The sequence below is a fragment of the Rhododendron vialii genome, chromosome 10a (genome assembly GCF_030253575.1).
Source record: "Rhododendron vialii isolate Sample 1 chromosome 10a, ASM3025357v1".
In the NCBI taxonomy this organism is placed as follows: domain Eukaryota; kingdom Viridiplantae; phylum Streptophyta; class Magnoliopsida; order Ericales; family Ericaceae; genus Rhododendron; species Rhododendron vialii.
Genome location: NC_080566.1, coordinates 15,568,195 through 15,640,283, shown reverse-complemented (window position 1 = coordinate 15,640,283; position 72,089 = coordinate 15,568,195). Strand labels below are relative to the sequence as shown.

The 72,089-nt window shown below is 39.3% G+C and overlaps 3 protein-coding genes and 1 long non-coding RNA gene across 4 annotated transcripts; 3 read left to right on the top strand and 1 right to left on the bottom strand.

Annotated features, from left to right (window-relative positions):
• Positions 1 to 30,699: 30,699 nt before the first annotated feature.
• Positions 30,700 to 31,140, top strand: LOC131302936 (uncharacterized). Its single transcript, XM_058329729.1, has one exon. The coding sequence runs from the start codon at positions 30,700 to 30,702 to the stop codon at positions 31,138 to 31,140; it is 441 nt and encodes a 146-aa protein (XP_058185712.1).
• Positions 31,141 to 36,413: 5,273 nt separating this feature from the next.
• Positions 36,414 to 36,932, top strand: LOC131304020 (uncharacterized). The gene is made up of 3 exons (XR_009192284.1): positions 36,414 to 36,515; positions 36,614 to 36,711; positions 36,799 to 36,932. It is a non-coding gene; the product is annotated as an uncharacterized LOC131304020 (long non-coding RNA).
• A 12,337-nt stretch (positions 36,933 to 49,269) lies between these two features.
• Positions 49,270 to 52,143, bottom strand: LOC131304019 (putative oxidoreductase C1F5.03c). The gene is made up of 2 exons (XM_058331112.1): positions 51,244 to 52,143; positions 49,270 to 49,899 (listed from the first exon to the last, which is right to left on the bottom strand). The coding sequence occupies exons 1-2, from the start codon at positions 52,106 to 52,108 to the stop codon at positions 49,526 to 49,528; spliced, it is 1,239 nt and encodes a 412-aa protein (XP_058187095.1). The 5' UTR covers positions 52,109 to 52,143; the 3' UTR covers positions 49,270 to 49,525.
• A 17,572-nt stretch (positions 52,144 to 69,715) lies between these two features.
• On the top strand, positions 69,716 to 70,405 carry LOC131302935 (uncharacterized). Its single transcript, XM_058329728.1, has 2 exons — positions 69,716 to 70,051; positions 70,181 to 70,405. The coding sequence occupies exons 1-2, from the start codon at positions 69,716 to 69,718 to the stop codon at positions 70,403 to 70,405; spliced, it is 561 nt and encodes a 186-aa protein (XP_058185711.1).
• The last annotated feature ends 1,684 nt before the right edge of the window (positions 70,406 to 72,089 follow it).

Sequence of the window (72,089 nt, the reverse complement as noted above, 5' to 3'; positions counted from 1 at the left end):
ATTTGATGGCATCATCTCAACAGAATTACCTGACAAAAAAGCACATCCACACCTGCATTCAATAGTTGTAAAGCATATGATGCATGGCCCAAGTGGAGCACTGAACAAAACAAACGTGTGTATGAAAGATGGCTCGGCAAAAATCAATATCCAAAGAAATATTGCCCAGAGACAATGGTAACAGCCAAGGGATACCCATTTTATAGAAGACGGCCAATCAATGATGAAGTTATGGTCAAAGGGAAGATGCTGAACAATACATTTGTGGTACCACATAATCCTTATTGTAGGTGGACAAATTCAAGTAGTGCTCTGAAAGAACTCGAATACAACGGCTTCACGTGCCTCTTGACCGGAACCCTAGTTTGTCAACGAAACTCTTTATCTTGCAAAACAGACAGAGAGTGAGTGCACCTTTGCCTCTCGTGGCAAAGGCCCTCCGATGCCTTTGTTAGTATTTCGTACTAAAGAAAACCCTAATTATCAGTAGGTGAATATCGAATAATACAATGTATTGCGTACCTTTTACCTCTAGGTTTACCTCTTATTTATAGATTTATGGATGCTTGCTGCCCAAATATCCATGTTGCCCTAGGTTTCCTACCTCGTATAGGAAAACTAGGATCTCTTGGATTCTCGTTCCCTTATCAGTTTATTTCCTTAATCCTTGTAGGACTCTTTCCATAACAAGCCGAACATCCCATACTCGTTGGGTATCTTTCTTAGATCCTATATTCTTGGGATCTCATCCCTTAAAGGAATACCAGTGATTCTGGACCCTTCTAGAATGTTCCCTCTAATAGGAGTTCTCTCTTTGTTCGGCCATCTCATGGCCGAATAGATGGCCTGGACCAGTTACTTCACATGTAACTGGTCCTAAGGAAACAATTTGGACCATATCCTTTCTAAGGAGCTCTCCTCCTGTTCGGCTCTCTCTTGCCGAACAAGTTTCTTGAACAGTGGCATCTCATGTCATTTTCCTTGTATTTGGTCCAATAACATCTCGTGTTATTGCACCGAGAATCGTACAACCTCTCTGGACCATTGACTTCTCATGTCACTGGTCCATAGCGTGTTGACCTTTTCTTTGACCGTGCTCGGGCTCGTTTTGTACCTGTTCGGGAATACCTCCCTACAATTACTCCCCAGCCTTACTCGTTTATAATTTACTTAGATGACGAGTAAAGCTCTTTTACCGAGCAAATTCATTTTGTCCCTGCACCCTATTTCATATATTGGTGCAATGTTTCATCATTTTACCAAGGCGAAAACATCTTTTCATCTGGCCGTCACTGGCTTTTTAGCCCTAATCTTTACACGTGTCGATCATTGAATTGCTCACATTTAATACGGACAGACGTGTTTTGGGAAACGGAACGCTCAAACGGCGTCTGGGGTGACGTTTCACGTACGCCACCAACTTTTAGGGTATTTTTGGGTTTTCGTCCCATTTTCAAAAACCCCAATCTCTCTCTTAGACTCCCTCTGCAGAAAGAGACGATTTCAAGTTTTACCCGCCATTGAAGCTCTGTTCATCATTTCAAGACCTCCTCCTTTCTGCTCTTAGGGATTCAATCGACTACTTTCGTAAGTCACCATTCCTCTCCTTACTGCTCCATTTCTCTTGGTGGATTGTTTACAATCTCTTGTTAGGGTTTCATCGCCCCCTATTCTTTTATACTTCAAAGAACCCCAAAAACCTTTCTGGTAATGGGAAGATTTCAGAGACACTATAATACTCCTCAAACCATGGCAAGTTTCAGATCTCGTTATGAGATTCCTGACAACGTAGCCACTGTTCTGGCTCCTGAGGATGCCATTCGCGAAAGTTTTGATTTCGATACTCTTCACATTCCAGTGGTAGCTATCGTTGAGGGCGGGGTTAGGTTTCCCTTGGCCCCTCTGCTTCGCCAAGTCCTAGCATACTATAGGCTTTCCCCAATGCAGGTTTCTGTTAATTTCTTCCGAGTAGTTATGGGTATAAATGCCCTAAATCAAATGTTAGGGACCTCTCTAGGCTTGTACGATATTCACCACCTATACAGTATTTCCAGAACTGGGGACGCCCTTACTTATTATTTAAAAAGTAGGGATTCTAGAAAGAAGCTTGTTCTCAAACTCCCTGACTCTGCTCGTGGGGATGACGACGATTTTCTGATCGTTACGGGCAACTTCGAACCCAGGGATGAGGACGGCCAAGTGATTGGTTTTCATGCTCCTCACGTTTTCGGGAGCCCACGTTAGTTCTTTCCTCCTAATTCATATGTTTATCTTTCTCAAATAAAAAGCTTTTTTATGCTCCTTATTGTTTATGCTTTGTCATGTTTCAGCATCAAACATCAATCGTGGTTATAACATCATAACCCCATAAGTTCACGTAGCTGATATCAGACGAGCACTTGCATTCAACGGCGAAGGGACATACCTTGCAGGCCGAGCAAGAGCAGCTCAAGTACTTTTCAGCTACAAAGCTTCGTACGGTGGGTTTATTGATCGGCGAACCCGAGCAGCTGATAATCCCGTTGTTGCTGGTCCTTCAAGACCAATCCCCGAACAAGAAGAGAGGCGTTCCCGGACTCCTCCGATCTCTGACGAACCAATCCCTCTTGCTGAGGAAGCTTCCAGTTCCACATCCAACTTGTCTTTCAGCGGCCATACCCTCTCACCTCCAGAGATGAACCGGCCAATTGACTTAGGTAGCCTCCTAACCTTTCCTGGTCGGGGTCGTGGTACTGTTCGGGGCCAAGGTGGTCAAGGTCGTGGCCGTCGTATCCAGACTCAAACTGATGCTCCTCCTGGATTTTCTCTAGAAGAAATTGAAGCCCTCCACAGAGAAAAATGTCAACGGGTGGAAGAATCCCTAGAAAGACCCCCACCATCCTCCTCATCTCCTGCTCCTGCTTGGGCTCCCTCTTTCTCTCATGGGAACCGAGCTATCACTGCTCGGGACACTGTTGAGACTGAAAGGACTGCACTTGCATTGTCCCAGGCCTTTCTGTTGCCTGAGGATATGCAAAAGGAAGTTGCAATGTCTCCTGACAACCTCCTCAGCTCTTTCATGTCCCATAACGCCAAGGTAAAGTTTCTTTTTGTAACCATAGCGTATATAGCGTTTGATATTTATGTTTATCATAGCTGTTTTTGAACGTTCCAGGTGATGCAAAAAATGGTGGCCATGGCTCAAAAACTCAGCCAATCTGAGCCCCAACGTGCCAAACTTGTCAGTGAGAACACCAAGCTTCAACGTACCATCATCAGGCTTGAGAGAGAAAGAAACCAGGCCCTGGGGGTAGCAGATGGCTTGAAGGGACAACTGAAGGGGGCTGAGGACAGTCTCGCACAAACTTTGAAAGAACTTGAAACAAGCCAGACTGAAGCCAAAGCTGCATTTGAAAAGGGATACAATGAGGGAATCAAAGTAGCTACAGATAGCTACACGAACCAAATGCCTGGGATTCAAGACCAAATATGGGTGGCATCCTGGACAGCTTGCCTTGCAAAGGCTGAGATTCCCGAGTCATCTCCGCTCTGGACCAACATTGAACTACCAAGCGCAGCTGTTGGTGAACAGGAGGACATTACTGAGGAGGGAGATGAAGAACAAGATGTGCAGACGTCTGGGCCACCTGTTACTGAAGTTGAGCCACAGAATGATATGACCAACCCTGGCCAAAAGGAAGTCAGTGGTGGTCCACTTGAAGATGAGAATACCACAGAAGAGTTGACTGCACCAGCAGCTCCTACAACTACTCCTGCAACTGTTCAAGATCTCATAGAAGACGAATAAATTCAATCGTCATGTATTTGAAAATCTGTTTTGCCACCTGTTCGAATTGTGGTTTTGTGATGTCAGAATACTGTGTTAAAAACTCTTTTAGTATTTCGTACTTGTCTTTGATTTGTAAGTTTCCCGTACTTAATTGTTTGAAGTTTCACGTACTTATACATATATTCTTATGCTTCCAAGTTTGTGCATATTCTCGTATGCTCTATGCATGTATTCGTATGCATCACAAAGGTTTAAGTTTCTCGTACTTGAATATTTCGTGGCTAACATATACTCGTTAAAGTTTATGCATGTCTGTCCAAGTTTCTCGTACTTAAATTCCATACAAGTGTTTTCATACTCGTATTTGTTAAGTTTCACGTACTTAGAACATCACACAAGTGTTTCGTACTTGCGTTCTCACAAGTGTTTCGTACTTGTGTTTAAGTTTCACGTACTTAAAAGTTTTCAAAATCGTTTAAGTTTCACGTACTTAAAAGTTTCAAAATCACACAAGTTCATAAGCAGTGATTCTAAGTTTCACATACTTTAAATGTATACCCTGCTCCCCAATACGAATGAGGGAAACTAATCTCGTAGTTCGTATTTAAAACACATACTAGAACACAACAGTTATACTAAAAAAAAGGTAACTTTATTCATAATCTGCAAAACTCAAGAGGGCATTATTCGTACCCCTTGCAACTAGAATAACAAAACTAGAACACAAGAGAGTTTTATTCGTAACTCTCACACAATCACGATGTGTATAAAGAAAAAATATATTCATATAAAAAACTTTCTCAGATTATGGACGTTCCAAGGTCTTGGCACTGGGTTCCCGTCCAAGTCAGCCAATCGATAAGCCCCAATGCCCACGATTTCTGTAACTCGATATGGGCCTTCCCAATTGGCCCCCAACTTTCCCTCATTAGCCACTTTAGTATTGCCGAGCACCTTTCATAGCACAAGGTCTCCAACACCAAACTCTCGTGGGTGTACATTCTTGTTGTAACTTTTGATGAGCTGCTCTTGGTATGAGGCCAAGTGCACCAGGGCCCGCTCTCGTCGTTCCTCGGCAAAGTCTAACTCAATCTCCAAGGCTCTATCATTTCCTCCACTTTCAACCAAAGTGGTCCTGTTGGTCGGCAGACTTATTTCCAATGGAATAACAGCCTCTGTTCCATATGCTAATGAATAGGGGGTCTCTCCCGTAGACCTCCTAGGCGTTGTTCGGTATGCCCAAAGTACCAATGGCAATTCATCAGGCCATTTCCCCTTTGCTTTATCCAACCTCTTCTTAATCCCATCAAGAATTGTTTTGTTAGAAGCTTCAGCTTGTCCGTTGCTTTGAGGGTAGGCTGGAGTCGAATAGTAATTTCTTATCCCATACTGAGCATAGAAAGTTTTGAACTTTTTCTGAAACTGGGATCCATTGTCTGTAATCAATGAGTATGGGACCCTAAAACAAGTAATGATGCTCTTCCACACGAACCTTTCTATCATAGGTTCAGTGATCTTGGGCAATGGTTCTGCCTCAATCCACTTAGTGAAATAGTCTGTTGCAACTAGCAGGAATTTTCAATTCCCAGTTGCTTTGTGCAATGGACCCACTATGTCCATTCCCCATTGTGCAAACGGCCAGGGACTCATCAGAGGCACTAGATCCTCGGCTAGTGTTCGAATCATTGGTGAAAACTTCTGACACTTCTCACAAATTTTAACGTACACCTTGGCGTCTTCTTGCATGTACGGCCACCAATATCCTTGGGTGATTGCTCGGTGGGCGATGGACCGACCCCCAGCATGGCTTCCACAAGTTCCCTCATGAATTTCGTGGAGGAACTTTTGCACCATCTCAGGATGCACACAAAGCAAGTAGGGTCCTGTAAAAGACTTCCTATACAGTTTTCCCTCTGGGGATAACCAGAACCGAGCAGATTTGGTCCTTATTTTGTGAGCCTCCTTTTTGTCCAAAGGGAGTGTTTCATCTCGTAAAAACTCCACAATTGGGTCCATCCAACTTGGTCCTTGGTTCACGTCCAAGACCATCTCCACGCTTCTCCCAATGCTCGGCTCAGTCAAATACTCCACGGCTATTTTTCTTTTAAACTCAGATGGTATAGCTGCGGCTAACCATGCCAATGAATCTACATGAGCATTCTTTCCAGAACTTATCTGCTCAATATACACCCTTTCGAAGGTATCGAGCAGATCTCTGGTCACTTGTACATAGGCCGCCATTTTCTCGCTCCAGGTTTCATATTGCCCGGACAGTTGATGGACTACGAGTTGTGAATCAGAATACACCCTAACACGTTCAGCTTTTAGGGTTTTTGCACTTCTCAAACCAGCTAAGAGTGCCTCGTACTCTGCCACGTTGTTTGATGCATTGAACCCTAGCCGAACAGATAGTTCCAACATTGATCCTTCAGGGGGTAAAAGCACAACCCCGATTCCTGATCCAGTGTTGCAAGCTGATCCATCAACGAACAGCTTCCATTCCAAGGGATCTTGTTCGGCAATTACCTGTTTCTTCGTTACAGGTGTCTTTGCTTCACACTCCTTTCTCGTAGGAGGCAAAGGTGCAACTGTGGTGAGAATTCAGTCACAAAATCAGCCAACACTTGGCCTTTGATTGCTGTGCGCGGCTGATAATCAATATCGTATTGGCTTAACTCTACGGACCAAGTTGAGATCCTTCTCGAGAAGTCTGCCTTTCGTAGCAGTGATTTTAACGGGAACTCAGTGTAAACCACAACTTTATGACTCTGGAAATAATGTGGCAATTTTCTGGTTGCTGTCCTTAGTGCCAGGACTAATTTCTCGAGGGGCAAATATCTCGTTTCGGCATCTAACAAAGTTTTGCTCACATAATAAACTGGGATTTGCTCGGATCCTTTATTTCTCAAAAGTACTGCACTCACAGCATGCTCAGAAACAGCTAAGTATAAAACTAGAGACTCACCTGGTTCTGGAGTCGAAAGAAGGGGAGGAGAGGCCAAATATCCCTTCAGATCCTGGAAGGCTCGTTCACATTCTGCTCCCCACTCGAACCCCTCTCTTTTCTTTAACAGTTGAAAGAAAGGTCTGCACTTATCACTTGATCGGCTAATAAATCGATTAAGAGCCGCTGCCATCCCAGTCAACCGTTGGACCTCTTTCGTTGTCCGAGGACTCTGTAGATTTTGTAAAGCCTTTATCTGGTCGGGATTCGCCTCTATCCCCCTTAAGGTTACAAGGTGGCCCAAAAATTTTCCAGAGCCGACTCCAAACGCACACTTCGAGGCGTTGAGTTTCAACTTGTATTTCCTCAAAATTTCAAAAGCCTCTCTCAAATTTGCAATATGGCCTTGCCCAGTTTTACTTTTCACCACCATGTCATCTATGTAAACCTCCATAGTTTTGCCGAGCAATTTTCTGAACATGATGGTTGCCAATCTCTGACATGTTGCCCCTGCATTCTTCAATCCAAAGGGCATGACATTGTAGCAATACAACCCTCGTGGTGTAATAAAAGAAGTTTTCTCCTGATCTGGCCCAAACATGGCAATTTGATGATACCCTCGATATGCATCGAGAAAACTCATTCGCTCATATCCAACAGTGGCATCTACGAGTTGGTCTATCCTTGGAAGTGGAAAGCTATCCTTTGGGCAGGCTTTGTTTAGGTCTGTGAAGTCTACGCAGACTCGCCACTTTCCATTCTTTTTCTTTACTACAACAGTGTTGGATAACCATTCTGGGTAATAGACTTCTCGTATTGCTTTGGCTTCCAACAAATGATCGACTTCCTCGATAACTGCATCCACATGCTGCACGGCTGCCCTCCGTTTTTTCTGAACGACTGGCTTATGCTCAGGATCAACGTTTAAATGGTGGCAAATTACGTCTGCACTTACCCCAGGCATTTCTTCTGGTGTCCAGGCAAATACGTCGACATAAGTCTTTAGGAAACTTATCAATTCAGCCTCTTCGTCTACTGGCAATGATTCCCCAATTAAAAATACCTGTCAGGATCAATCTCGTTGATCTGTATTTTCTTTAAACCCTCAACTACCCTCTCGGCCGGGTCCCTTCCGATATCCTCGATGGTCGGCTGATCGGGGATTTCTACTGAATTGATATGGTGGGCATTTTGGATGCGTTTTACGATGGATACTAAACATTGTTGAGCTACCTTTTGGTTACCTTTGATGTGCTCAATCCCATTAGACCCTGGGAACTTTACCATCTGATGGAAAGTTGAAGAGACTGCCCTCATCTTGTGCAACCATGTTCTCCCTATAATCACGTTATAGGAAGACGGTACATCCACCACTAGGAAGTCGGTTCGTAGCACCACTGTCCCAGCCCGAACAGGCAGAGTTACCTTGCCTAATGGCCAAACTGCTCCTGCTCCAAATCCGACCAAAGGAGTTACTGATTGTACCAAATCTTCTTGAGTGAGCCCCAGTTTCTTGAATGCATCGTAGTATAGCACTTCGGTGTAACTCCCTGAATCCACCAGGATTCTTTCCATATCATATTCCCCAACTCGTAGGGTTATGACCAAAGCATCATTGTGAGGTACCTGGACTCCTCCTAGATCTTCATCCGTAAAAACTATGCCCTCGTTGCCTGCCCCTTCGTTGCGCCCTCTTTTCTTCCCCAACTGCATCACATGTTGGTCATGTTTCACTTGTCTCTGAAGCAATCTCACCTCATTTCTCGTATAAGGTTCGGCTAATCCATGTATCATATGGATTACCCCTTTTGGATTTTGTTCGTAATCCAACTCCATTGTTTTGTCTTTATCCTTGGGATCTTCTTGGATAAATTCTTTGAGATAACCTCGCGAAACCAAATCATCAAGATGCCGTTTAAACATCTCACAGTCCTCAGTCATATGGCCCCAATCCTTATGGTAACTGCAGTGCTGATTCGTAGCACGTTTTGCATCTTTATTCCCACCAAGAGTTGGGGGCCATTTGAAATAAGGTTGATTCTTTATTCGATAAAGAATCCTGTAGATGGGCTCTTTCCAAACCGTGTTTATTGAAAAGAATGACTTGGGATCCGAGGCTTGTTTATCCTTGTACTGCTCTTTCTTCGCCTGCCCATAATCTTTTCTTTCACGATAAGTTTTAGGCTCTGGCTTGTCAGCTTTCTTTATAGGCCCCTTTACTTGCTCGGCGGCCATCTTACCATCCTCCCGTAGAATGTCATCCTCGTTCCTGGCGTGCTGCTCAATTCTCTCCATCAGTTTTGCCAATGTCTGCACGGGACTCATGTTTAGGGACTTATGCAGTTCCCCCAGAACAGGTAAGCCTGTTTTGATCGTGGCTATTGCGTATTCTTCGCTACAACCTTCAATCTCGTTGAAGGTTTCCCAGTACTTCTTTGCATATGTCCTGATCGGCTCGTCCTCTCCTTGCTTCATAAAAGAAAGACTCTCAAAGGTTTTGGGAGCTTTCCTGCTCGTCAAGAACCGTGCAGTGAATTCCTCGGCCAACTGCACCCATGTTCGGATAGAGTGTGAGCCCAATCTGTGAAACCAAGACAAAACAACCTTCCCTAGACTCGACGGGAACATCTTGCACATGATTGCATCATCTCCTTCATGCATAAACATCGCTTGCTGGTAATGCTGTATATGGGCCACGGGATCAGCATCTGTCTCGTAGAGGATGAACGTTCCGTGCTTTACCCTGGTCGGCAATCTAGCCTCCTATAACTTTTTTGCAAAAGGGGAGGATGCTATATTCTGAAGTGCTTTCCGTGTTGTTTCTCGTGCAGTCATGGTTTCATCCTCTGGTCCTTTCTTAGATTTAGTTCTTTCCCAGTCGGAATCAGGTCTCTCGTACCTGTCCCTATGATGCTTCCTACTCCCTTCCTCCTCGGGGGTAGAGCTTCGACCTCTGCTTCTCCTCTTTCTCGGAGATACCCTCCTTCGCTCGGGTGTTCGGATCTTGCTCCTTCCTTTTCGTGGAGAAGCTTTATGTCGCCATGGGGTCAGACTTCTGCTTCTGCTCCTTCTTCCTCGTGAAGGAGCCTTTTGGTACTGTACCAATGCATATTCACTGCCTCTAGAATTTCTTCGAGATAGTCCAGAGTCCTCCGGATGTTCCCCGATCCTCTCTAGTTCTCTGATCTCATGTTCTCGTTTTTTGATCAAACGAGCATACTCCTCAATCTCTTGTCTCTTCTTATCAAGAACGTCTTCGCTACGGTATACACTCCTGGAGTGTGCAATCGATTCATCCCCTCGATGGGATTTAGTCCTTCTCGTGGACTTCGATGTCGTCTCTCCATCTCTATTTTTGGAGTTGCCGTGGATGGTAAGGGGGTGGCCCTTACTCGTGGTCCTCTTGTGTCCTCCTTCGGGCTTTCTCGGAGCCCCGGGTGGAGATTTATCCCCTCCTCCAATTAACACGTCCTTCGGATCGTGTGGTGTTGCTGGATCTACTTCCACCATGGTCGTATTTCAAAGGGAACTCTTTCGTTTCCCACAGACGGCGCCAATTGTAGGTGGACAAATTCAAGTAGTGCTCTGAAAGAACTCGAATACAACGGCTTCACGTGCCTCTTGACCGGAACCCTAATTTGTCAACGAAACTCTTTATCCTGCAAAACAGACAGAGAGTGAGTGCACCTTTGCCTCTCATGGCAAAGGCCCTCCGATGCCTTTGTTAGTATTTCGTACTAAAGAAAACCCTAATTATCAGTAGGTGAATATCGAATAATACAATGTATTGCGTACCTTTTACCTCTAGGTTTACCTCTTATTTATAGATTTATGGATGCTTGCTGCCCAAATATCCATGTTGTCCTAGGTTTCCTACCTCGTATAGGAAAACTAGGATCTCTTGGATTCTTGTTCCCTTATCAGTTTATTTCCTTAATCCTTGTAGGACTCTTTCCATAACAAGCCGAACATCCCATACTCGTTGGGTATCTTTCTTAGATCCTATATTCTTGGGATCTCATACCTTAACGGAATACCAGTGATTCTGGACCCTTCTAGAATGTTCCCTCTAATAGGACTTCTCTCTTTGTTCGGCCATCTCATGGCCGAACAGACGGCCTGGACCAGTTACTTCACATGTAACTGGTCCTAAGGAAACAATTTGGACCATATCCTTTCTAAGGAGCTCTCCTCCTGTTCGGCTCTCTCTTGCCGAACAAGTTTCTTGAACAGTGGCATCTCATGTCATTTTCCTTGCATTTGGTCCAATAACATCTCGTGTTATTGCACCGAGAATCGTACAACCTCTCTGGACCATTGACTTCTCATGTCACTGGTCCATAGCGTGTTGACCTTTTCTTTGACCGTGCTTGGGCTCGTTTTGTACCTGTTCGGGAATACCTCCCTACACTTATTTGCTAAGAATGATTGTCACATGAATGTGGAAGTTTGCTCCACAATCAAGGCTATCAAATATTTGTACAAGTACATGTACAAAAGCCATGATAGAATTATTTATCTCTTTGTCAACTCAAAGGACAATGAAGATGTGGATGAGATTGATGATGTAGATGAGATTGATCAGCTCCAATCTATAAGATGGGTATCTCCACCAGAGGCTGCATGGAGAATTTACAAATTCCCATTACACGAAATGAATCCAACCGTTATAACATTGCAATTGCACCTTGATGGTTGCCAAATGGTCAATTTTAACAACAATACAAATATCAACAACATTGCTGACAGTGCATTCTTGTCACGAACAATGATGACTCAATATTTCTGGATGAACAGCCAAAACGATAGTGCAAAAGAAAAGAAATTGCTATACAAAGATTTCCCATCATTATTTGTTTGTGATAAACAATCAAGATTGAGGACATAGAGGAAAGCTAAAAATGTCATCAGGCGAATTGCAACATCCAACCCTAATCAAGGTGAGCGATATTATTTAAGATCATTACTAAGTCATGTTCCTGGGCCAAAGTCATATGAGCATTTTCGCACAATAAATGGGATTCAACATACTACAAATATGCAAGCTTGCCTTGCTTTGGGATTAGTACAAGATGATAAAAGCAATGAAAAATGTATGCAAGAAGCAGCTGGATATCAAATGCCAACATCCTTGAGACAGCTATTTTGCACTCTTCTTACATAATGCAACCCAACTAATCCTACAGAATTATTCCTCATGTTCGAAGAAGAAATGGCAGAAGATTATATCCATTTTCAAAAGATGAAACTGGAAAATGCTCGTCAAAACTTGCTTATGACCTTGAATCTAGAACTTGAATCCCTGGGCAAGAACCTAAGCATTTTTAATTGGATGCTCTCATAACATCAGTTCCGCCATAAAATACGATATGCAAGGAGATATTAGATGAGATTGAACTTCAAATATTTGAAGTAGATCTTGCAAGGGAAGCTTTGCTAAATGAAGAACAAAAGATTGCTTATATGGAAATAAACGAGGCTGTATTCAAAGGAAAAAACAAATCGTTCTTCATAGATGGACCAGGAGGAACAGGAAAAACATATTTATACAAAGCTTTATTAGTAGCAGTCAGATCACAAGGGAAGATTGCATTGGCAACAGCCACATTCGAAGTAGCAGCTTCAATATTGCCAAATGGCAGAACGGCACACTCACGATTCAAAATACCAATAGGCAACGGGAAATTAGCATGTAATGTTACTAAACAATCAGGTCTTGTAGAACTCTTCAAACCTACATTGCTTATCATATGGGATGAGGCTACAATGGCCAAGAAACAAACAATTGAAGCCCTTGACACAATGCTCCAAGATATAACAAATAGCCATAACCTTTTTTGTGAAAAGGTTGTTGTTCTAGGTGGAGATTTCCGACAAGTGCTGTAGAGACCCGTATTTTAGGCCTATATTTTTTTTTATATATAATTGTACGGCTTGTCGAGATAAACGGTGTGGATATATGGAATGACGTATTTGTAGAAGGATATAAAGGTAAATAGATGAGAGTTGCATGTGTGAGTGTGTGGTGTGAGGGCATGGGATTATTTCCCCCACCTCTATTATTCCCAGGGAACATTTTCCCCTTTCTCATTTTTTTTCTTTCGGCTGTCTCTCTCTCAAATTCTCTCGTCTCTCTCCGGCCCTCATCTCTCTCTCCCGACCTCTCCGCCAAAGCCCACCAAATTGGTGCAAAACCCATACAAACCCACCTCCATTTTGACTTCTATACGCGACCCCAGCCTTGAATCTCGTGGGTCTTGCTTGGAGGAGGAGTATTCAGTTGTTTTTCGAAGTTTGGAGAGCTAAGGCTTGCTCAACTTGCATGGGTTTCGCTTCTCGACTCGAGGTAGGGAATTCTACCTCTCTTTATATGTTTTATGAGTGATTTGGTGCATGAATCGTGCTGGTAATGTCGTGTTTAAGTTTGGATTGAAAATTCGTAGTTGCTGTCAGAATTGTCTGTTTTTCCTGGATTCCTACCGGTAGGCCCGTCCTTTCTACCGGTAGAACGTTGTTACTTTACCAGAAAATCGATTCCCTACCGGTAGGAACTTTTCACCTACCGGTAGAACGTTTGAGAAATTTCGTCAACCAGCTCAAACGTATAGCAGCAGCTCAAAAGCTGCTCAACGTACCTAACTTCTACCGGTAGGTCAAGCCCAAATTCCAAGAAATTTCAAGCCTAAATTTGGAATTTGGCCTTCTTGTCTTCAGTCTTCTACCGGTAAGAAATAAGCCTAAATTTGGAATTTGGCCTTCTTGTCTTCAGTCTTCTACCGGTAGGAATTTCTTACCTACCGGTAGGTCAAGCACGAATTTGAATGTTGGCCTTTCTGTTTTCAAGTACTACCGGTAGGACTTGCTTGCCTACCGGTAGGTTGCGCAAATTTGGCCTTCTTGTCTTCAGTCTTCTACCGGTAGGAATTTCTTACCTACCGGTAGGTCAAGCACGAATTTGAATGTTGGCCTTTCTGTTTTCAAGTACTACCGGTAGGACTTGCTTGCCTACCGGTAGGTTGCGTTTCTATTTTCAAGTTCTACCGGTAGGACTTGCTTGCCTACCGGCAGGAGATCAGGAGTTTCAGCTGCTTCTTTGAGCTGCTGCAGTATCTTTCAGCTGCTTCCTTATATCCTTCAACTCGCATGTCGAAGCTTTTCATTGACTCTAATGAGTGTGTTTAAGCATCCTTCCATGTGTTTTAGTGAGTATTACTCGTATCTCACTTAGAGTGGCATCCAATGGACTAGAGTGAACATGTCTAGGGATTCGATGAGTGGTATTGCAATCCGTTTTCTCTCTCGACTCGTAAGATTCTTAGATTCTTTTAGTACATGCTTTTATGGACTCCGAGTATAGAAACTAGATAATCGGGCATCGTAAAGTCTAGTCGTGGGTTGATATGTGGTGTGCGAAGGTACGGGGTGTACTTAGGGGTACGGTGAGGACGTGTGTATTGGAGTATATGCAATATGGTAGATTGTTGGTCTTATAATACCATGCGATTGATTAAATGGTCTTTGGATTCAATTGAATGAATGGATGTTTGTGAAATGGGAAGCGGAATGAAAGTGAATAACTAATGGACTGAGTATTGTAGGATTTTATGTATGGGCTTAGTACGTCATGTAAGATGCGGGTATGTGAACAAAAGAGGAGGCATAAATGTGTACATTTGTGGAATCACGTAATGATTAATTAAAAATTCAGTGATATAACCGTCAAAGAGATGATGAAATTGATTATGAAATGATGTCGATTGTGAAAAGTGTGAAAGGTGACCCAAGTGGTCGTTATTGAGGGAAAAGACTCGGGGTGACCCTACGTTCGAGGGAACTAGACCCGAGGTGACCCAACTGATTCATATTATTGGAGGAAAAGACTCGGGGTGACCCTACGCTCGAGGGAACTAGACCCGAGGTGACCCCAACTGATTATTATTATTAAGGGAAAAGACTCGGGGTGACCCTGCGCTCGAGGGAACTAGACCCGAGGTGACCCTAGTGATGATTGATGGGAAATACTGGATTAAAAGAAAAGAAAGGTTTTGCAATAAAGGGATTTAATGAAGGTCAATGTGGACACGAGAAAGATTGTACTACCATACGAAGAATAATAAGATGTTTTGTTTGGATTATAGACAAATGTGGAATGACATGAGTTTAATAACATAACTAGTTAAAGAAGTAAACGGCTAGTGACATTGATGTGAAGTCTAGGACTCTTAGGCGATAATTCGCAGCTTGTTGGTAGTCATTTGTAGTATAGGCGTATCTGTCAGTACTCATCCATTCTTGGTGTATGGTGCATTCAAATTACATATAGCTTGAGCTTAGAATTTTTTACTGGGCTAGTGTAGCTCAACCAAATCTTTCTTTTCAGGTTCTGATGCCGGGCAATAGATTGCATGCATTGTGTGCTTGACAGTAAAAGACTTTTGGAAGCTGACATCACTGGTTATTTCATCATCTTTGTGAAGATCTCAATTCGTTAAAGATGGTTTTGTAAATAATTACTATTGAATTTTCTTTTGACTAAAGTTGTAATTATCAAAACTTAAGGGCTTGTTTGTAAATTAAATAGGTGGGAAACCCCTTTGGGTAACGTATATGATATGCGAGGTTTCTCTTTTATTGAAATGTATTACTTAATTATGTTGAAAATCGAGAGCGTGACAAGTGCTACCAGTAATTCCAAAAGGAACAAGGGAAAATTGTGTGAATGCAGGTTTAATCAGGTCATACATATGGCAGCAGCTCAAGAAATACAGACTCAAGACAAACATGCAAGGTCAATTTGATCCTTCGTTCAGCGAATATTTATTGCGAGTAGGAAATGGCATAGAACCAACCAATGCAAGAAACCAAATAAAAATACCAGATTCCTTAATCATACCCCCATCGTTAACCATCGAACCTCTAGATCAACTCATAGATATGGTATTCCCAAATATGCATGCCTAAGCTTCAAAACTCTAATCCATGACAGATTCAACAATATTAACTCCAAAAAAACTAGCTGTCGATAATATCAATGTTGCACTAATTTCAACATCCCCAGGAATAGGAAAGACACACTTGAGCTTCGATGAAACCAAAGATAAGAGTCAAGAAGGCTTGTACATTGATTTCTTAAATTCTGTAACACCAACAGGCATGCCACCCCATAGATTGTTCCTCAGAGAAAACAGCCTAATTCTTATGCTTCGAAATATAAATCCTTCAAAAGGCCCATGCAATGGCACAAGGCTAATTTGCCGACACTTTACACCAAACATAATCATAGTCGAGATTTTTGTAGGGAAAAAAAAAGGTACATCAGTTTTCATACCAAGGATACCATTGCAACCTAATGATCCTAACCTATACCCAATTCAATTTACTAGAAAACAATTCCCTGTAAGACTATGCTTTGCAATGACAATAAACAAAGCACAAGGCCAAACCCTTAACAGAGTTGGAATCCACCTACCTGAACCAGTCTTCTCATATTGCCAACTCTACGTGGCATTATCAAGGGCAACAACAGGTGCAAAAGTAAAAGTCCACCTTCAACAATCAAATGAAAACTTGTTAGAATGCAATCATACAGAAAACATTGTGTACACGGAACTTCTCCGTGAAGCAAATTCTGTCTGGATATATTTTCACTAATGATTGAATATCATGTACATTATTATAAACATACATACTTATAGTTGTAGACAAATTTCCATTTTCTTTGTTACTTTGGTATCGTAACTAAGTAGTGTTTTTCGTTAATGGCAGGTACGAAATGGCTCCCAACATCATGTTCATCAGATGTGGACACACATTCATGAAATTGGACATGTCAAGTCATGCTCCAAGAGGAGGCTATTCCACATATGACCAGAGCAAGCAAACCATACAAAAGATTCATTCTCCATGACATTGAAGTAAGCATACATACACTATGCCAAATATCGCTAACTGCCGTTAAAAGCTATTTTTACCGGCATTAGTAAAACTGCCGGGAATAACTACCTAAAACGGCAGTTTTTTAAAAAATGCCGTTTTTACAAATTTTTACCGGCGGTTTTTTAAAATACCGCCGGAAATAATAGAATATACGATTTTTTTAATATCGGCGGTTTATTACCACTGTTTATAATAATACCGACCCGTATAATATAAATATTATTATTTATCCTACATGACGCAATATGCGAGTCAGCCCAGTTGGTAGCACGCGCGCTATAGGATCCGGAGGTTCCGGGTTCGATTCCTGGGAAAGCAAAAAAAAATTAACCACCGATTTTATTGCCGGCGGTATTATTACCGGCGGTTCTTTACTGCCGTTTTTATTATTATCGGCGGTTTTCTAATGCCACTTTTGTTTTTCCGACAATTGTTTTCCAGGCGGTTTATTTCCGGCGGTTTTTGAACTATTACCGGTGGTTTTGAGTATTACCGGCGGTTTTGGGACTATTAACGGCAGTCTTCTCATGCCGCTAATACTAAAATTTGGCGTAGTGATAGTTACGTACATTTAAAATCCACGCATATACCAATTAGAATAAAAAAAAATAGTAATTATATACTTACATTTTCAGGGAAGCAAGGTTCGGGGAACAATATTTGGGGGTGATATTGATGTCTTCAGCACATATGCAATAAGCAATGCAAATGTCACCCCCATCAAAGAGATACACCGCGCTGTGAAGAATGAGTACATGTGGGCGATTTTGTCAAGGATTCCAGTTCGAGGAATACATGTTGAGGGGTTGACTCTAAGAACCATCAAATAGAATTTTATCAGGATGGCTGATATACCAAATATCTCAAATCCTGATCGAAGTTTCGGTAATTATGAACCACCCTCCTTCCTGAATATAACATAATGAAATAAATTATTACAAAAATCATCTACTTTGATGCAGATATCCCCTTCGCAGTCTTAAATGTGGGCGAGCGTAGGAAAACAACAAAGACATATGTGGCTAATCTCCGCATAATTGACCAAAGGTAAAATACTAAAGTTATAAATACTATTCCTCATGGATTACTTTATACAGTACAATTACTAATACCAAATTCAATAACAGCATGAAGCCAGTGACAATATCTCTATGGGCTGAGTATAGTGACCAAGATGCAACTGAAATAGCAAAGTTATAGGGTCCATTCCCAATAGTGCTCTGAACAAGGCTTAGGCTATCACCATACTATGGTAAATTCCAAGACAATATGCATCTTAAAATACTCTAATTCAGGACAATAACAATAGCAATTTCTCAATATGTGCAGCTTCAGGCCTAGCCACAAGGTTCACAATAATATTTATGCTAAATCCTTCATTGCCTGAGGCAGTTGAACTACATGCATGGTAAGTAAAAACAGGAGTATGCACTACTATCTTGGCAGAAACTACACCTCACCATGTCTATATTTGAAAATAGCACTCTTGTTTGTAACAATAACATAAATACATTCTCCATATTCAAACACAAACTTTAGTGCACTAACATTTTATAAATCATAAATAATTCCAATCTTATATCGCCTGCATAAGTGTATTGCTAATGCTGCAACAATAAAAGCACTTCTAGACAACAACAACAACGACAACAACAACCCAACTGCAATGACTAGAGCATCACAGCCCTCAAAAGAACTGATGACCAAAATTGCAAATCTACCGACCACAGCTGATGCGGTATGCTTATACCAGAATTAAAAGTACAATAGGTATAAGAAATAAACATCTACGCATAAATGCAGCCTCAATTCCCAAGCATTGAAGGACACATTAGAGTGACAAACTTCAATCAGCAATTTTACTTCATCACTTGTCCAAAATGTAAGAGGGCAACAGATGCATATGATGATAATGAGATATGGTGCAATCACTGCAACCAACAAGTACCTCCATTGCTAATGTAAGACAATTCACTGACACTCTATAATCTAGCACTATGCATACTAAATTCTGAAACAATGACCAAATAACAATGGCAAATAATGCAGGCTCAAGTTTAACATTGAAATCTCAAATTCAATAGGGTCAATAACAGCAACAATATTTGACATGGAGGCAAAAAACATCTTCAACATCACTATTGCAGAGATTAAACAAACTAATCCTAGCGTAAGCACGTATAATTATACAAAATCTATACATATAGAACCTAAAGACAGCTCAATAAATGCTAAATAATTAACACTATTCTTTTTCCCATATTTTCCAAAACAGGGTCATCACACAGCTACTATGCTACAGAAACTTTCATCTCCTAAACACTGCGACATCAACCTTAAAGTATATGACTATAACTTTGAAGGGATAAGTCAATGCAAATTCACTGTCAAATCCATATACCTAGTAGCACCTGCAGAGAACGATCAAATATTTCCATTATTAGCACCCACCCTGTCAAGAAAAGCACAAAACCAACTCTTTAAGGATGAATTACCATCCAAATCAAAGGCAGCTGAAGTGCAAGAAATGGAAGACCAAACAGAAGATGGAATAAATTCTCGCCACTCTAAAAAGGAAAACTAGGAACACCTCCAATATCAAGAACTTTTGGGAAAAGAAGGAGGTCAATTATATTTTAACCAAGTTGAAGCCAAACTGAGCACTGTCGAAAATTAACCTCCTTCAAGACTACTTATACCTTATGTTTGTAATCAATTATACATCAAACCTATGGCACCATAAAACAACTTAAACATGTCATATTCATGCTCAACTTTAAATCGTGCTATTGTATATATCTGTTTGTTTTCAGGCCAAACTACGGATTACAACCATGTCTAAACACAAGCACAAACCCAGGTATGCTCTAGCCTAACAAATAACACACTCTGCAGAAGTTGTGCGTTATATCTCTACTTTTCATAGCAGGTTCTACAGCTACATTTCCCATGCATAGCTAATTGGCTTACCCAGCTTCTACACTTATATTTGTGCTTTTCATATTCATAATGACTTCTTAACCAATTTTCCCAAAAAATAACAAACATTACTTGAACAAAACCACTATACATAGCCACACACAAACAAATGCTTGGAAAATCAGGTTATATTACAAACGTGATATTTTCTCAAACCTTAAAAAACATTACTAATTCATAGGCATCTATTACAGTACAATATTACCCAAAACAACAAGCTGACTAATATTACAACCACCAAAAAGTCCATTAATATTAATATTACAGAACTAGCAAACTACTCGTTGCCAACATCAATTCCAATGATCAAATCAAACTATCAGCCATAGACACATTCAATTCCATCCGCATTAAAAACAAGTATTCAAATTTCATCAGGTTTAAGAGCTGCAATGTAGATAAAGTCATTGACATCCAATGCCAAATAACGTAACAGTAGGACAATGCTATCACGATCAAAGTCATCACCTTCTGTTGGTAACAACCAATACTTCCCTCCTACCAACAAGTAGATACTTTCCAGATCTATAATATCAAAAAAGCAACGAAACCTCTGCACAAATTCCTATATATACTAAATATATTAGAGTTTGCCCACATCTAAAATACCAAACATATATCCATATACAACTAAGAATACCTGACAGACCGAATCATCATACTTATATAAATGCCCAAATTGTACCCAAAAACTTTCCCTCAGAAAAACAGAAGGCAGCACAGATGTTTCCAAAACTGATTCACATGAATATACAAAACACATTAACAGACAAAACATCAAATTCAATATCAAATAACATCAAATTCTATATCAAATAACATCAAAGTAATACTAACCAGGCATTTCAGATTCAATATTCAATTTGTTATTGATCGTAACCCAGTTATAATCAACATGATTGTGTGGTTCATCCAAAATGACAACGTCAAATATCCACTTCCGTTCAGCACCAAATGACAACCTAAATTTAGGTTGTAATTTATGTGCAATCCAAAATTCAATCCACCATTTGCCAACCCTATTGTTCACCATATGTACTGGAAAAACTCTCCATCCACTTTTCAATAAAACCAAATAATCTCCAGACTCCATTTCAACAGTATCTTTGTGACCAATTGGTAGAAACTATACCATTCAATTCAAAACAAATAATAAGAAAATAAACAAAATAAACAAGAAGACCATAACCATTTATACAAAATCAGAAACATAACAAAAAAACACACCATTATGGACCAAGTAAAAAATATAAAAAATTAAAAATGCACTAACCACACCACCAAAAAAGATGCTATCATCTTGAAGCACCCTTGTGAACTAAGCTGTTTGAATATCTACAAAATTTAGCAACCAACATATCACAACATAACTTATGACCAAACTAACACCTGCACTATAATAATATCAACCAAACAACAATAACATATACATATATAAAAAAATAAAATCTAAACTTACTATTGTAAATTTGATGTGAAGAATATATCTGCTTATTGATCTAAATATTCAAGTCTTCTCTTGTTTCCCATTTAAACACATCACCAATAGCTAGATCATGTCCGTATTTGTCAGCAAATCTCATATCAGCAAAATAATACGAACGCTGCGATTCACGTTGTTTAGAAAAGCCAACCTCTTCATCCTCATTCTCTATGTTCACAATCCAAACCGTAATACCAGTACCATCAACTTTATCGGGTCGCAGTCTGTCATAATAGCAGAAAAATGGTTTCGCAAGAGGCATGATACTGCATTTAAACAAGCAAAACCATATCATATCCGACTAACAATTTAAATATCCAATTACATCTACACAAATGAGGAAAAACTCCATAACTTCGAAAAGGTACCAAACATACAAAACTAATACCAAACCAACTCTAGCTGGCGACCAATCGATTAGACAATCCCACACAATCAATGACCAGTAGATCAGAAAATCGCACACCTGCTAGGGCTTCTACAACCCCTCTCTCGACAAAAGAAAGTAAGAAATTTATGCAACCATAATTACTCCACACGCCCCCACACTATATCACTATAACACCATAGCCTATAACCATACACTAATTCCATTTTCCCCTTCAACCAAAATTCTATGTTCCTATCCAATTAATGATGATTTTTAAAACTCGTATTATTTTTAATTGCCTATGTATTTCGATCTATAATGTTTTCATAAGTTTAAAAACTTAATATAATATAACTAAACAAACACTACCAAACAAAAAACATGGCAGTAAAATAATCTTTTAAACAAAAAACACATACTATTTAGTACTATTCATACCATTTAGAAATTACTATAAGAAGTTTTTACACTTTCCACTTTTTCCATTTATGTCCCAAATCCCAATTCAAATTTTCAACATTTTGTCTCCTTGCGCATGGATACTTTCATAAAAAAAATTCCTGATGAAAGCTGTTCAAATTTTAAGAAAGAAAATTAAAGAAAAGAGAAAAGCAATTTCTAATTTCTATCCGGTAAAGCAATTTATGTAGAGCCCCGTAATTTTAGTAAATCGTTTAAAAGTTTTCTTAACGTTGGAATATTGAATAAATGTAGAATCTTTTGAGTTTATATAATTTGGGGTCAATGTGAGAAGATTGTTTGTAGAGAGGTGCATGTGCAATTTATGATTATGTGAGTATATATATGTGTGGGTGTGTGTGTAGGGAAGAAAAATTCCCCCTATTCTCTCTCTCTCTCTCTCTCTCTCTCTCTCTCTCTCTTCCTCTCTCCCACTCTTCCACCTAAATTCTCACCTATCACTCAAAACCCATAGCAAATAATCTTCAAACCTCTTTCCATTCGCGTTCTTGAGGTCGTATCTCATTGGTTTGGGCTTGGAGTGACGTATTAGGTTTGTTCAAGCTTTCAGAGTCTAGGGCTTGTGCTATGTCGTGGTTTTTGCCTTCCGAGCTTTCAGGTAGGGATTTCTTACTCACTCTATGTATTTCTAAGATGATTTTGTGCTTGGTTCGTGTCTTAGATTGTTGTGTTTTGTTGTTGAGTTGATCCCTGAAAATCTACAGAAATCGCTACTCGAAATGTCACCGTATCGATACAAGCCTGTTTGCTGTATCGATACCATTTCTTTATCTTGAATCCAAATGCTTACGAGGAAAAGATGCACTCCTGGATGTAATAGCCTGAAGCGTAGGGCTTCTAGTCATTCGCAGAATAACTCGGTAAGTTCGAGATCGTACCGTAGGGAGATCGAATCTAGCTTAATCGGATTGTTGGTTTTATGTGTGGTTTTCGGCATTTAAGGTGGCCAATTGTTGGTTTTACTTTAGAAAGTGAAAAACTATAGTAAAAAGACTAGAAATGAGGTTTGAACTTAGATAAAACAAGCGGCAAGGTCTAGGAGCTCAAATCACTCGATCACTTAGCCGTTTTTATCAAACAACTCCAAGCCAAGACGTAGACAATCATAACCCGAAGCACTCAAAGTTAAAAGCCGAGCATAATCATGGTATTAGCTCGAAAATGACTTAATCTTATTTAGAAAACATTTAACTCAAACGTCGGGAGCGTTAAAAGCCCCAGGCCCCATGTGCAAAACAAAGGTTAAAACTTGGGCAACACACGGTCAAAGAAGGTATTAGCCCTTTGGTTTTGCCAAAAATTAGAGATTAAGCCCTTTCCTTACTAAAACCATGATCAAGTTATAGAAAAATCATTAGAACAACTAAGCCTAGAAGACTACTCACACATAGTAAAAGAGCAAGGTATAAAGCTAAAAAGAGACATGAGATTTAACCGATAAAAATAGAAATGAACTTGATTTATACAAAGATCCAACGCGTAGTTACAACATTAATACTTGACAAAATAACAAACTAATTAAACTTACTTGAGTTCTTGAAGGAAATAACTTGAAAAGCTTGGAAGAACAACAATGAAAATCATAGAAAGCAAAAAAAAGACTTATGCCTAAAGTTGACTATTGGCCATCCTAGATATTTGTGAGGGAGAGGCCTATATATACACATTTGCTTCTCTCTCTACAAAATATCCCAATAACACACTACTAATGGAAACTTTTCATAAATGGAAGGTTGAAAACTGTCAAAAATATGCCTGGAAGACATTGGTATCGATACCTATACAAAAGGGTATCGATACCTAGCGGCCTGGACAGCTACGGGGTGATTTAAGGTGATTGGTATCAATACCTTTTTGCACTGGTATCAATACCTATCGATTAAGACAGATTTTTCTTGGTTGAATTTCGTGGGCTTGCTCCGGACACTCCAGAACTCGAATTTGGGTGTTCTTTGGACCGCTGGAAAGCATGTCGAGTCTAATTTCTAACCCAAGTGGTTTGGATCAAAAATACTTTGTACATCAAAAGATATGACAATTCTATCCTCAACTGGTTGGAAGATGAGTAGCTTTGGTAAAATCCTCACTTCTCCTTCAATTCCCTTGACCCTTGGGCAACCCGAGCAGGCTCCAAACTATCTCTTCATGACTCTTCGGGCACCACAACATGGTGGCACGTGGCCTTGGGTACTTGGTTGCACCTAGAGCATTCCTTGGCGTTCAAACGTGCCATATTCACACGATTTACCTAAAAACACTAAAAACGCACGTTACGTGCAATATCGCTATAAAAGCTAAATAAATGCAAGTTAAAACAACATAAAACATGACTAGTCGCACCAAATATCTACAATATTGGGTGCTCATTACCAGTAGCATCAGAAATTCTGATTTGATTGCTGTATCGATACAACATTTTTTGTTGTAACGATACTAGGAGCTTATAGGACAGTTTTGCCCACGTTGTTCCCACTTTGGTTGTTTTGATTCCTGGCCACTTCTAACACTTTTTAAACGTCTTCAAACCACCTCTATACTTGATTGCCTATACCCAAAGGACTCGTTGATCATTTCCATCTCCTAGGGCCCTCGTTATAAGCAAGAAAAGCGTTGAACCTTATGTGTGTGTGGTGTCCATACATCATCTTAGCATTTAAACATTTATGTAGAAATTGTGGGCATGTTATGATGAATGATATGAACTAGGTGTATGTGGAGCATGATGTTATTAAGAAATGTGATACGAATAGCATAGTTGAGAACGATAGAACGATACGAAGAAAGCCATGATCCACCATAAGGTGTGATGCCGGAAATGGGACACACGGGGTCCCTAAAGCCCAGAAGTGCACAAGAGAGCCACGGATCCTGTAGAGACCCGTATTTATTTTATCAATGTTAATGTTTTATAAGTGCATGATTATTGAGAAAGAAATATGAAATAATAAAGATTATGTGATTTAGGGCTAAAGTGATAGAATTGATTGTGGAAGGGTGCAAGTGTAGTTGGCATATATGTGAGTATATATAGGAGGGTGAGAGAGTAGGGAATCATTTTTTCTCCTCTCATCTCTCACGTCTCTACCTCTCTCTCTCTTTATATATATATATATATATATATATATATATATATATATATATATATATATATATATATATATATATATATATATATCTCTTTCTCATCCAAAAATACTACCCAAACAACTCAAAACCCTCACAAACTAACCTCCATTCCTCATTCTATGCGTGATTTTGGGCTTGCTCTTCGACGATGTGTGGTGTGTTCAGATCAAATCAAGGTTTTCGGAAAGCTAGGGCTCGTATCTTTCGTGGGTCTCGTTCTTCGACCTCGAGGTAGGGATTCTACCTCTCAATATATGTAAAAGAAGTGTTTGCTTGCCTTGAAATCGTGCCTATAGTTGTTGTTGTTGTTGTTGTTGTTGTCGTTGAGCCCATGAAATTCTGATAAATTGCTGCTCGTAACGTCACCGTATCGATACAGGTTTTTTGCTGTATCAATACCATCTCAATACCGTAACTTCAGAACTTCTGATTTGAATATTGTATCGATACAACCATTTTCGTGGTATCAATACCAAGACCTTATGGACAGTTTTCTTGCATTTGTTCTGTACTTCATCGTTTTGACCCCCGATCATTTCTAACTTGTTCTAAGCACCTCCAAATCACCCCATAACATGATTAATCATATTCGTTGAGTTCATGGAGTATCTTTGCATCTCTCGCCCTGGTTTGGTGGAAATTTTACATTGTTTACTTCTTGAACTACGGTTGAATTGAAATGACACAATACGAGGATATGTGACTCTTGAACACCTTTTGACACAACGAGAACATTTTGGACCCATCGACGGGTGGGTGCCTGGCAAGGAGTATTAGGATCCCTTAATTGGCCCACTAGGAGTAAAAGCTCATATTGGTTACATTCAGGACCTACCGATGGGTATGGTGCCTGGCAAGGGGTATCGGGATCCCTTAATTGGCCCGGCAGGAGCTTCGGCTCATGACACTTGCGACGAAAAGACGCTGGACAGATGAAAAATGGAAATAGTTCTAGTTTGAGTTAAACAATGATCGTTAAGTTGTTGTTTTGAGGTTATTGAGCCAATATTGTTGATTATCTTATAGTCCTTGTTCTTGTTCCTATCTTGAGATTGTCCTAGCATTTCATTTGCATATAATGTTAGTGTAGAATTTCCTACTGGGCTAGTGTAAATCAAACCCTCCATCATTTTTAGGTACTAACTCAGGGCAATAGTTAGCATGATTGAATCCTTGGACGTGGACATACTTTTGAAAGCTAACAATGAGAAGTTAGTTGTCCATCTTTTTAAATCTATTTTGTAAGATGTATTTCTAACTTTAATTTGTAATCATTAATTATGACAAATTGTAATCCTTAACTCTTTCGATACTCTGTATTTATGTAAATTTGGGCCATTGAGCCATTGATGTAATCTTTTAGGAACCATTGGATGTTGAAGTGAGATTATGGAAGTTGGAATGCTATATTAGTTTGAGTATCGTATGGATTTTTGTGAGGTTTCATTTTTGGAAATCCTTTATAATTATGTGAAAAATCAAGGGCATGACAGATCCACTCTAAAGTGTGATGTTGGAATGAATATCGACGCACGGTGTCCTTAAAGCTCGGAAATAAATCGAAACATGTGACATAATGAAAATGGAGAATTTTAGAGATTGTTTAGCTATTTGTACATAAACAGTTTTGGTTCCTAAGTCTATATTCTTGCTCTTGTTCTTGTGGGAAGCTTGTCGTTGCTTATGTTCTTTCCGGTGCATCTATCGTCCCATTTATATATAGCTTGAGTATAGATTTCTCTACTGGACTAGTGTAATTCAACCTATCATTATTTTTAGGTATTTTTCAAGGGCATTGACATGGATTACTTGCTATGTATTTGACCATACTTTTGAAAGCTAACACGGAGGAATTTCTCCATGGCCTCTTTTGTAAAATCCCTTTGAAGATGTAATCATAATTTCAATTATATTCTTTGACTTATGAATATGTAATCTCCAAACTTACTCTGTTTGGATTATTGTCTAAGAATTTGGGGCCGGAGTGCCATTATTGTAAACTTTTAAACTCGATCGTACTTTTGGTGGATTATGGGAAAGCTTTTGGGGTATTAAAGTGTGTATTCGCGATGGATTTTCATTAAGGAATGTAATTATTATTATGTTGAAAATCGAGGATGTGACAACTTGATATTAGAGCATAGGTTTAGAATACCTCGAGACCGTGGGGAGACTTAGTCTCATGGGTTCAAAAATTATTGTTTTTCTTTACTTGGCATACGTGTGCTTGTGTGATTGACATTCATGGAACTTTGTGGCATTGCATTTACATTATCATAGAGTGGCGTAGAGCTGTTAGCCCGTGTTGGAAAGTTCAGGGCTTTGACCTCATAGAGATAATGTTGTGGTTGATAGTTTTCTTTCTTAATCGTTATAGTAAGATGCCTCCAAGACTACGCGAAAGGCAAGGTAGGGCTGGAAATCGGGGTGGCCGAGGTTGTGGTCGTGCAGAACCGTTAGAAGATGAGGTTATTCAACATGGGGAAAACCCTAATGGGAATCTTGAGCCGGGGGCCAAACCGGAAACAGAAACTCAGCATGTTACAAATCCGCTTGCTAAGGATATTATCGCGGCACTTGCAGCGGCTAATCTTTTGCAACCACCTCCAAGGGATAATGTAGACAGCCGAGCTTTAGTAGCCATACGAGAGTTCAGTCGTAGGAATCCACCGATGTTCGATGGGTCGAGTAGTGATCCCCTTGTGGCCGATCACTAGCTAGCGCAAATTTGTAAGCTCTTTAACGCTCTTAAGATTACCGAAGATGACCTACGGGTGAGTATCGTGGCCATTCAACTGGTCGGAGAGGCCGGTGAGTGGTGGGAGTCCATTCTAGGGAGTAGGAAGGACGCGAAGAGAGCGGCTAGGACCATGGCTCAGGAAAATGAGCATGATGTTGAAAATTTGACATGGGCCGAATTCAAGGATCTATTTGCGAATCAGTATTTTTCGGACTCATCCCATGACCAATTGAGGGATCAATTTAAGAAGCTTGAGCAAGGTAATATGACCGTTTCTGAATACGCGTTGAGGTTTCCGTCCTTGTCATGATTTGCTCCTGAGCTAGTAGCAACCGAGGATAGGAAATGTCAATGCTTCGAGAAGGGTTTGCATTCTTCCATAAAGAGGTTGGTAGTTGCTCAACGCAAGATGAGATATTTCGAGGTTGTCGAGTGTGCAAGGAGTGTCGACCGAGGGAGTCTCAGAGAAATAGGAGAGTTTGGGAATCGAGGCAACCGGCCTTTACCGTTAGTTCATCGAGAACTTTTAGGAGCCAAGGGAGGAAAAGGCCAAGGGAGGCGTCTTCAGCAGCTCAAAGCCAACTGAGTGTTAGGGCATCGACTGTTTCTTCTGGGGTTTGAGGAGCTCATTCTAGGTCATCAACTGCGTGTCACCATTATGGTCAGCAAGGCCAATTTCGTGCAGATTGTTAGGCAAAATAATGTTTTGTTTGTGGGGAGTTTAGCCATCTAGCCATGGATTGTCCTTGGAGAGTGAGGCGCTTGTAGTGAGTCGAGTTCCGTGTAGCAACCGGGGTCAGAGCATGGGTTTGGCCAATAATCATTCAGGGGTATGCAGAGACAGCAACAACCACATTTCAGTCAGACCACTACTGTTTAGGGCTCTCAGAATGAAAGGGGTGCGAGTTCCTTTACTCCTTCTCAGGATTCGGAATAGAGGGGAGGATTTGTTCAGAATCAGACTACTCAGGGTAGGGCATTTGCTATCACTTCTGCTATTCAGCCACCTCTTATAACTTATCAAGCTCCAGAGGCTTCGGTGCTAAGGAGTACATTTTTATTATTAAATTCCTTTGCTAAAGTACTCTTTGATTTTGGAGCATCTCATTCATTTATTGCTGCGTCCTTTATGTGTGCTTTGGAATTAGAAACTAAAAGTCTGAAGTCACCGTTATTTGTTAAGACACCCTTAGGTTTGGATCGTGAACTTCTTATTCATGATCGCCGCTTCACTTTTGATTTCATCGTGTTGGGCATGTCGGGTTTTGATCTTATTTTGGGAATGGATTGGTTATCTATGTTTCATGTCACCATTGATTATTTCAAGCGTCAAGTTCATATTTGTCCACCTAATGGTGCTTGCTTTGAGTTCTTCGAGAAACGTCGGGAACCGTTAGAGCCATACGTGTGTGGGTCTCGAGAGCAGGAATCCATTTATTCTTTGTTGGCGAGTTTGACTTTAGATGAGGATGCGTCTGCGCATGGGGAGTTGCCCCTTGTTGTTTGCGATTTCCCGGATGTGTTTCCGGAGGAGTTACTCAATCTACCTCCCGAGAGAGAAGTTGAGTTCACTATCGAGTTACTTCCTTGTACCGCGCCAATCTCTATACCTCCTTATCGTTTCGCTCTCGCAAAACTTTGGGAATTAAAGGTTCAATTGCAAGAGTTGGAAAATTTGGGGTATATTCATCTGAGCACATCTCCGTGGGGAGCACCGGCACTTTTTACGCAAAAGAAGGATGGTTCACTCCATTTATGTATCGACTACCGTAAACTCAACCATGTCATCATTAAGAATAAGTATCCCATGCCTAGAATCGACGACTTGTTTGATCAACTTTGGGGTGTAACTTGTTTCTCTAAAATCGATTTGAGATTCAGTTATCATCAATTAAGGGTCTAGAGAAAGGATATTCGGAAAATTGCTTTTCGTACACGCTATGGCCATTATGAGTTTATATTTATGCCTTTTGGGTTGACGAATGCACCGGCAACATTCATGGACTTGATGAAACATATCTTTCGTACCTATCTCGACCGCTTTGTGGTTGTATTTGTAGATGACATTCTTATCTATTCCCCTTTGGAGAAGGAACACCAATCTCATCTCACTATCATTCTTGAACTCTTGAGAGAGCATCACTTGTATGCGAAGCGTAGTAAGTGCGAGTTTTGGTTGTGCGAAGTCAAATTCTTGTGTCACGTGGTTTTGAAGGGTGGAGTGTCCGTTGATCCGGGGAAGGTAGAGTTCGTTATGAATTGGCAATGACCGAAGAATGTGTTAGAGATCCGTAGCTTCTTGGGTTTAGACGGATACTATCGCCGTTTCATCCGAGACTTTTCACGTCTAGCGACACCTATGACTAGGTTGACATGGAAAGGGACACGTTTTATTTGGAGTGACGCATGCGAGTTGGCATTCAAAGAATTGAAAAAATGATTTACTATCGCGCCGGTTTCGATTGTGCCCGAACGTGGAGTTGGCTACTCCATTTATTGTGATGCTTCGAAAGAAGGACTTGGGTTCGTTTTGATGCAATCAGGGCGAGTAGTAATGTATGGGTCACGGCAATTGAAAACTCACTAGCGGAATTATCCTACGCACGACTTAGAACTTGCGGATGTCGTTTTTGCTTTGAAGAGTTTGCGTCATTACTTGTATGGTGAGAGATTTAAGGTCTTTTTCGATCATAAGAGTTTTAAATACATTTTCTCCCAAAAAGAACTTAACTTGCAGCAATGTTGTTGGATGGAACACTTTGAGGACTATGACTTCGATTTGCAATATCACCCGGGGAAGGCGAATGTGGTAGCCGATGCGTTAAGTAGAAAGCCGACACACCTTGCAAGTTTAGCAATTCACGAGTGAAAAATGATGAATGATTTGGGCTTCTATGCCATGCACCTTAAGGAAATTTGGGATGGAGTTACCTTGTGTAATTTGACCGTTCAATCTACTCTATCGAGCCAAGTCATTGAAGCGCAACAACACAATGAGGAAGCAGAAGGGCTTCGTGCCAAGTTCCTTAGTGGAAATGCTCAAGAAAGGTGGATGATTCACGCCAACCAAGGCTTACATTATCAAGGGAAGTTGTTCATACCCGTTTCGTGTCGAGAGGAAATCTTGCGAGAGTTCCATCATTCTCCGTTAGCTATTCATCCGAGAGGAACGAAAATATATCACAATTTGCATAGGCAATTTTGGTGGTCCGGAATAAAGAGGGATGTCGTTATTGTCGTATCCAAGTGCCTCACGTGCCAAAAAGTGAAAGCCGAACATCAACGACCCACAAGAGAGTTACAACCTTACTAGTGGCCGAGTGAAAATAAGAGAACGTGACCATGGATTTCGGTACTGGTTTACCAAAGTCGCTGAGGGGGCACGATGCTATATGGGTGATTGTGGACCATTTGACCAAAACCGCTCATTTCTTACCTATTCAAGTTACCGATTCGATTGACATGCTTAGCCATTTGTACATTCGAGAGATTATCCATCTTCATGGAATTTCCGTTTCTATCGTATTCGATCGAGATCCGAGGTTTACGGTACTCTTTTGGCAGATTTTGGAAGGCATGCTTCGGGCTTGCATCATGGATTTCTAGGGCAGTTGGGAGGAAAATTTACTGTTAGTTGAATTCGTGTATAATAATAGTTATCAATTGAGTATCGAGATGGCACCGTATGAAGCTTTGTATGGGAGGCCATGTAGATCACCTGTATGTTGGACCGAATTAGGCGAGGCTACGTTAGTAAGGCCGGATATGATTAGGAGACCTCCAAGAATATGAAAGCAATTCGCCAATGCCTTTTGAAAGCTCAAGAGAGAACGACTGAACAAGTTAAAGTGATTCGCCAACAATTGTTGACTGCGCAAAGTAAACAGAAGAACTATACTAATCATCGTCGCCGACCATTATTGTATTTAGAGGGGGATCATGTCTTTCTTAAAGTATCACCACGTCGGGGCTTATCTCGTTTTAGGAAGAAAGGGAAGCTTTCACAGCGTTATATCAGGCTGTTCGACATTATCGAGAAGATTGGTGAAATCGTGTATCGTTTGGCTTTGCCACCGAAATTTTCAGAAGTACACGATGTGTTCCACGTGTCTATGTTGAAGAAGTACAAACCGGATTCTTCTCATCTCTTAGAGTGGTTCAAACTTGAATTAGAAGTCGATGTATCTTATGGGGAAGAACCGATACATATCCTAGATTCGCGCGATCAAGTGTCCAGGGGTAAAATGACACCGTTAGTGCGAATCTTGTGGATTAACCAAGGTAAGGAAGAGTCGACTGGGGAGCGTGAAGATGAGGTTAAGGAGAAGTATCCACACTTGTTTCCGGCGTAAACATCGATGTGAGTCTTTCTTTTTGGATATATGATAGTTGGATTGTTGCATAGTATTGGTGATTGCGGTTTTTTGCATATTGATGAGTTGCATGTTGTTGTGACTATGGTTATCAAATTTCGAGGACGAAAGTTCTTTAAAAAGGGTAGAATGTAGAGCCCCGTAATTTTCGTAAATCGTTTAAAGGTTTTATTAACGTTGGAATATTGAATAAATGTGAAATCTTTTGAGTTTATATGATTTGGGGTCAATGTGGGAAGATTGTTTGTAGAGGGGTGCATGTGCAATTTGTAATTATGTGAGTATATATTTGTGTGGGTGTGTGTGTAAGGGAGAAAAATCCCCCCTATTTTCTCTCTCTCTACTGGCGTCTCCCACTCTCGGCTCTCTCTTTCTCTCTCTCACTCTTCCACCGAAATTCTCACCCATCACTCAAAACCCAAGGCAAATAATCTCCAAACCTCCTTCCATTCGCGTTCTTAAGCTCGTATCTCGGTGGTTTGGGTTTGGAGTGACGTATTTCGGTTCGTTCAAGCTTTTGGAGTCTAAGGCTTGTGCTATCTCATGGGTTTTGCCTTCTGAGCTTTGAGGTAGGGATTTCTTACACACTCTATGTGTTTCTGAGATGATTTTGTGCTTGGTTTGTGCCTTAGATTGTTGTGTTTTGTTGTTGAGTTGATCCCTGAAAATCTGCAGAAATCGCTGCTCGAAACGTCACCGTATTGATACAAGCTTTTTTGCTGTATCGATACCATTTCCTTATCCTGAATCCAGTAGCATCAGAAATTCCTATTTTTTGATTGCTGTATCAATACAACTTTTTTTTTGTATCGATACCAAAAGCTTATGGGACAGTTTTGCCCACGTTGTTCCCACTTCAATTGTTTTGATTCCCGATCACTTCTAACACCTTCTAAACGTCTTCAAACCACCTCTAAGCTTGATTGCTCGTACTCAAAGGACTCATTGATCATTTCCATCTCCTTGGGCCCTCATTATAAGAAAGAAACGTGTCTAACCTTATGTGTGTGTGGTGTCCATACATCATCTTAGCATTTAAACATTTATGTGGATATTGTGGCATGTTATGGTGAATGATATGAACTAGGAATATGTGGAGCATGATGTTATTAAGAAATGTGATACGGATAGCATAGTTGAGAACGATAGAACGATATGAAGAAAGCCACGAATCCACCTTAAGGTGTGATGCCAGAAATGGGATGCACAGGGTCCTTAATGCCCGAAAGTACACAAGAAAGCCATGGATCCACTTTAAAGTGTGATGCCGGAATGAATATGGATGCACAGGGTCCTTAATACATGGAAATGAAATCAAAATTAACACGTGACATAATAAAAATGGAGAATTTTAGAGATTGTTTAGTTATTTGTATATGAACAGCGTTGGTTCCTAAGTCTATATTCTTGCTCTCGTTCTTGTGGGAAGCTTGTCATTGCTTATGTTCTTTTCGGTGCATCTATCATCCCATTTATATATAGTTTGAGTATTTATTTCTCTACTGGGCTAGTGTAGCTCAATCTATCATTATTTTCAGGTACTTCTCAATGGCATTGACATGGGCTGCTGGCTGTGCATTTGACTATAATTTTGAAAGCTAACACGAAGGAATTACCATGGCATCTTTTGTAAAATACCTTTTGAAGATGTAATCGTAATTTCAATTATATTCTTTGACTTATGAATATGTAACCTCTAAACTTACTCTCTTTGGATTATTGTCTAAGAATTTGGGGCCGGAGTGCCATTATTGTAAACTTTTAAACTCGATCGTACTCTTGGTGGATTATGGGAAAGCTTTGGAGGTATTAAAGTGTGTATTCGCAATGGATTTTCATTTAGAAATGTAATTATTATTATGTTGAAAATCGAGGACGTGACAACTTAAATACTAGGCAAAGTATTTAAAAGTTACACCAACAAGAAAATGAAACCATAACTTCCATATCCAAATACAAAACCCTAAAACAAACAAACCTACATAGGCTAAAACAATCGACTTTTTCTTATTTTTGCTCTTTACAAAATTTATGTTTTACCCTAATATCTTTTTTTTTTAACTCAACTATTTATCAAATTCACATTCAATATTCATCTCAATGCCAAAAACCAAAAAAAAAACAAAAAACAAAAACAAAATAAAGGTCAAGTACCCAAATCTATAAAAGATTCACGTAAATAAATAAATAAATATATATATATATATATATATATATATATATATATATATATATATATAGGGTCATTCTCGTATTTTCCCTTCCTCACCCTACAAACACCACCATGCGTACAAAAAATAGCTGTATGCGTTGGCTACAAATTCTTTCCATTCTTCTTCCTTCATCGCCTCTCTCCCTCTCTCTTCGCTCCTTCTTATTACGATTTCCCTTGTATTCCCGTCGATCAATCCATTTGGTCTACTCTTTGTTCGAATCCATCAAAAAATAAGGTATTTATTTCTACAATTCTTAGTTTCAATATTTTTGGTTCCTAAACTAATTTGAGATTAGGGTTTTAATCAGTCTCTAAAACCAATTTTTTAGAACTATAAACACAAATGCTCAACTTTAGATTTACCTTTATGTACCATGTTATTCAAATCTGCATTTTGACATCCTCTTCAATATTTCGTTTGATTTGGTACGGTTTAGATCATTGTGTGTTATTTTCGTTGTAGATTTCATGTCTATTGACCGATTTGCTATGCTATTTTGTTCCAATCAACTTGCCAGCCACGTATTCTTTTTCTATTATTCGTTATACTATTGGTTCCAAAAATGGTTTCCAATTTAAGATTTTTATGGGTTTCTAGGTCCATTTTTTAGATCTCAAACCACAAAAGGCTGTCATTTATATTTAGAATTATGTGCTCAGGTTTTTGATTCTCAATTCTGCCTCTCTCTCTCTTTAGTCTTTTTATTTATTGAACTAATCATAGGTTCACAATTTTAATTTATTAATTGGCATATTCATATTCTTTTTATATTTATTCTCATTCTTCCAGTGCAATTCGAATTTAGAAAAACTAGAAAAATATACACAGACTCCCATTAATTTAGGTTTGCTTGAAAGAAAGAAACCAAAATTGGAACTTTTTAACATTTGTTAATTAGCCCAATACTGCAACCAGGCCATGAAAAAATAAAATAAATGCACAAAAAACTTAGCATTGTGGTCGTCTCCATGAAAACAATTATTGAAATTAGGGCAAACAATAATTCAAAGGGCCTTATTTCGTGCATTGAAGAAATCCCTTCCTCCTTATATCTTTTCATAATCATATATAACGGATCTTTACCACCCTATTCATGAATACACACATATTGGTTTATTTGAAACAGATTTATATCTAAAGTTTCTTTATATCTAAAAAAACAAAAATACGAATACAAAATCCAAAAACTAACCATTCAGATTACGTATAAGAAATTCTTCATTCAACGTTTTGTTTTCCTATTTAAAAATTAGAGATTAACATATCTATTGTCATCAATTCTATTGTATTTTGCTTGCTCGATATGCCAATTTCCTATAGGTGGGTAGATTTCTGCTTCAACAATGGACTTACAGATACCTTTTGTACGTCCACATTTTGATACAAAAACTAGAACTGTTTCTTTAGAGACAACACATGGTCAATTGCAAACCATTGCTTAATGTTCGACTACAAGAACTAGAGACTTGCTATATGAGGTGTGCCCTGCGTTCATTGCTGCATATAGTGGAACAATAGATATGGGCCTTGTTTTGAAATGGACTTCTCCACGTGATATTTGATGCATGGCTTAATAGACTTATTTATTCCTCTTTCTTATCACTGGCTGAAGATAGTGAGTACAAATTTGATTAATCTATTTTTTTATATTAAGGTTATTGATTTGTCAAGACAATTAATACTGATGATTCTATCGAATCTGCGGTTTGTTTTTAATTATTTTGAAAATTTCTTCCTTTCCCATTGTTCAGTAATACATACATTAATCCTTATGAAATATACATTGGTATTTTCCTTTCACCTATTATAGGACATTCCCATAGCTTATAAACAAATCTTCAAAGGTGCTAACAAGGATGTTTGGATCCTGCTGATAGATGGAGTCAAAATTTGGCCTCTTCATACAACAGATAACCGTTTTTGCACTGGATGGGATAAGTTTTGGTTAAATAAAACTCTTCAACCAAGATGCCGAATAGTGTTTGGTGTTGAAAAAAAATGGATTTTTCACGACATTGTTTTATATTAGAATTTAAGGAAGGTTCATCATGACTTGCCTGGAACTCCTGATGGACTCAGCTATGCAAATATTGACTCTGGTGAGCATTATAAACATAGAACTACATTTTAACAAACTACTTTGCATTATTCAAAATCTGTTCACTTCTAAACTAATTCTTCATTATTGTTAATCTAGATTATCTCTTAACCTCGTGTGCACCATCAACCCACACAAATAGAAACTATGGCTTTCAGTTTGCTCATCTTCGTAGTGAAGCCACTTCTATTAATCAGGTTTGTTTCACACATTGGCTTATTTTTGTTTTCCAGGTTCAAAATTGTCTATTTCACAAACTCACCATAGAATCTAATATATGGTAGGTATTTGCTCAGCAAATGGAACTATTCCGAGTAACCACTGGTAATACTAGGGTTCAGTTCATCATGGGAATGGAGAGCTGGATTATTCCTATTATGAATGATGACTTCTAGTATCCATTGTTCAGAGATTTTCTAGAAGCTTTGGAACTATGTACTAGAGAATGGATTTTAGTTGGTGAAAATTCCTAGTTCGCCTAGAGTTTATAGAGTTGATGTGTTTCTATCTCTTCTATTAATTAACCCACCAATTAATAAAAGAACCAAATTAAGAAACAGAAATAATAAATGATGAACAATACCGAACACATGATATACATGAAAAACCCCTTAAAAAGAGTAAAAACCATGGGAGGAAATAGAACCACTAAAAGTAATCCTTGTGCAGTTACAAAAATGATCTTACTTAAACAATCGTGAATCCTCACCGACTGACCAAACATTGATTTGTCAAATCCACGTACACCGCATCAAGTGGGTGATTGCCGCATGCCTTGAATCCACAAGTCCTCTGATATACTTCCAAAATCCACTGGAAGAATGTTTCATGTAGTCGAAACAATGGTTGAAAAGAACACTTGGAGTTTATGAAGAAAGGTTGATGATCACCGAATCAAGTGTAACTCCAAGAGGTAAGAACCAATCACCATTAAACGTCACTCAGTATTGGAGACTAAGGTAAACAGCTCTGATATCTTCGGTACATTGAGAAGCCAACAGAACTGTATCTAAATAGACTACTGGACCAAACCGGAAGGTTGCTCAAGCATGTAGATAACCAGTCTTTGAGGTGCTCAAGCACTGTGACAGAGAAACATTTCCATATTGCCACACACACGTGATTTATTCATTTCCTTTTCTGATATATGCACGAAATTATACTGCTACATGATTTCCTTCCATGCTAATTTTCTTAGCAATCTTTACCACTCTTAATTACATAGTATAATCAAAATACTTCCTAAACAAATGCTCTAGGAAGGAAACATAATAAATTACAACCCAATTTACGGATACAAATCAATGCGTATGTTGGTCATGGGATTTGCCAAAACATAGACCTTACAATCTCCCCCTTTGGCACTTCTATGACAAAATATACATAACCCATTCAACTTGCAGAAACAAACACTGAAAAGATATTCCGTGAAGCTATAAATAAATTACTCCCCCTTTTTGTCACGGAATGATAAAGGTAAAGTATATAGAAATAAGCACGAAAGTAATAACAGAAACCAATTTAAGAGCCATGACAAAGAAGTCTAGATAGCAATACCATAAGAAGAGAGAGAGAGAGAGAGAGAGAGAGAGAGAGAGAGAGAGAGAGACGATTTTCCCAAATCCCCAAACATGAGAAGATATTCATGTGATATGGAATAGAATTGCGAGATAAATAAAGAAATAGATAAAGCTATATATGCATAGATGCACACGTGATATTAATAAAAATAAGGCCCAAAGGGTAACAACTTTTGAACAAGTAGAGTTAAAAAGCGTTCGGTTGTTTTTTATAAATGCTCTAGTAACTCCTGACTAAAGATACTCTGTTTTGTCAAAAAAAAAAGAGTAAGACAAACACATGAATCCAAGAGATGAACACCCAAACATGAGAATCCATAAATGTCACTTCAATTTTTGAAATGCATGAATGAACTTGTATGTCTTCCAAGCATGAATAAATCTAGAATTAAGTGCAACATGCAATATGAGACTATGACAATAGTGGGTGTGTGACACGTTAGAAATATTAAGACCACCATCTTCGGATACAAGATTTCTCATGTTCAATGAGAATGGCAACCACCCTTCCACCCATGAAGTCAAACCAGGCATGATGACACGAATGACATCTCAAGGTTTAGAAATAACTCCCCCATCAATGATTAAATACTCCCCCTCAACCAATGAGTATTTTGTCATTTCAATTTGTGTTGATGCTTCCAAACAAATACACGTGTTTTTATATTTTTACCCCACTGCTGTTTTACACGAATATTGGGAATAAGAGTATCTCATACCCAATCCCCGATTACTAAGCGAGTGGTCCAACACGAATGCCTTCACAAAGTGTACCCATTTTGTGACTCGAACGCTCAAAGGGAGAGTACCTCACCCCAATTGTCTTGTACTCGATGAACGCCCGGATAAGCATTAAGATCTCACAAATAAACTTTTGTCTTATATATATATATATATATATATATATATATATATATATATATATATATATTTCAACAGAACCAGGAGAATACCGTATCCAACCAAGATGCCAAAAGGTCAATCGTCGAGGAAACAAAATGAGACATTCCAATGGACATGAGAACCAACTATCCAATCTGAAAATCTCTCTAATCCTGACGTGTATATGTGGCGATCATGATATATCTCATGAGTAGAGGTGTCAAATAGGCCGTGTCGGCACTTCGTGCTAACCGTGCTTCGTGCAGTGCCGTGCCGGCCCGTTTACTTTATTTACTTAAATCGTATCGTGTCGTGTCGTGCCGTGCCGTTTGTCAATCATGCCATGCCGTGCCGGCCCGTTTACTTAAATCGTGTTGTGCTGTGCCGTGCCATTTGCCAATCGTGTGGTGCCGCGCCGACCCGTTCCTAAAATCGTGTTGTGTCGTGCCGGCCCATTTTCTTAAATCGTGTCGTGTCGTGCCATTGCCGTTTTCAATCGTGTCGTGTCGTGCCAATCCGTTTTCTTAAATTGTGTCATGTCGTGCCGGCCCGTGTTCTTAAATCATGTCGTGCCGTGCCGTTTTCAATCCTGTCAAGATGTGCCGGCCCATTTACTTAATCGTGTTGGATCGGGCCGAGCCGGGCCGTTTTAAGTCGTGTCGTTTTAGTCTGCCCTAACATGTGTGGGTTGACTTAAGGCATAACTAATCTTGCATCGGACATGCAACCATTGTATACATTTGGTTTTTTGGCATATTGAAAACTCAGCGACATTGGGCAAGGATAGAGAGATCATTGCATTCACTACATCCTCATAAAAAATAAGGGATGAGTGTGTGTGTTTGAGAGAGAGAGAGAGAGAGAGAGAGAGAGAGAGAGAGAGAGCGAAGTTGCTATTCAACTTCGGTTGCCCCTTCTTTTTCTTTTTTTTTCTTTGAACGTCCCCTCTTTTTCTTCGCTTTTCTAGCTTCCTACTTAATAAATCTTAGACAACTTTTTGGTTAGTATACAAGCGAGTTTAGTAAAAGGCCCAATCAATCTGCAGTTGTGCTTTCAATTCTTATTGTCGCACATTTGAATAGTTTGAGGTGTTTTCTTAAAAAAGCTTTTACCGTTTTATGCTCCTGCTAGTGCACGAGAATTATGTTAGGCAAAAGGTCTACACTCGGTCTCAGAATATCATAATCACTCTGTAACTTGCAGAAGAAAAAAAGGAGAGGACAATTCACAATGAAAAGAGAAAAATAACAATGGATGCTGCATTTTTATATACCATGGCACGCCAAAAAAATTTAACAATTAAAAAAATAACATATTACAACCCCTAATTAAAAAGAAATTCTTGGTCTTAATGAAGTAAAATTTAACAATTAAAAAAAATAACGTATTACAAATGGTCCTATTGTCCTAGTCCAGGCTGTCCAGCTAACCCTTATTTATATATTTTTTCCCCTTATTTCTACTATGTATTTTTTTTTCTTTTTTGTTTGACACTTTTTTTTTAAATTTCTTGTTAGATTTGGGGTAAATATTATATGACTTTTGCACGTTTCCTTTCATATTAAATTACTCTTGCACCATAAATATTTTGATAAGTTTTTTTAATTTTACTTGTTATCTTGTATTGTAATGTTAAATTTGCAAGCCAAAGGTCTAAAGCCTATTTAATTTTACTAACAAAAACAAAACAAATATTTTTACCAAATAAAATTTGATAATTTTTTAAAAGTGAAAAAATAATTTTTTTAAAAACATGATTTTTTAATAAATTGCTTTTTTTTTAAAATTAAATATCTTAGTTGTTTACCTTTAAAAAAAGGTAAACTAATATTTTTCACCGAATAGAAATTGTTTAATTTTTTTAAAATAAAAAAAAAAGATTTTTTTTCCCGTGCCTCGTGCTGTGCCCATGTTGTGCCGGGTCGTGCCCATGCCCGTGTCTTGCTAGAACCGTGCCGTGTCGTGCCGTTCCTGTCCAATTTTCGTGCTCATGCCCGTCTACGACCGTGTCGTGCCGTGCCAGGCCAACTTTCGTGCCGTGCCCGTGCTGTGCCGCCCACTTTCGTGCCCGTGACGTGCCCCGGGCCCACTACAATCGTGTTGTGTCGTGCCGTGCCAAGCCAATACCGTGCCTGTGACGTGACGTGCCGTGCTCCCCGTGCCCGTGCCGTGCTCGTGTCGTGCCATGCAGGTACGGCCCATTTGACACCTCTACTCATGAGTGGAGTTCAACAAGAAAGGTGCATGCATTCAAAAATAATGTGCATTTATGTGAAGCCCATGGCTGACTACTCACTCCAAAAATATGCTTAGCCCAAAAATATTTATTGATTATTAAGTTTTCAAAAACAAATAAATATATGATTGTTTTTGGATTTTCTTTATAAATCATGAATTAAGCTGGGAAGCAAATAAAAAGAAAAAAGAAATCCTAAAAAAGAATTAAAGCAATAAAACTAAATAAATGACTCAACCCATAACTCTAGGAACATTATAAGCAATGCAAATCAACCCAAACTACGGAAACGAGACCAGGCCTCAAAAGGCAAGGTCTACACCTCCAGATGAGTCTGTGTCATCTAGAGAGTTGGTGGACAAATCCGCTCGATGTCTCAAGTCCAACTTCCTCACCCATATATATCTAGTCTTGATTTTCTCAACTTTTTCAACGGTTTTACACAAATGATTAGGATTCACAATCGTATTCTTTTCACGTGAAGTCATCCTATATCTAGGCCGTTGCATTCTATCAAAACCATAACCAAAACGACGATATTTACACCCATTGAAAACTCCTAGCTCGCCTAGGTTTATAGATTTGCTATTTTTAAATCTCAATCAACGATTCATCAATCAATAACTAAACAAATCACACAAACGAAAGCAACCAAACAACGAATGCAACGATGTATGTGGAAAACCCTAAACGGAAAAAAACCATGGGAAGGAATCAAGCACTATAAATATTGTGTAGTTACAAGTAATCTTATCCTACGATTTGAATCCTCACAATCGAGTCTAAGATCTACTTGCCAAATCCACATTCACCACACCCAGTGCTTGACCGCCGCTGCCTTGAATCCACAAGCCTTCCGTTTGCCTCTCGAAAATCCACCGAAGGACTTTAACTTGCCTAGGAATTCATCTAAGGCTTTTCTGAAATAGGTTGAAGATGATATTGAAACCTGTTGGAGATGGATTTTGCGCTCAATGATCCATAGATCAATATGTACTCCAAGATACAAAAGCAAGAGCCCCTCTTGAAAGTTTCTTTGCTCCAAATAAAAAGTGCGGCTTTTTTCTTCTTCGTGATCGGCCCTAGGGATGAAACACCTCCCTATTTATAGCCTTAGATGTCCACATATCCTTACATAGAAAAAGCCTTCTATATAGCCTTGGAGATGCCGAGGCTTAAAAAAGTCTTCCAATATATTTACTGATCAATGGTAATTCAATCTTACCATGTGTCGCTAATCTTTCCGTGAGCACCAATTCCTTTCCACCCAATAATACTTCTTTCCTTTTTAACCCATACGAAACACTCACTCTCAATTACAAAAGAAGATTCCTTCCACTCTAATCCTATACAGACTCGCTATGCTTAGAAAAGATAAAAAGAAATTACAACTCAATAATTAGGGATACAATTAAATATGTGTTTTTTCTTGAAATTTGCCAACATAGAGAAATCGTGACCCGTGGTCCTAACAGTTGGTGTAGTGGAACAAACCATGGCTTAAGTACTGGTTCTAGATGCTTTAGAGACCCATATTTTTATGAAAATGATTTAAAGGTTTTACAAATGCTAAAGTATTGGACAAATGAGAAAATTGTGAGTTTATTTGATTTTGGGCCCAAATGATAGGATTGTTATTTGAGAGAGTGTGAGTGTAATTGACTTGGGTGCTAGTATATAAGGGGTGTGTGTGTGTTGTAGGAGAACAAAAACCCATCTCTCACTCTTTCTCTCTACCTCTCGGCCCTCTCTCTCTCCCTCTCTCTCTCCGGCTCTCTCACTCTTTCCCACTCTCCCACCCAAAAACTTCATCAATCACTTGAAACCCATGAATCTAACCCTCAATCCATCTCCTAAGCGTGATTTGAGCCCTGGATCGCGTGGGTTTGTGCTAGAACTCGTTCTTGGAGGATTTGGAGCTTGGAAAGCTAGGGCTTGCTTATTTGGGTTAGATCTTCATGTTTACACTTCGAGGTAGGGATTTCTTATTCACTTTATGTGCTTATGAGTTGATTTCATGCTTTAATAGAGCCTTAATCATCCTCCTTTGCGCTCTTGATTGCCATCAAAAATCTGCAGAAATTGCCCGAAATCGCCTAGGGATCGATCCCTAGTCAAGGGGAATCGATCCCCCTTTGTTTTTCTCGGGTCCAGCAGCCTCAGGGATCGATCCCTGGTCATGGGGGGATCAATCGCCCTCTCCTCTGGACAGCTTTTGTTGTCTTGTGTTTCCCTTGGTTGTTTTGACTCCCGATCGCTTCTAGACCCTTTCAGACACCTCCTAACTTGTTTCAAGCATGTTTAATTGAGTACCCTTGGTTAATCCAAGTTACCCTCATCTCCTTGGTCTTCCTTTAGTAAAGAAAGAATAGTAACTTAATTGGTAACGCTTGGATCGAAATACTTCTAATAAGATTGATTGTACTTGGGAATGATTGTGGTATGATGTGGTGAACGACATAGACACGTTAGGCACTATGGCATGTTAGGATGGTCGGCGTAGCCGTGTTGGGTGCTATGGTACGATATGGTGATTGGTGGATTGAAAAACATACAGTAGAGAGGTTATCGAGTATCATAGGCTAAAAGGTATAACATGGGATGCTTAGTTGGACGATAGGGACTTACCTAGAGGTCCGGATGAGAGTGGGGTAACCTATACTCTCATGAATTGTTTCGTGGAGCCTTCTAAATTCCTTTGGTGTTCGTTCTATAAGATTCTAGTTTAGGACCTAACTGGTGGTGTGTCATGAGATTATTATTGGGTTCGGTACGTGACAAAGGACGTTGTGATAGACTTAAAGGAATAACTATAACTAGAGTATTCGTCAATGTACATTGTGACATATTTACAAAGTTTATATTGCCTTGTGTGAGGATAAATGAAAGAATGTGAACTAGGGAAAGTTGTCTGCTTGCATATCGATTGATGATGTGTGTGTGTGTATGCTTAAATTGAGAACTTGAATAGAGGGTCCCACAACGCAAGGTGTGGTAATGCGAGGACTCTAGAGGGCCCGTTACGCAAAGTGTGGTAATGCGGAAACCCAGGTGGAGTGAACTCACTATGACGCAAGGGGTGATAACACAATTGAATGTCTCGCATGATGAAAAGAATTATGATTGACCTTAGAAGTTTATGTTGATATTTGGACTGTTTGTTGCTTGAGGTTGTGGCTGTTGAAAAAAGGGAATGAACGGTTGATTCTATCATGGTTTATTTAAAGAAAGAAATTTGACTTTTGAAAAGAGGATTTTTATCAACAATCCTCCGGTATTCTTGAGTGAATCAACGGATCCGATATTTTGGCACAAATCAACGGACTCCGGTATTCAAGCTCGAATCAACGGAGCTTGACCCGTAATGGTCTTGAGTTTTCTTTAAATTGTTTTGGAAATCAAAATGGAAAGTTTTATGAAATGAGGCTCTATGGTGCATGGTATGGAATGAGGAAGTTGTTTGTGGCATTTAGTCGACAAGTCGTTAGATGATTGAACAGTTGTTGTAGTTTGCTAAATTAATATGAGTTTAAATACTTCTTCTAGTTTAACACACGAATGGTTAGGGATATCTCAAAGACGTATGGAATCTCAGTGTAGTAGTCCGTCGATTCAATGTGGTGCCCCTCTGTGTCACTTGTCTATTTATTGAAACTCATTCTTTCTTATTGCATGCCTCATCGCATTTTCATATAACTTGAGTATAGATTTCTCTACTAGGTTAGTATAGTTCAACCTATCATTTTCAGGTAAAAAGCAAGGAAGTTGACGTGGCGCGCATATCATGCTTGTCAAGCATGTTATTCGAAGGTATAAAAGCGGCGACATTCTGCATTTGACTTGAAAGATATCTTTGAAAGAATGATTATTGTAAACTGTAATTCTATCTTGGTATTTTGATAACTTGGGGTCTCGAGTCAGGATTGTAACTTTTGAATTTAACTTTGAGAACGGGGAAAGATATGTCATTTTTTATAGATACTTTAGTTATCATTTTATTTATTGTACATGATTATTAATTATATTGAAAAATCGAGGGCGTGACAGATGCCAACGGACTAGAGAAAGTATATGAATGGCTTTGAAGAAGTCAGGCAATACCACGTGTACGATCTATGTGTAATTAAATAGAACACAAAACTTCAAATCTTTTATTTGAAGAAGTCAGGAAAACTCATTGACTTCTTATGTCTGCAATATTTTCCTTCCCTCACATACCCAAACTTTTCAACTATGTAATTATTAAAATATGCCAACATTTCCAACTAATTCTAATTAATATGTAACCCCAAAAAAAAAATATAGATATAAAACCAACGAACATAACCAAACGTGTGTAGTAGGCTAGTAGCCCGTTACTAAAACTCTAGTATATAGGAGATGAATTTAGTTTGCAAGAAATTAACCCAAACAACTAACCAAATATCAAAACTCATGCACAATAGAATCAATTTTATGGTAAAATATGCTGTCAGAGATCTCTTTTCCATTGTGTAACTAAGCAATTTATCGACTATTCATTGATCCTAGCTCATTTAGTTGCAAGATGGATTCTTCAAAATTTACCAAGTCCAAGTGCTTTTCTTTTTATCTGGATCAGGATGAAAAGTTTGAGATAGTTTTATATCTCATGTAAAAAGGTCAATATTACAATTTAGTGGGGTCAAATTTATAAATTAGGTTTGAAACCTACAAAAATACACCATTTGAAAGAGTGGGGTCAAGTAGTCCACCCGATATTTTAAAATTTTATTAGAATTAATTATAACTTTTGTTTTCTTAAACTTCGAAAGCATATAATGAAGTTCGTTCACTCAAAGAATCTTTAACACATGCCCATGCAAGAAATTTTTTGAAAAATTTAATAACCAGACTCTTAAGATTGTATGCATCTATATCTGACATTTTGTTCTATATTTCGTATTTTGAAATGAACATGAATTCACAAAATTGTATTGGAAATTAATTTTTACACTCCCTTTTTTTGTTATCTACACTCCTTTTTCTTGTTTTTTAGTGTTAAAAGTGTATGTATTTGTTTTGCTAAAAGACAAAAAAGAAAAAGAAAAAAGAGTGGATATAAAAACAAAAAAATTACTAAGAATCTTAAGGTATTAAACCAATTAAGGCGTTGTAGATAAGAGTTTCCAGAAATCTCTTATTTAGGAATATTGATAGTGATTATTTACCGTTGGATTACGCAGTGGATTCTTACTCTAAGTGCACTATTTTTTTTTAAATTTTTTTTGATAGACTAGGCCCCATTTCACTTTTGGTCCTTCAAAAATAAATATTTATTTGCAATTTTCATGCTTAAAAATAGTAGGCTTACTGAAATCGGAAAATATGCAGTATGGATCTTATTTGACAGATTTCGATGAGATCTATCAAATCCTGCAAAAAAAATTAAAAATTTATTTTGTAAGACTATTATTTTTGTGGATTATGTTCCGAAATGTTAATTTGTTATTTTGGTTGGTTTCTTGCCAACTTCCTTTTTCCTTTTGATAGCAGGTGACATGATTGTCTTCGGCCTAGGTGCCAATATAGTTGGGATGTTGGTTGGGGGTTAAGATGCCGTTTTTCCCGTTTCCGTTTAATCGTTGTAACTTTGGTTCTTTGATTAATAAAAACAAAATTTGCCGATAAAAAAAAAATTCATTATTTTTAAACTTGAAAATAATCCTTATTTTTTAAGTACTTATTTAAGAATGCGGAACGGAACTATCTCTTTCTTTATCAATAAAGGTCTTCCACTTTTTATTGTCTCTTTTAGTTGCGGGATTCACTTTTTTCTGTTCTTTTCTAGTTGTGGGATTTATCTTTTTTAAAGAGACTTCTCCACGTGACATGATTGTTGACTCCATATTGGGCCATAGGATCCTTGGGTCACATTTTTAAAGAGGCTTCCCCACGTGACATTTATAAGTCACATTTTTACTTCTATAATCCTTCAGTAGAATCAACCAACCGTTCCCCCTCTTCATCCTAGTTTTCCGCAAATTTTAGTAGTTTACGATATTTTTGAAAGACGCTTTCACGCTCACATTCTCTCTCATGCACGCTCGTGTGCTTTATGTGACTTAGGTCATAATCACCAAACATGGTTTTGCAGAATCACATTAAATGACTTGCACCAATTGGGTCGACTTTATTTTGTTCTAAATCAGATTTTTTTTAAATGCAAGTAAAAACGTCAATCCAAACAGGAGTTGCAAAAACAAGGCCAACGAAAACTGGAATTTAGATCCTAGCCCACGGTGAGATGATTGTTTTTATTTATGTATAAAACGGTAAGAGAATAATATTCCAAGTGGTACAATAGAGGAACACTCTATCAAGTTATGCGGGTACAATCTACGAAACAACTAAATCAAGCCGAATATGTGACAATTCAACAAATAGCTCCATACGAACATGAAATGAAATTTGACGACGATGGACTCCAATAAAGAACAACTAAGGATCAATTTTTACCTTCCACGAGCCATCAAGCTGAATATGCAACAATTCAATGAACAGCCCCTATGAAAAAGAAATAAAATTGGGAACTGATTCTCCCACCCCAACTCCTCTTCCATGGGCCAAACCAAAACCAAGGGGCAAAAGCTAATAACAGGAGCAAGAATACAGGAGAACAAATGATGAGTTCAACTTGTTAAAAAACTCGTTGGAGATCAGTTCGTTTACGTGAACCAGCCAGGTTTAAACGCATTTCCTAGGTCTTTAATTTTGCAAAGTGAGTCTGATATGCCCATGCTGTATTGAAAAACCGAAGCTCAGCTAGTTATCAGCTTGGACGCATTTGAAACTCTTTTAAGTTTCTATAACACCTCACCAGCAAACGTCCATGAAAACCAGAGGGAAAAATTGGCTGCTGCTAATCTAGAGATGTGTTCAACACTCTACTGCTAATCGAGATAGCAAAGCCGCTCTTGCACCTTCATTCAGTTAAGTGGCCATGTTGCTCACAACATCCACCCACCTGAGCATCACTGCAAAAAAAAAAAAAGCAATGAGAAAGTAGTAAGATCACGAGCCTGGAAATGACTCAGTTTCATCCTATGGAAGCTACAGATGCTTTTGCACTCGCATGCACAGTTACAAGCATGAGCACAAGGGACATGGAGAAGTACAATCTGGAATTTCGAGGGAAGCATAACATAACCGGATCCAAAACCAAATACTGACTGCAAAACCAAGAACATATGCAATTGGGATGGCAGCAAAAACCACATGAAAATAAAATTTGTTAAGAAAATTGAGCTTGCTGAACTCAAACAGGTTTGCTACCACCACAAACACATATACCAACAATTGTACAAAGTCCCACCATCCATATATGGATTTACCACATACCACATGTGAGAGGGTTTGTACAATTGGTAGTGCAAGCATTAGTGCCTATATCTTTTCTTGAATTCAAATATAGCATGATTGGATATGTTTCTCCTTCAAAACTCGAAACTGTCATCACTGCTTGGCTTTCAAAACATTCCCAACAAAGTACATGTATATTTGTGCGTGTATGTTTTGTACACAGTGTCAACTACATATACATGTCACAGGTGTGTGTACACTTATATATGTAAGGAGGGAGAGAGAGAGATGATAGGAAAATTACGTTTTCCACAACCTATTAAATATCAATCTGCTATGCTCTCTCAAGTAAGATAAAATTTACAACCGACGTAATAATACCTCATGATCACTTATGCCTACCTACACCAACATAATGCTTCGACACTTGGAGTCTCAAATACCTCAAATCCAACACAACATTCGCAGCGACTACGGAAGCAGCCAGGGAAGTGCCGGCGACCACCGTTGAGTTATTAAGCCTTCATTTTTTGCTTTCGCCAAAAGAAGCAGGCTCATTTGTGTTTCACTCTGAATCAGTGCTCAAGTATGATATCATCAAAATCAATCATTTTGCTAACAAAACGCAAAACCAAGAGCTAACTTTTGCAGTAGAAACTTTAACCGGAACGGGTACCAATCCAGCAGATATAGGTAAAGACGTATTCGAAGCCTTTATGTAGATGAACACTTTGTAGTTTGTACAACAAAAAAATGAACCATTTATTTAGAGTCCAGTTCTACATCTTCTCATAACTTAATTTGTACAAAATTTACATCCATCAGAAAAGAAAGAGTACCTGAACAATTGGTACAAAATTTACATCCATCAGAAAAGAAAGAGTACCTGAACAATTGGAACAGCCGTTTTGAGATTGAGTATTACACAACAACACTATGCTATATTTTTTCTGTCGTTTTTGTCCTGCCCTTCCATTTTTGGGAAAGTTACATCTATCGTTTCCTTCCACCAATGAACCTGGCCGGACTAAATGGGCTCAGATCAACAATGCTAGCTTCACCATCCACCACAAGTTCAGCAACAGCAGCCCCAGTTGCCGGTCCATTTAGAATGCCCCAACAACTGTGCCCTGTCGCAACATAACATCCCTTCTCGCCTGGAACCTCCCCAATTATTGGCAGACTGTCATCCGTACATGGCAAGAAGCAAGCTTGCTCTACTTTCACCGTCGCTTCTTCAGCTAAATGGCTTGAAACAGTCTTTGCGACCCTTTTAAGCATTGCAATTGAATCGGGGTTTCCCACCACCTGTTCTGGATCATCCGGCATCTCAACTTCAGCCGACATTCCACAAACATAAACCTCCCCTATCAATTCAAGCCACTTAATCTCAAAATCACAGCTTTGAATTCAATATTTCAATTATCACAACCTATTTAATGTCTAATAAAATGTACCAAATACGTCTACATGAAAGAAAAGCTCTACAACCCCAGCGAAATTGCCCTACAAAGTTCAGAGAACATGGTATTCTTTTTCAGAAGGGGGGCGTACCTTGTATTGAGAAATTGGCCAAAGCACGACACACACAACGCGTGAAGAACAAAGACAGAGATATTTACGTTGTGTAACTGAGTATATCCATAGCTCCCACCAGTTTCCAGTATGCAGCGAATGAACAATAGCGTACAAGTTACATTAGATGCGTACAGAATGAATTTATTGCTTAAGATTGACAACAGCAATTTTGGCATTACCCCAGTCAAGACCACATAATATTCAGCCAAACCAAACCAAGCTTCATAAGCCCAACACTTCAACAAATCTAACACTTCAACAGATCTCAACCCTATACTATGTATGTAGCAAGACAGATAACTGTATAAGCACATAAATATTGGGGAGCAAAAATATTTCTAACTAACTAAATGGTACTTTTTCCCTTTACTTTGGTTTAGAAAAGATAAAAGGAAAATAATATTTCTAGCATGAGGTGCAGTAGTGGATACCGACAATAGTAATGTGCTACATTGAAGCTTTCCCCCCTTTCTAGGTCTAAATTAATTGAGTTTTCCCCATTTTCACCTCATTATCTTGGCAACCAAAAGGTTCGCAGAAATACATACCTACCTACTATTATTGTAAGGGAACACCCCATTCAGCATGAACCAAACAATGATTGTTTTGATTTCAAAAATTACCTGACAAAAAATGGTGTTTACAGTTTCCATGGCTTCTACTTCCAATAACTATATTGGGTAAACACAAGATAGTGACCCACCCAAAAACCAACTCAAACCCTACCACTCCAATAACTGTAACGGGTACCACCCACATATTCCTTCATTTCTATCCCCAATCTACACATACAGGTGATTATGGCAAAACAGGGGTGCTGTGCTGTGGCATCCCCACCCACCCTAACACCTGCTTCCGCCACTTGGTGGAAGGTACAAAGTACTTTTCCTTATTTTGCAGCTACTTTTCTTTTTTTTGTTTCCAAATTTGTCTAAAGAGATGCATTTTGCTTCCTCTAGGGAACACCTATCATATGCATAACTACATGTATCAACCTAATTTACCTAAAGCACTAATTGATTCTTCAAAAATCCTCTGCAACTATAAAACTCATACTACACATTGCACGTGCCATAAACGCTTAGTACAAGTATATGTATTCCAAAAGGAGAATGGCATGTACCAAAATGTACCTGTAGGACGAGGGTAAACCTCAGGATCCAAAGCCTTCCCTCCCCCACCAGGATAATAACTCAGAAACAATGCATGACCCGAAATCGCACTGGGATCCCTTGGCTCCAACACCACACTATGTGCCTTCAGCCCATACACTCGAAAAATTGACGACAACAGCTCAAACTTTCCAGACCACGGCCCCATGGCCAAAATTACCGCGTCCCCACCGACTCTCCTCCCTCCCTCCTCCACAACCACACCCTTAACCCTCCCTCCCTGCACCTCCACCCTCTCCACCTTCCCCTTCACCACCTCCACCCCGTAATCCCCCACCGCCCTCGCCAACACCGTCTTAGTAAACAACTCAGGCTGCACTTGCGCAATTGTCTCAGTGGTCCCTATAACCCTAGGATTTTTAGCCCGACCATCGACCCAAGAAGGTAAGGGGTGGGTTGGGTTGATGGTCTGGCTAAAGGGTTCGGTGAGGGAGAGGCTGAGGGCGGTGAGGGGACGGTAGCCGTAGGATTGGGGCCCGTCGAGTTGCTGAGCGAGGGAGCGGTGGAGGTTGAAGCTGGCGCGGGCGAGGGAGGAGAGGGGACCCCCGTCGCACCAGTCGAGGGCGAGGAAGCCGCCGGATTTTCCGGAGGCGGCGCACGCGATGGAGGATTGCTCGATGAGGGTGACGGCGGCGCCCTTCTCGGCGAGGAAGTACGCGGTGCAGACGCCGATGACTCCGCCACCGCAGACCACAACTCGTCTCCGCTGCTGCTCCTCCGCCATCGATGGTTGCGAAGATCGAATTACGGTGGCGGTGGAGATTTTGGAGCGTCGAATTTGAACTGGTGGTGGGTTGGGAAAGACGAGTAGTGACGTCACCAACATCTCTTTACGTCACGGATTCTTCTAATGTGGGATGACGGGCCTATCCATCCAGTAAAAACCCCCCAGAGTCCGACTATATGGGCCAGAAAGCCCGTTTTAATTTTGTTGAACTTTTTTTAAAAAAAGTTTTGGTGGACAAAATAGAAGGGCAAATATGGTATGCTCTACCGAGAAATATTTTCCGACACACCACTATCTTGTTTACATCCAAAAATATACAACCCAATGAGAAAATTATACGTGGCACCAAACAGTGTGTGGACCAATCAAAACACATTGTAGTTATGCCCGAGATATAGAAAATCAAAGGGTTTAATTACAATGTTATTTTAGTACTATACGGTATCGTTTAAATTGGAAATGACCACATTTGGTCACAAAGTGATAGAGATTAAGATGATAATTAAGTATAACCGTTGATTAACTCTTTAAACCATTGAACAGTGTCATTAGAGACTCATTTTATAAGGGGAATCAATTGTGTTTAACTAATAAATCATCTGAGAAACCTATTTCAAAGCACTAACTCATGATTGCTGCTCAAAAGTAGGAAGCCACTATCCATGTGTTTGGCCACGATCTACAACATCAAACGTGAGAAGAAGAAAAGTTTTCTAGAAAGACCAAGTCAACAGCAGTTCAAAGACAGTTACAACCATTCTTGGAGAGAATTATGGCATTTCAAATCAAATTCAAATGAAGACTCAGACATTCAAGGAGAACATGGGGAGCAAGAACCTTGGACAGACCCTTTGTCTATAAATAAAAGAAGGAAATGAAGAAGAGCCCCCAACAAAAATCGTCACCTAGCATCCCGTACAAAAAAAGGTTGTTCAGAGATCTTCAGTAGTTTAGGACTTAGGAATTAATATAATTGTAGTTTAATATTTTGCATGTTTGAAGATTTATTTGAATGTAAGCTTACCATTTGATTAAATTCAAGTCATCTTACAATTCTGTCTTATTCTTGCTAAAAGAATAATCGCATATAAGCCTGCTTTCGATTAGATTCAAGTGTGTTTATATTTATGTCTTGTTCTTGTCGAAATCTTGAAAGTAATCGTGTATAAGTTCACTTTTGATTAAATTCAAGCCTATTTATATTCAGTTATCTTTTCTGATTTCCCTATTTGAATCACGTTGACTCAGTTTAATCGAGATCCCTTTAGAAAAATCCTCTTAATTGAGGTAATCGAACATGAAATTCCTTTTTGGCTATCAAATACTCAAAAGCAATGTAATAAAGGAACGATAAGCAATAACAGGTGAACACAAGAATATACGTGAAAAACTCCTTAAAAGGGGTAAAAACAACGGGAGGAAATCGAACCACTAAAAGTAATCATTGTGCAGTCACAAATGATCTTAATTAAACAATCGTGAATCCTCACCAACTGACCAAAGATCGATTTGTCGAATCCACGTACACTGCACCAAGTGGTTGATTGCCACATGCCTTGAATCCACAAGTCCTCCGATATACTTCCAGAATCCACCAGAAGAATGTTTCAAGTAGTTTGAACAATGGTTGAAAGAACACTTGGAGTTTATGTAGAAAGGTTCATGATCACCGAATCATGTGCAACTCCAAGAGGTAAGAACCAGTCACCATTAGAAATTACTCAGTATTGGAGACAAAAGTAAACAGTTCTGATATCTTCGGTGGTCTTGAAAAGCCAGCAAAACCGCATATAAATAGAATGTTGAAGAAAACCTTTGGAACGTTGCTGCATTTCCATACTGCCAGACAATCACTTCCATATTGCCACCCACGATTTCTGTACTTCCTTTTCTAATATATCATATGCACGAAATCCTCTATGCAAAATGATTTCCTTCCAAACTAATTCCCTTAACACACTCTCCCTATCAATTACATAATACAATTGATATCATTTCCATAAAAACAGATGCTCTAGAAAAGAAGATACAACTTAATTAATGGGATACAATTCAAACGGGATTTTTGTCATGGGATTTGCCAAAATATGGACCTTACAATCTCCCCCTTTGGCACTTCCATGACAAACAAACAAGCATAGCATGATTAACCTATCCCTTTAATAGATGGAGCACAATTGTGAAAAGCTGCAGACACAAATCTGGAAAAGATAATTGGTTAATCAATAAATTACTCCCCTTTTTTGTCACGGAATGACAAAGGTAGAGCACATAGAAATAAACACTTAATTAAAACACGGAAGTGATAGATAATAATAGCCATTGAAAAGGTGAAACCATGTAAGTCAGACTAAAGAAGTCGAGAAAGCAACACCATAAAAATATAAGTCTAGAGAACATTCGCAGAAGGCCACATCGGGCAATTATTATAACATAAGTTATCTGAGCTGGAAATAGGGAACTACTAAGGAGAATGGGTGGAAGTGAGAAGACTCCTCGTCTCGGCCATGAGTGTGGCAAACTGAGATGCGTGTTTGGTTTGGGCCTCTTGAAGCTCGAAAAGATGAACACCTTGGCGCATTTGTTCTCTACGCATCACCGCAAGCAATTTCCCTTGTTCAGCCAACTCCTCTCATAAATGCCAATTGTCAATTTGCAGATCAACTAGCATATCTATGGTGGAAGAGTTTTCCCCTTCAGCCGTATCATTCACATGGACACTAGTGTCATCTTCACTAAGTTCTGAAGCATGTGCAGCACTAATAGAGATAGAGTGAACATTAAAAGGCTTACGTTTTTCAGTAGATAACTTATATTGATCTCCAGTTATACCCGGACGGTGACAAATTTTGGTAAGAAAGATAGACAAGACAACCCATACAAGAGCTTTCCTGTTGGAGGATTACGAGGAAAGCCAAACTTGGCAATCTCAGAAAAGGCAATACGGCACCAATCAACTTTACAACCCAACCCAATAAGCTGAAAAGCAAGACCCCTATAAGCATGGATGGAGGATGTGTGACTACAGGGCTCTACAGTTGCACAAAAAAACAGATTGAGGAGACGATAAGAACTATAGAGAACACCGTGCAAAATAGCATTCTTCTCCCAATTACGAGATGTCCCAGTCAAAGTATAAGCAATAGAGTCCCGAATCGCTGGAGACACAGTGTGCGAGTCACGAGGGTAGAAATACTCAGAAAGGGGAGTCAAATTGACAAATTTACCAAGTGCTGACGAGGTAAGGGTAATCGCCTCGCCACGCACAAAAGATGTGATCGTTTCACTGCTATAATCAACAGAGGTGATATTACAGAAAAATTCCCGGACCATGGTTAAATTAACAGTGGCCTCTATCATAGCTAAGTTTTCCCACTCCTGTTTTTTAAGCTAACCAACAACTTCGTGATTACCTAAGGAGACGACATCTAACTGACACTCGAGGGCAAAAGGTCGTTCACAAAATAACTCAAACTTCTCTTCAAGCTCGGAGGAGGGAAACCTACGGATGGGGTTACGACGAAAGGCACGAGTTGCCATTGAAGCGCTACAAGAAATTAACCCAGGCATAAATGACAGCAATAAAACATGAAAGAAAATCCGAAGAAATTAAAATAGAAACCCTTCTTGACGAAACCAAGGACAAGCATACTTATTGTTCGCGAAATGAATGTAGCATGATGAAAGATAGATGGGACTGGAGTGGGGGAAAACGGAACGGAGTGAGGGATTTTTAAAGAGAGAGCGCGGGTTTTAATTTGGAAACATTGCAAAGGATTGATCAAGAAAGATGTGGGTTGCCATAGAAGAGAGAGAGGAAGAATTCGGTAAAAGGAAAGGTAAGAGAGAGACGATTTTCCCAAATCCCCAAACAAGAGAAGATATGCACGTGATATGAAAAAAAAAATTGACATAAATAACGATATATAGACATACACGCACACGAGAGATGTAAAAAAAAATTGTGGCCCATTTAGAAACACTTTGAACCATGTAGAATTCAGAAGAAAGATGGCCCACTACCTTAGAGCCCAAAACAAAACAGAAGATTTTTATTTTATATGACTAAAATCGCTCTGTTTGTTTTCTAAAAAATCCCGGGAAGACAAACACATGGATCCAGAGATGAATACTCAACCATGAGAATCAATAAATGTCACGACAAGTTTTTGAAATGCATGAGAGAACTTGTATGTATCCCAAGCATGAAAAAATTTGGAATTAAGTACAACATGCAATACGAGACCATGACAATAGTGAGTGTGTGACACGTCAGAAATATTAAGACCACCATCTTTCGATACAAGATATCTCGTGTTCAATGAGAATGGCAACACCTTTCCTCCCACGAAGTCAAACCAGGCATGATGACACAAATGACATCTCAAGGCTTAGAAATAACTTCCCCTCAACGACTAAATACTCCCCCTCAACCAATGAGTATTTTTGTCGTATCAATTTTTATTGAATCTTCCAAACAAATACACGTGTTTTTATATTTTTACCCCACTGCCTTTTGACACGAATATTGGAAATAAAAGTACCTCATACCCAATCTCCGGTTACTAAGCGAGTGGTCCAACACGGATGCCTTCACAAAGTCTATCCATTTTGTGACACGAATGCTCAGAGGGAGAGTACCTCACCCCAATTGTCCGGTACTCGATGAACGCCCGGATAAGCATTAAGAACTCACAAATAGACTTTTGTCTTTCTTATATATATGTTTTTATCCTTTTTTCTTTTTGTTTTTTTTGTTTTATTTTTTTTAACGAAACCAAGAGAACACCGTATCCAACCAAGATGCCAACAGGTCAATCGCCGAGGAACAAAATGAGACATTCCTATGGACATAAGAACCAACGATCCAATATGAATAATCTCTTTAATCATAACGTGTAAATGTGGCGATCATAGAGTCATAAGGCATGATGCAACTAATGTCCGAATATAGTGCATGAGTGGAGATCAACAAGTACGCATGCATTTGAAAAAAAAATTGTGCATTTATGTGAAACCCATTGATGATTAATCACAAATGAAGCAGCATGCGTCCAACAAAGAATTTTAGCTTCCTTTTTTTTTTTAAGAAAAAAAATGTTAAATCAAATAAACGAGGATCAAAAGAAAAAAAAATACTTGACTGAAAGAAAATCAAATAGTAATAATAGGGACAGAAGAACCAACTCAACCAAGGAGACATACCCCAACCGACTTGCGGAGATAATCAAAGCGATGGAAGTCAAGGGGTTTGGTGAAAAGATCAGCTTTTTGATGAGTAGTGTCAAGGTATTCAAGTGTGACTGTACCATCTTCTACGAGATCTCGGATGAAATGGTGACGAATATCAATGTGCTTTGTGCGAGAGTGTTGCACAAGATTTTTCGAGATGTTAATAGCACTAGTGTTGTCACAGTAAAGAGTAATGCATTCTTGAGGTAACCCGTAGTCGTCCAGCATTTGTTTCATCCAGAGAAGCTGTGTACACGCACTACCTGCTGCGATGTACTCCGTTTCGGCGGTAGATAAGGAAATAGAATTTTGTTTCTTACTGAGCCACGCTACAAGATTATTTCCAATGTAAAAACACCCCCCGGAGGTACTTTTACGGTCATCAACACACCTAGCCCAGTCAGCATAAAAAAAACCAGTAAATTTGAATTAGTGTCTTTAGACAACCAAATACCATAACCCATGGTTTCGTTAATGTATTTTATAACACGCTTAACAGCTGTAAGATGAGACTCTTTAGGATTGGCTTGGTAACGGGCACAGACTCCAACACTAAAGGCAATATTAGGCCCACTAGCAGTCAAATAGAGGAGACTACCAATCATGCTATGATAAAGTGTCTGATCTATAGAGACGCCATCTAAGTCTTTTGACAATTTTGTAGTAGTGCTCATCGGTGTACGAGAGTGTTTAGCAGAGTCAAGACCAAATTTCTTAACTAAGTTTGAGGCATACTTAGTTTGTGATATCAAAAATCCCATGTTCAAATTGACGTACCTGTAACCCAAGAAAAAATGTAAGCTCGCCCATCATGCTCATCTCGAACTCGCTTTGCATAAAATCAAAAAATTCATTTACAAGAGCAGGAGATGTAGACCCAAAAATAAAATCATCCACGTAAATTTGAACTACAAGTAAATGCTTTCCCTTATGCTGGACAAAAAGCATTTTATCGACACTTCCTCTAACAAAGTCTTTACTTAACAGAAAAGTTGTCAACTTCTCATACCAAGCGCGGGGAGCTTGTTTTAACCCATAGAGAGCTTTGTTATACACATGATCAGTTTTGTGTGGGTCTTTAAACCCCTTAGGTTGGGAAACATAAACTTCTTCTTTTATGACACCATTGAGAAAAGCACTCTTAACATCCATTTGAAATAATTTAAAGCCCAAAACACATGCGACAACTAGCATAATATGGATAGACTCTAGCCTAGCTATGGGAGCGAATGTTTCATCAAAATCAATTCCCTCAACCTGTGTGTATCCCTGAGCTACGAGACGAGCTTTATTTCTAACAACAATACCTTGTTTGTTAGATTTGTTTTTAAAAATCCATTTTGTACCAATAATATTAGTGTGCAGGGTCTTGGAACTAACTCCCAAACATTATTACGCTCAAATTGATTTAACTTTTCATGCATAGCATCAACCCAACACTCATCAATTAAGGCTTCTTTAATATTTTTTTGGCTCAACTAATGAAACATAACAAACATACGATACCTCATCCCTGAGCTGTTTGCGAGTTTTCATCGGGTCTGCAACATTTCCAATTACCTGACTTGTGGGATGATTGAGCTTTACTCGAGCTGTTGGGTTCAATGGCTCGTCATGACTTTCACAATCTTGCTTATCATCTTTGCACTTTTCTTCTTTTGAAATATCTGTATCTTCATCACTTGAATTTTCCTTTACCACATCACCTGTGTCCTGATCACTTAAAGTCTCATATACATCATTAGAGATAAAATCTGCTTCATTTGATGGACTCTCATCAACAACTATGTTAATGGACTCCATAACACTACGAGTACGGTTATTATAAACTCTAAATGGTCTGCTATCTGTGCAATAGCCTAGGAAAATTCCTTCATCACTTTTAGAATCGAACTTACCTAAGTGCTCCCTGCCTCTCATGATAAAACACTTGCTACCAAAAGTTTTAAAGTACTTAAACATTTGGTTTTCTACCTTTCCATAGCTCATAAGGTGTGTTCATAGTACCTGGTCTAAGATAAACACGATTGATCACATAGCAAGCAGTATGAACTGCTTCAGCCCAAAACCTACGAGCAATTTTCCTAGCATGTAGCATAACTCGTGCCATTTCCTGTATCACACGGCTTTTCCTGTTAACCACACCATTTTGTTGTGGAGTTTTAGGAGCAGAAAACTCATGAAGAATACCGAGTTCATCACAAAAGTTAGCATATTTTGAATTTTCAAACTCTTTTCCATGATCTGAACGAATAGGAGAAATACAACCAATTTTCATTCCTTTCTCATTCTGAATATGTTTAACAAGAACTTTAAACATAGATATTGTCTCGGATTTTTCACGTAGAAACGTCACCCAAGTAAAGCGAGAAAAATCATCTACGACAACAAAAATATACCTTTTACCTGCAATGCTTTCAACTCTGGAAGGACCCATCAAGTCCATGTGAAGAAGTTCAAGGGGCCTCTTAGTAGCTATCCCAGTGGTCTTTTTGTGAGCTGCCCTGGTCTGTTTACCGAGTTGGCAAGGACCACAGACATGATTTTTTGGTTTGCTGAGTTTCGGCACACCTCTAATCAATTCACGTTTAGTCAACATAGATAAATCCTTATAATTAATGTGACCAAGAGGTTGGTGCCAAAGTTCAGTGTTGCTTAATGTAGTAGAGTGACATGTTATCTCACTAGAAGGGAGTATGCCATAACAATTATCATTAGTACGAGTACCATGCATGACACTATTTCCTTCATTATCCAAAATATAACAGTCATTTTTAGAAAATCGAACTTCATGATGAGAATCACACATTTGGCTTATACTAAGTAAATTAGCTTTTAATCCGTCCACATATAGAACATTCTCAAGGCGAGTTATTCCAGGAGCTTGTATGGTTCCTTTACCTACAACTTTCAAAGTGTTTCCATCACCAAAAGTCACTATACCTCCATTATAATTTTCAAAACTAATAAACACGGACTTGTCTCCAGACATATGACGAGAACAACCACTATCAAGATACCACACATGAGAATTACAAGCTTTAAAAGCAATGTGAACAAACATACAGCTCAAATCTCTTTTCCTAACCCAAATCTGTCTAGTTTGAATTTTACTCAAGTCCTTTTGATTTTCAAACAATGGTTTTGACTGCAATCTCATTACCCTTTTATATTTATCTTGACTAGACATACCATCTCCTATATTGCCATTCTTGGTAGCATTCTTATAGTGACTAAAACCTTGAGGATACCCATACAATTGAAAACATTTGGGTTTAATGTGACCCTTGACCTGACAAAAATGACAAGTGGGAATGTATCTAGTAAAAATGCCCTTTTTAATGTCATGAGTTTTTTCAATCATATTTTTTGTAGTATCCATACTATGGGGTTTGAGCTTTACCTTCTTTGATTCCAACTCATTCGCAATACCTCCGAATATTTTTGAGGATGAAACTTCATAAAAATCAAGCCCTGTTTTGTCACTTGCTAGTCTTTGTATGCCCAGAATCTCGTCCAATGTCTTTGACCCTATATTCAAACGCTCAAATAGAATATTAGCTTTATCAACCTCAGCTTTTAGCATAATTATTTTCCTTCCGAGGCGGTATTTAACTCAGCCAAGACTCTATTCTTATCTTGAAGACTCTTAACCTCCTGACACAACTTGTTGTTTTCACACATGACATTCCTCAACAATCCTTTTAATTCTTCCATTTGTGTTTTAACAGACACTAACTCCATGTTAGACTTATTATAATTCTCAGCCATTTTCAAATTTGACTCATTAATTTTAATACTCTCCTTAAATAGCATATTGTAGGATTGTTTTAACTCATCAAAACTAAACTCCTCATCACTTCCCTCATTCTCACTATCGTCTGAGGTTCATGATCACTAAGATTCGACTTTAAAGAAGCCCCAAACGCCATAAAGTTTGTGTGATCAACTTGTTCTTCTTCGGAGTTATCAAACTCAATATCATCATCCCAGGTTATGTTGCCCTCGAAGTTTGTCTTTTTCTTTAATTTATTAATGCATTCATGAGCAACATGACCATAACCTTGACACTCATAACATTGGCCTACAGGAGGACCTTTTATCCCTTTCTTTTCTTTAGCACTCGAAGACTCACTTTTTCCTCTATTTCCGAATTTCTTATTCCCATCACTATCAGTCACTTTCTTCTTGAAAAAATTTTGAAATTTTTAGTAAACAATGCTATAGCTTCAAGATCATATTCACCATCACAATCAGAATCCCTAGACTTGCTTTGAGAACTTGAAAAAGCAATAGGCTTAACGGAAGGTTTAATTTTCGATTTTTGAGACTCAGGTTGTAACATATCAGCTTCATAAGTTTGGAGGAGGCCTACCACTTCTTCAAAAGATTTTTCATTGAGTTTACGTTTAGCCTCAAGCATAGTGATCTTCATCTTAAATCTTTCTGGCAAAGATCTCAAAATCTTCTTAATCACCCTAAATGGAGGAATAGGCTCACCGAGGGTTTCACAACTATTGACAATACCAATCAATTTAGAGTAGAATTGATTAAACGTCTCGTCATCTTGTATTCTGATTATCTCAAATTCAATAGTGAGTCTTTGTAACTTAGATTGTTTAACTACATGCATTCTTTCATGACAAGTTACTAGAATGTCCCATGCCTCTTTAGCAATCTCGCAATTCGCTATCTTACGATGTTCATTAACATCAACAGCAGTAAATAATATATCTAAGGCACAATTATTAGCCTGTAAGGGAGCTTTTTCTGTGGCACTTAATTCAGAAGTAGCTTTAGGGATCTGTTTTCCTTCTACTGTTTTCATAGGACAACTCTATCCATTAATGCAAGAGTTCCAAATTTTCTCATCCACAGACCTCATGATAGCCTTTATTCTAGACTTCCAGTAATCAAAATTTTCACTATCCAAAATAGGCGTGTGACTCGACGAATGATTCATGTTAGTGTTCATATTCATTACTGCTATAGATCCGCTCTAGGACGAAATCCAAAAAAAATGAGCAACCCGCTCTGATACCAATTGAAATTCCTTTTTGGCTATCAAATACTCAAAAGCAATGTAATAAAGGAACGATAAGCAATAACAGATGAACACAATAATATACGTCGAAAACCCCTTAAAAAGGGTAAAAACCACGGGAGGAAATCGAACCACTAAAAGTAATCATTGTGCAGTTTTTAAACAATCATGAATCCTCACCAACTGACCAAAGATCGATTTGTCGAATCCACGTACACTGCACCAAGTGGTTGATTGCCGCACGCCTTGAATCCACAAGTCCTCTGATATACTTCCAGAATCCACCAGAAGAATGTTTCAAGTAGTTTGAACAATGGTTGAAAGAACACTTGGAGTTTATGTAGAAAGGTTCATGATCACCGAATCATGTGCAACTCCAAGAGGTAAAAACCAATCACCATTAGAAATTACTCGGTATTGGAGACAAAAGTAAACAGCTCTGATATCTTCGGTGGTCTTGAAAAGCCAGCAAAGCCGCATATAAATAGAATGTTGAAGAAAACCTTTGGAACATTGCTGCATTTCCATATTGCCAGTCAATCACTTTCATATTGCCACCCACGATTTCTGCATTTCCTTTTCTAATATATCATATGCACGAAATCCTCTATGCAAAATGATTTCCTTCCAAACTAATTCCCTTATCACACTCTCCCTATCAATTACATAATACAATTGATATCCTTTCCATAAAACAGATGCTCTAGAAAAGAAGATACAACTTAATTAACGGGATACAAATCAAACGGGATTTTTGTCGTGGGATTTGCAAAAATATGGACCTTACAGAACGAATAATCACAATTGCCTGATTAAATTAGCTATTTTTGAGTTAATCTGAAAATGATAATTTCTATTCTTTTCTAGCTCGCCTACATACAATTATTTTGCCAAAAGTTGAGCTAATTTAGCACAAACATATCTGTAGCAAACCCTACCACACCTATGTCATGACTGAAACTAAGGTGTCACCTCGACATAGAAATACAAAATAATAAGAAGGGACGATAAATTTTATCCAAAGGCATAAAATTTTAGAGGGAATCTTTACACACTTAGGGCCCGTTTGGATGCGGGAAAGAATTAGGGTATTAGTTAAGAAGTGAGATAAGATAGTACGAGGTATTAGTTAAGAAGGGTGGACCCACATTGATGTGACTTTTATGAAGGGGGATTAAATTGTACTTGGTTTAGATGAGGTATTAGAGGGAGGGGATAAAATAGTACTTGGTTTGGATGAGGGATAAAATAAGAGGATAAGAAAGGGTGGATGATGTAAAAAGCTATTAAATGACTCTTTTGCCCTTATACAGTATTGAATTAGATTATTCATTAAATTAAATATAAAATTACAAAAAATCAATGAAATTAATTAATTAATTAAATATAAAATTAAAATTTGTTTTGAAGTGTTTTTTTTATAAATTTATTTTTGTAAGTGCTTGTAATACCCTTCTTTAATTTATATTTATAATTTACTTATATATGCATTTTAATTGATTATGGGTGGGATGCATAATTAATAGCACATGTGCACACATGCACACAATAATTTTCCTTTCCTTGTTCTTATCGAACCCAGCGTCACCCGTCACCCATTCATTTTTACTTTTTATCACCGGAGAGAGAGAGAGAGAGAGAGAGAGAGAGAGAGAGAGAGAGAGAAGAAGAAGAAGAAGAAGAAGAAGAAGAAGCCCTCCATCGTCTGCCACCGCTCGCCGCCTTTCACCTCCAATCTTGCCTCATCTCCTTTGTTGGTCCTAAGTACTCTCTCTCTCTCTCTCTCTCTCTCTCTGAATTGTGGGTTTTCAAAATTTGAGGTTTGAAATTCGAAATTGGGGGTCATTACAGTTTTGCAGTTGTGGTGGCATTTGTGGTGGTTGTGGTGGTTGTGGGGTGATATCCGATTGCTTGTGGTCTGTGATTTTTGGTGACCGTTGGGGGCAGGGGAGGGGGGATAAGGAGGGGTAAATTGGTCCAATTTTCAGGGAAATTAGGGGGGGGATAACTTATGGACTGCTCAAACCCCATCCGAAAGTTATACCCCCTATCCCTTCATCTCCGGTCTAAGCTTGGAGGGGGGAAAAGTTATACCCCTCACCGTTTGCCTTCCCAAACCAAGGATAAGACTTGGGCCCACGGTATTATCAGGGGTGAAAACTAATACTCCTCCACAATCTGGCATCCAATTGGGCCCTTAGGTAGTTGATGGATGCCTAAAATCATATACACTAACAATACGAGGGATCACAACTAGGAATGTAAGCAGTTCGGTTTGGTGGATTTTTATAAAATAAATAAACCAAATCTATTTAATCGGTTTTTAATTATTGGGTACCAAAACTAACTGATACTATCAACAAACCGCACCGAACCAGATTATATTTAGGCGTTTGGTTCAGTGCGATTGATCAGTTTGAACTTTAAATAATTGGTCCAATTTCTCAAGTAACTTAGCTCTCTACTAGTATTAAATTCAAAATTCTACAGTGGAAAACAAACTACTACTCGGCAGTTACACGGCAAACAACCGATAATACAATTTGAAATTGTCCAATCAATGTGTGGATGATTAAGTGATTAACCCAAAAAAGCTATTGTTCAAAAAGAATAAAAGGTATATTCATCAAAATATGCAATTAGGCATCCATAGTAGGAGATCTGGAGAAGAAAACCGTAGGAGCGTAGAGTATTTTATATTGGATGTAAGGATATACGAGGTTCAGTTCGGTCAATTTATATGAAAAAAATAAACCTGAACGATTTAATCAATTTTTAATTATTGGGTACCGAAACCGATCGATACTACCAACAAATTGGTCAAAACCCATTAGTTTGATTACATAACAGTGTTTGGACAGTTTAATTGGTATTTCTTACACCCCCAATTGCAACAGCGAAATCAAAAAAATCATGTATGACAAACCAAAGTATCTGTGAAACAAAAATTAAAATAAAAAGAAATGTCATCTTCTAAAAAGAGAGAAAAATGTTTTGGTCATCTTCTAAATTCATATGGGGTTTGTCCAAGCGGAATACTGCCCCGATTTTAATTGGACCCCTGCTAACGAATGATGGGATTGGTCTCCCATAATTAGTCAAAATGTACAACTTGGCCCAGACACCAAGTTATAAAAAAGAAAAGGGATAAGATGTATCAACAAGGGAGATTTCAACCTTACAACAATATTGTTACTTTGCTAGCAAATTGATAATGTGGAAATGAAAAAGTACAGGAAAAAACAACCCAAGTTTTGGTGTGTTTCAGTACAAGTAGATTGATTGGAAATGATCAACTAAAATAAGAAAAGCAGAACAAACCAAAGCCCAATAATGAGTAGGGCAGCCCATCCGGCCACAAACGAACAAGAATATGGAACTACCCTAAACTGGGGCCCACAGGTTCAGGTCCATAAAGCCAACAGCTGCCTACAATTTTATCCCCCCGTTCACACCCCCGCCCACGGGCCACGACCTACCAAACCTACCGTCCAATAACTGCTCACACACTTCCCAAATCATTTCATTGCTAAAAAAACAAAACCCATTACAGTTGTGCATGGAACAAAATTCTTTGGCCGCCCAGTCTTTTCCGGTTGGGATCCATTGAGGCTCCGTCCGTTTGTCGGGAATGTTGCATGGAAAATAAATGATTCCCAGAAAAAGTAGAGTGAGGGGAAGTAGATGAAAATAAAATAAAGAACTTTGCAAGTAAACTTAAATTCCTTTCCTTTTGGCATGATCTTTTTTTTTTTTTTTTTTTTGCAGAAAAGTATTTTCTTAATAAGTTGAAGTTGTGAGTTTCACAACTGTTTTTGTAACTGAACTAATAGAAAGTTACAAAAAAAGCTTATAGTTTCATTCTTTCTGTGCAACTGAACGAGGCCTAAAGGACTGGGGTTGGACGGCTCAAAAAGTGTGCACTACATCCCTGCACTACAAGGGAAATCATTTAAGAAAAAACGTAAATTAATCGGATAACAGTATAACCCCTCATGGTCGGATCTTATTTCTTTTCAAGTGAATTCAAGACTTATTACAAGAATTGTATCTTCTTAAAAGAAAAGAACTCCGCAACAATGATTTTTCATGACTGATATGCTAAAACATAAGATGTTTTTGAGGGAGAGAACTTTTTATAAGGAAGTTCGAACTCCAGCTACAAAGGCATACGGGCATTTTTTTTAAAACCGATTCATAAGAGATCGTTTACTTTTAAATGAGAGTTTGTGACAAGAAACTTTTGATGTAGTATGCAACAACTAAATTAAATCCAATAATAAAGAGTCCATGTAAAAGGCTAGAAATGACTCCTCCATTTCGAATCAGTTTTGCCTGACTTGCCATATAAGAGCTTATAAGAGTGAAACAACGGAGTTAGCGGTGAGTCAGTGACCATTAAGTTAGCGTATTCAGAGGAGATTCAAGTTGGGCCCTAAAAAAGTTGGCCACATTGAATATGCCAATCTAGGAGCAAATGATGGGGTGGATTTTCTGATTTTGAAGGCACAGCATGATGCAACTCTGAACTACTTAACCAGGTATGGGATCACTATCAGAAGATGGAAGTTAAAACAAATTTGCTGAATTAAGCCCTAAATTCTTGAAAAAAGATAGTGACCTCTGACCTAACCACAGCCCACAAGAGAGGAGACAGAGGGCTCCACCCATACTTGACAAAGACCCAATGAGAGTTTGGGTGGCTATTGGGTTCCCCAAATTCAAAATGTGGGGCTCTAATAAAGCCTTTCTTTTTGTGAAAGTCCAATCAGGGTTTTTGTTTGTTTTCGTAACTGAATTTATAGAAGGGATGTCTCTCTAATGCTTCCAAAGGTACAAATAATTGAATCTAACAGCGACATGAAAAAGAAAATAAATATTTGTCTTATATTGTCGAGTGTTCGAACCCGACGGAGGCCAAATATTTTATCATCGGGACGTTGATTTTAAAACCCCGAAATAAATCAAATACGCACAAACTATCCCGGATACCCAGTTTTAAAAAAAATCATTGAATCTAATAGAAGAGAAATAGAGTATCTAGTATATCTACTAGTGCTTTGCAGCTGTCACCTAGTAATAAACAACTTCATCTAGTACTTTGCATAAAGATGTTGAAGTACCACCAGTATTCTTTTTAATTCTTTCATTATCGTAAAAGGACAGGTATAATAATGTAACAATCTGATACGCGGTGTCACCGGCAAATAGAAAATTACAACTGGAGTCTATTTCGTCCGTCATTTTTGTGCGTGTAAACAAGATGGTTTGACTCAATGACCTTGCCAGGCCCGGCCCTAAGCATAGGCCTACAAGACAAGCATCTAGGGTCTTCAGTTTTTTGCCCAATAGTAGTGTAGCAGGCCGAGCCAACGGCTCAAGCCATACCGGGCAAGACGCCAAACCATAGGTTGGCAGTTCACCTAAGTCCAAGCCTTTACTTTGTTCCGGCTCGGCAAACTGTCGGTTTCATAGTAGAAGTTCCGTCGGAATCAACCAAAGCAATTAGCTCGGCTTACCGCCTCTCCGACTGTCGGACTCTACTTTCGGCCTTGAGCGAATGTAAAGGCCAAGATTGCCAGCTCACCCACGTTAGAATGACAGCTGTGGCCATGATGACGATCGTGACATCAGCCAAATGATTACAAGCTTGGATAAGGATGAGGGCACGTGAATGTGCCAACTCATCCTACAAACGGTTATGAAACCCTAGTGTGATGAACAGGCGCCGTCAGCCGACGCGTGACCAGCACATGTGCAGCCTTGGAGGCCAAGCTATAAATACCTAATTATGCCAACCCTAGAGAGGTACATGCTCTTGCACTCTAAAACCCTAGTTCTTGGCTTTCATCTTTAAGCAACTATACTCGTTCTTGCACCGGAGGGCCATTTTTGGAAATCCTCCGATGTGGTCTTTTAGTCATGCTTTCTTGTGCAAGCTAGGTGAAAGTCAAGAGCCATCCTCGAACCACAGTCAAAAAGGAGTGAACCAGATTCATCGGAGCCCTACAATTTGGTGAACCCGACGTGAAACTTCTTTTTAGATCCAAAGCGGCTCCTCCCTTGTTCCTCGACTCATTTGTTCCCGAAACCTCTTTCCCTCGCATCTCCGCTTGACAAAATGGGCGGACCACCACCTCCATTTCAACCCCTAAATCCTTCCTTACAAATTCTCTCTAAAACCGGTGTCAACACCACCTCTCCTTCTCACCCTCCCGGATTCACTCCACCTGGCCCTAGCTTCTCCATTCAATGACTGGTGGGCATGAGTGAAGATGCTTTGGCTTATGTTCAGATGTTGGAGCAGCAACAGGAGCAGACCAACGCTAACTTCGCTATACTCAAAATGGAAATCACTAGAATGAAGGCAAAAGACCGTTCGACGGCCTCCCACTCTGACTCTTAGGGAAGGCGCTGACGGGGAAATAGACCACCACCACCACCCTTGGCTAGAAATGGAGATCCACGCCATATTTTTGTCCACGATCGGCTAGACATACCACTGACGGACAACCGGGCCAAGGACAGCGCTCGCTTTAAGCAGCAACGTTCTCCGGTCCATCAGCGTCTTGGCGGTGGTACGGGAGGAGGCAGCAGATGGCGTGAAGGTAGCCCACATACGTCTACTCGGGCTCGTCGGCTAGAGACGAGTATCCTTAGGGCTCGCAAAGTTACCACACGGTAGAGCTGCATGATAACCACCAGGCCATAATCCCTTACGAGTCTGGACAACGAAAGAGCCGAGCATCCCGAAGGAACAACAAAGATCCCAAAGGATACCCTCCAGAGCCTGAGGACATCCCTCGCTAAAACTCCAATACCGAACGCACGGTTGACTCAAGAAACGCGCGTAAGGTCCCTCAGGAAAGAAGCGTAAGCGTAGTCGTTTGGCATGATGACGAGCCGAGCCACCGTAGAGTCTATCGCACGGAGAACCTACCCGAAAAGGATCAGTAGAAAGTCCCCATCGAAAAAAGGGAGAGGACGCATCAGCGTCGGTACGAGGAGATGACAGACAAAGAGAAGGAGTGTCGAGCCTCCAAACGGTCTCGGAGCGATTAAGATGGATGTCCCCCAGACTGACCCACGAGTACCAACTGAAGAAACTCACCGAGTCCCCATTCTTGGCCAAAATCTAAGCAACCCTGCCAAAGCCCGGCGTACACCTCCCTAAATTCCAAAAATTCGACCCTAGCACAACAGAGGCCTACACCCACCTCATCAGCTACCGCAGCACCATCTCTTGCGTAACTGATAATGATGCTATCATGTGTAAGGCATTCCCCTCTAGCCTTGGGCGCCTCGGTTTGCTCTGGTTCAACCAATTGGAAGCACGATCGATTCATAGTTTTAAAGAACTCGAAAGAGCCTTTAATTACTGTTTCATCACCAACAATAAGCAAGCGAAGGAAGAAGATGCCTTAGCCCAGATGAAGAAGAGGCTCGATGAGACGCTTCGGAAGTATGCCGAGCATTATTGGCAGTTGTTTAATGAGATACCTGGCGTCAACCAATATTGGGCAGCGAGAAATTTCAAGAACGGATTGGAAACTGGTAGCAAGATTCTTTATGAACTAGCAATTCGGGCCCATCATGGGATGAATGAGCTCATGAGGACGATTGAACAATTATGTTCCTACGAAGAGTTTCTTGCCGAGCGAGAACTCCAAGGAGGGCAAACCTCCACTGTCCCTCAAAGCCTTCATGTGCCTACTCCTCAACTCGCGGCTCCGAAACCTGTGGTACCAGCCCAGCCGAAGAAGCAGGTGAATACAGTAAAAGCGGGAAATAAGAAAGCACCTAAGGCTCACTACTACGTAGCCGAGACAACAATTTTTAAGTAGCCGATCTACTTCTTCCTCAGGACCTTCGAGCGAAAACCTTTCTTTGTCTAGCCGAACCCACCAAAGCTCAATACGGAGGCAGGCAATGACAACAGTCAGAAAAGATGCTCATACCACAACGAGCTCGGTCATTACACGACGGCGTGTGCTCTTTACAAGGCCCTTTTGGAGAACCTGGTGGCTCTAGGACTTCTTGACAATCACATTGACTGGACAAAGACCCCGAGGCGACAACCGAATGCCGGAGGTCCAAATCCTGTCCCACGACCACAGTAGCTTCGATCGGAACTTGACCAAGCTAAAAAATCTACCCAAATTTTTTCGATCCGCAGTGCATCAAAACGTCCAAGACAGTCGAACGTCCTTGGTCCATTACATTTACCTAAAGAGATCTCTAGCAGGTGCAGACGCCGCACAACGATGCGCTTGTCGTGACAGTACAAATCTTTGCTCACATTGTGAAGTGGGTCCTTATAGACCAAGGCAGTTCGGCGGAGGTCATGTACATGTCCCTTTCAAAGAACTTTAGATCCCAAAGTCTTCCCTTGTGCCTGCTGACGTTCCCTTGATTGGATTCAATGGAACACCGGTATGGCCACTTGGCAAGATTATACTTCTAGTTGTAACATGGTCAGGCGCTACAAATATGAAGTTCATTGTTGTTGACGCGCCGAGTCCCTACAACGCCATCCTTGGACGAAACTAGCTCCACACCTTAAACGCCATTGCCTCAACGTACCACCAGGTGGTACGGTACTGTAACACTCCGACCAAAAATACATACGTGACTCGACTAAAAATGAAGACAATGTCGAGACCGGCATGAAAAATTATTTAATTTTAGTCTGGAACAAAAATTGAAAACACTTCTTTTATATAATGTACACACAATAGATAATTTACTTGGAAGATGAAAAAAATACTATAACTTGAATATATATGTATATGTACGTACAAAACTTGGGAATAAAAGGAAAAAGAAAAAAAAGAAAGAAAGAAAAAGAATGACACCATGCATGCTGCCACCTCACTACCCTAAAAACATGGCCTAAGCTATTTACATTAGTAGCTTGGCTTACACCAAGACTGAAAGAATGACAAGTGTAGTATTAGGTGTCAAAATGAGATTAAATTAGGAACACTATAAATAGCAAGCCCTATTTATAGTGCATGACCAATAATAGTAATTACTAGTACTAGACTACCTGTACGGAAGAAGGGAAAAAAAAAAGGAAGAAAGGAAGGAAGAAGGAAAGGTTAGGTTAGTACGGAGTATACTATTAGAGCTACCCCTGTTCAAAGCCGTGTACCACAGCCATACCGCCAAGTTATTGCGCACTATCGGGAGGTTAACAAGAATACAAGTTAAGTCTCCTCCAAGTTTACAAAAGTTTAAGGTGAGATACTTATACTTTAGTTACATAATTTTTCATTATAAAAGTAGCATGATTTTATGTTGAGAAAAGATTATGATATGCCATGGAAAAAGATATGATAAATTTTTCATGTTAAGGATTAGAAGCACGTCAGACAAAGGTGATGATGGTGTAAAGTTTAAGCTTAGAAAATGAAAGTGGTCAGACAAAGGAGATGACCTATTGATGCATCCAATTAGTTGTCCCGAGTTTGGAGGACGCTTAAAAAAATACCATAACACAGAAGGAAGTTATACGGACGGGAAGAATAGGGTCCTAGTGGCCAGTGACTTGATCATTTCACACAGCAAGAGGGGTTGCTCCCCTACAGAAAGATTAGGTTGTTCGATGAATATCATAACATTATTTATTTCAGATTATGCATGCATTTATGTTAAGAATTGTTTCCATGGTATAAAATGTGCAACTTTGGTATTTATATCTCACACGAGCATTCGGCTTATGAAAAATAATATTTTTCACAGATAATGAAGAATAGAGATGGAGTTGTTGCTGCCCTGGGACATGCTTGTTATACTTTTGTG

Coding starts and splice junctions, on each gene's coding strand:
- LOC131302935 (XM_058329728.1), top strand. CDS start 69,716: ATGAAGAAGAGGCTCGATGAGACGCTTCGGAAGTATGCCGAGCATTAT. Junction 70,052..70,180: donor CAGCCCAGCCGAAGAAGCAG/GTGAATACAGTA, acceptor TTCTTTGTCTAG/CCGAACCCACCAAAGCTCAA.
- LOC131302936 (XM_058329729.1), top strand. CDS start 30,700: ATGATGAATGATTTGGGCTTCTATGCCATGCACCTTAAGGAAATTTGG.
- LOC131304019 (XM_058331112.1), bottom strand. CDS start 52,108: ATGTTGGTGACGTCACTACTCGTCTTTCCCAACCCACCACCAGTTCAA. Junction 49,900..51,243: donor GGTTTACCCTCGTCCTACAG/GTACATTTTGGT, acceptor TTGAATTGATAG/GGGAGGTTTATGTTTGTGGA.